Here is a 72,089-nt window from a genome sequence, read left to right as displayed (position 1 = left end):
AGTTATTAACCATCATATATACATTCATGCATTAACCTTGGACGCAATTTATGGAATATATTTATATATGCTCCCAAGTTTTGTTTTTACACGTAATTTGATAGCTCATATTGTTTTTGTTGATTTGATTGAAAATATATGAAGTTACAATGTATCGAGTAAGTTAATTTTAATAGATAGTGCATAACTAAAAATCTGCAATAATTAAGAACATTAATGATGAATTGTTAAATGACCCCGCCAAATGAATTTCCTGGCTATGCTACTGTGTATTGCTGCCAGGTGCACAATAGAACACCCACAAAAATGGAAATGAAAATCTCTAGTCGTTGGATTGTAGTGGTGGTAATGACCACGCTTTCCGACATGCAAAGATACCCACAAATTATCTAAAAAATAAGTGAGTAAATTATGCAAATAGTCCCTGTAGTTTACACAATGTGTCAATTTGGTTCATATTGTTTAATTTGCTCGATTTTGCCCTTTTAATTTAACAAATTGTGTCATATTAGTCCAATAAATAAAGGCCGTTAAGTTTGGTAGACGAAAATTCAAATGTTGTGTCAATTTGGTCCCTATTTTAATTTACTCGATTTTAACAAAGACCAAATTGACACATCGTTTGAACACATGACAACTTTCCATCCACCAAACCTAACAGCCATTATTTATGGGACCAATATGACACAATTCGTTAAATTAAGGGGCAAAATCGAGCAAATTAAAACAATATAGACTAAATTGACATATCGTATAAACTATAAGGACCATTTGCATAATTTATCCAAAATAAGTAATAAAACCCTAGAATCTGACAGAAAGTATTGAATAGTGGGTTCAATTTCAAAAATTCTTTGACACTCGGAATAATTATATATAGCTGAATTTTTTTTTCCCCCCCAAGTTTCAATGATGTCAAATGACACCATTGAGTTACACTTGGCTCCACCGTTGAGAACAGAAAATTGTTAGAGAATGTAACAATGAACAAACAGCAAATTTTCTGGACAAAACATCCGCAAGATGTGAATTAGTAATCAGTTTACCTTAACCAAAGTTAAACACACAGTTAGAACTTTATATCTAATTTAGTGCAGAGTCCCACAATCCCTAGGAGCCCATATGCAAGGTCATATATATCAAATGTAAATAAATGGCTGAGTGAAACAATTGATAAAATAAAGAAATGAACTTACAACTTTTCATTCAGAACAGCCATTGCATGACAACCCCTTGGTGTACTCATACCCTCAATTTTGGTCCAGGAATGTTCTCTTGGGTCAAACCTTTCAGCAGATCTGAAACAGTATAAATTTTCAGTGTTGATTTTTAGTGATTCACTTTTGAGTATTGATTTTCAGTACAAAATTTTCAATATGTGATCAAAAACGACATATTTTTAATGATTCACTTTTGATCTTTCTCTATAGATCAGAGGCTACCTATCAGGTCTCTGCAGATGAAAAAAGGCAAACCGGTATTGATTTTATCACTATGAAAGCACTAGCCGGTCTTAATTTAATCACTAAAGAGTCTGGATTCTAAATTTCAACACAAATATATTTCCTTCTCTTTCCAAAGCAGGAGGGCTTACAGGGATCACAAAAAACTTCCACCTATCCGAACATATATTTAATAAATGAGGTAGATGAAACCATAAGCAAGAAAAGCTCTTGCCACTTCACCAAGGGGAAATTGTAACAGTTCATGACTTTCATCTAAAAGCCAGGCACAATGGATCCAAGTCTGTGATAGAGTGGCAAGATATTAAAAATTAGATTACAAGCAAGGCGCAATGCATGGTTATTAACAACAAGAATTTTGTAACAAGTGACAGGTGCACATACCCATATTTTCAAGCCCTCTAAAAATAATAATGCATGGACATGTTTTTAATTGCATTCATAAGTGAGCCACAGTTCACATATAGTTTAACATGAAGTAAAAATAAAGGGGATTTGATATCTTACTTTAAATATTCCTTTCCATTGTATCCACCAACGGCATAGATTGCACCATTAAGCTCTGCTGCAGCAAGAGCAAATCTCTAAAAAAGCAAAAAACAAAAACAAAATAAGCATATCCGCAGCCTAAATGTTAAATTACCATTCCAAGCTGTTAGAATTTACCATCACCTACCACCAATTTACCATCACCTACCACCACCTACTCCTCACCTACTCCTCACCTACTACACTCACCCTCTCCTATATAATGAGCCACTCACCATTTGTAATAGATATCTGTACAACAATCAATCAATACAATCAATCAATAATACATATATTTTTACATGGTATCAGAGCCAAGCTAAGACTCTAATAATTTCGCTTCACCGGCGGGCGGCAACCTCGTCTTAGGCCGCCCGCCGGACCTCTACACATACCCATCTCAGTCTCATCAGTGGAAGAATTCATCAAGCGCTACTACTACCTCACAAGTTCCGTCTTCTCCGGGCCTCACTGGATCCACCAGATCTCGTCCTCCATCTTTTGTCTGTGCCACCTCTCCATGGAAGGATTCGAATTTGATGCACCACCGCCTCTGCGCCATCATCGGCACAATGTCTCAGGAGCTCAAAGACCAACCGCTCCCTCTCACTCCCGTTGCTTACTTCGGCGCCCCTTGCTCCTCCCTCGACCGCCTCTCTGCCGAGGCTGAGCCGCCCAGTCACGTCGTCACAGATCTCCTCCTGATCTTCAACACTCCACCTGCTACTGTTACTCCTTCACAGCCAATTAGCCCGGCCCGAACCAACTCATCGACTCCGGCCTCCAAAGTCCCGTTCCCGCTCGAGCACGCCTTTGGGGACTCCGACTTCTCCGCCGCCGGCATCTTCGCCGCCACCACCGTCATCTCCGCTGCTGATGGCATCTTTGCCGCAGGAGCCTCGCCGCTGCTGATGGCTTTGCTACCGTCGAAGACTCCAGTTCGTCCTTGTCTGTCGACAACTCGCTTGATGGAATCATCTCTCTTCTGAATCTGCAGTTGATGAGCGTGGAGATCTCATTTTCAAAACTACCGGCTTCTTGTGATTCAACCTTATTCAGATCTCAGGATGTCAATCCTTCTTTATCGAACACTGTGGGTGTACAATGTTGAACAGCATGACCAGAGGCCCGGATTAGTGGATTCTTTCTTGAACTTTTTGAGAGAGCGAATAGTGGGAATAAACAACAGCGTTGATAGTAGAGAGAGAGAGGACACACACTTCACACCTTTAAGCACACCCAGCTGTAGCACACTCTTTCACACTATTATAATATATTATCATACACCCAACACACCACTCACACATACACGGTTGAGAGAGAGAGAGAGCAACACTTTTTTATTTTACTACTTTCTTTATTTATTTATTTTTTTTTTTTTTTTAAGATAAAAAAAAAAATCATGTCTCCCACCAAAACAATTACTTTCCGACCCACCAACACACATGCTTTCCTCCTTAATATATTATTCTTATTATTATTATTATTATTATTATTATTATTATTATTATTATTATTACAAAAAATATATATATATATATATATATATATCTACCGAACACCATTGTCAATTTCAAATATATTATTTCTTTCTTTATTTTTCTTTCACATTATTTTTTTCAAATATCATTCATACCATATAACTTTGCACACCACACCATATTTTATTCATCTCAGGGATCAACCCCGATCACAATTTTACACAAAAAAAAAAAAAAAAAAAAAAAAAAAAAAAAAACCCACAAACACAACAACCACACCCACAGTGGGATTTTTCTTCCTTACTCTGCCGCCGGTCTCTTCTTCCTGCCTCCGTCCTGGACGGCCCTTGATGGTGCTGCCTCCGTGTTTCCCACTCCACTGGACACGATCACTACTCCCTGCTCCTCCACTGCAGCATATGGCGGCCCTCCAAATCGGAACATCACGGTGGCCTTCCGCTTCAGCTCTTTGTTTTCCGCTTTCAGCACGCTTATCTCTGCTCGCGCATCCTTATACATGCATTGGAGCAGAGCCAATTGGGCGTTTAAATGCTGCACCTCATTTGTCCTACTCTGCAGCCGGTTCGACAAGTTTGTGACCGCCGTCATGCTTTCCACACATGCCTTCAAAGTATACTGATTGGCCTCAATATCAGTTTACACCGCCATTTTTTGCTCCACCGACCGCATCGGAAAGTTCAACGGAGCAAACACAGAGGTGTTTGGTTGAGATTCACTGGCCACCGCACCAGTTATTTCTCTTGTGGACTCGTTCAGTTCTGGAAAGAGCGTAAGCAGACCACGGGAAGAGGAGGCCATGTTCTGGGTAGCTGGACGGGAAGAAGAGGCCATGATATGGTTGCTGAGTGTTTCAGAGATGGGTTGGTTACAGAGTGTTTACAGAGTGTTACCAGTGTATCTCTCTCAGCCCACGAAGAGTTCTTCAGAGGTTTCAGACTGGTTTGATTTCCACATGTTCTCTCAGCCTCCGCCTTCATTTATATAGCACATGACGAAGCGGCCGACACGCGCACTGTCGATCACGTGCATCGCCGCGTGTCTGGCGCGCCTTTTGATGGCACGTCTTTTTATGGATTGGGCACGCCTTTTGATGGCACGCCTTTTTATGGATTGGGCACGCCTTTTGATGGCACGCCTTTTGAAAGATTGGGCACACCTTTTGAGGGTGCGACTTTTTAAGGGTCCGACAAGACTCTGTAAACTGTCCCGACATTGATTCCGGTTAGCTCCTTTATGGGTCCGACAAGACTCTGTAAACTGTCCCGACATAGATTCCGGTTAGTTTCTACAAGGGTCCGACAAGACTCTATAAACTGTCCCGACATTGATTCCGGTTAGTTTCTACAAGGGTCCAGCAAGACTCCGTAAACTGTCACATAAACTGTCTTCTCCAACGGTCCGACATGACCCCATAAACTGTCTTCTCCAACGGTCCGACATGACCCCATAAACTGTCTTCTACACCGTTATGACACCACCATACAGTGTCCTCTACAACGTTATGACACCCCCATACAGTGTCCTCTACAACGTTATGACACCACCTTTCAGTGTCTTCACCAATGGTCTGACACGACCATACAGTGTCTCCTATCCTTTTTTATTTTTATGTATTTTCTTGTTTTGTTCCTCTCTTCAAACTCAAGTTGGTTAGTTTCTATCCTCCTTGAGTTTGCGGGGGGCTGTTAGAATTTACCATCACCTACCACCAATTTACCATCACCTACCACCACCTACTCCTCACCTACTCCTCACCTACTACACTCACCCTCTCCTATATAATGAGCCACTCACCATTTGTAATAGATATCTGTACAACAATCAATCAATACAATCAATCAATAATACATATATTTTTACACAAGCATTACACCTTAGTGCAAAACTGATGCATAGCTAAAATAATACAAGGTGCACACGCCTAAAAATAATTAATGCTCATAAGAGACCACAGTACAATCTGAAAAATTAGCATGAAGAAAGCCATATTGAAGGTTATATTCCTTAAATACCGTATTCTAATGTTTTGGTTCTTCTGCAAATAAATTCCATATGTTCCCTTACCATCAAATGTATCAATAACTACTATTATATTACCCGAATATATCATGAGCAACATAAAGACTACATAAAACATTGTATACCGCTGATTAATTTAGTTTAAAATATTACAAGCTCAAGCATGGATTTAACTTCAAGAAATGAGGCAAGCAAGAAGCCTTACAAGCAAATTCAGGTAACCTGGTATTATGCAGCCCAACATATTTTTAGGAGTTACCTTTTGTAGCATTGACCGTGAAGAAATCCAGCGACCAACATCTAAATCAAACATTTCAACATCTGCATAGCAATCTACCCCATTTGCACCACCCATTGCAAAAATTCTGTTATTTAGAGTAGCACCTGCTAAGCTTCCCTTTTCACCATTCAAAGAGGGTCGCAGATGCCAATGGTTATTGGCCGGATCATATGATTCAACTTCATGGAAATAAATTTCCAAAGTTAGTGACATAAATATTTAAGTGAATCAGAGAGAAAAAAGTGCAAGCTAATACCTGTGTCAACCCACAAATTACCGTTTCCACCACCAAATACGTAAAGCTCACCATTCAACCATGCAATAGAGACATAAGCACGGCCATGGTTCATTGGCTTTAGAGATTTTATCACATCCTTCGTAGGAGAGTAGGAATTCAATGCCGATAACCATGATACACCATTGTATCCTCCCACAAGATATATCAACTCATCAAGATCCAGTTCAGGATCATTAACTGACTCCATCGCCATTTCATCAATGCGTACTGCGGACGGATGTGATGTGCATTCCAACATCATACATCGCTGTTTTAGTTCTTGAATTTCTATTTCTGCCTCAACCTGAAATGCCAGTACAAAGGTAAGGTATATACATAAGCACATCCACTTTAGGAGAAGGGCAGAAGCAAAGCTTATTGTCCTTTAAAGAGGGAAAGCCAAAGTTGACACCTATGGCATTAGTGTCAGAATTTTGAGCTAATTTGAGATACAATGATGATAAATAAAAAAACAAGGAAGTTAAAGATGATGAGCAGTAATAAACTTACAAAATTAGGTCCAACAAACATCACTACATTAAGAACAGAGGATAAGGGTCACTTCTATTTTGGATCAGTGGATTTCTTTGTTATCAGAGTAAGCTACTTCAGTAACAATCCTATCAAATCTTATCCATCTGTTTTCGACTTTTATGTATCTTACTGGCCTAGTGCAGTTGTCCAATCATCGTTGTAATATTTTCTTACACCACTTATCTTGATTTCATTCCACATGTATGTGAAGGTTAAAATTGCTCTGATTCTAACACATCCTTTAAACTCTAGCTTTTGCCCTACTTGAATCTGAAATTTTCACCAACAATTCTTGTGCATTCGTTTTTGTGTTGCTAACTACTGAAAGAGGCCAGGGAGAAGGAAAAAACTGATCAGGTTTTTGGTGCAAGGTGCAATTGCTAATTTTAGTATGTGAAAAACATTTACTAGAGAGAATTGCAAACTTCAGAATCTATGAAATAAAAAGACATACCAGCTTCTGCTCCAGATAACCCATCTTATGAATTTGTTCTATTTTAAAAGCGTTTAACTCTTCCATACCTTGCATCAACTGCATGTGTACATAAAAATAATAGAACATTTGTAAATGAAACAAAATATAATAGAAATGCCCATGATGGAAAATTAAGGGATGGGTGGAGAATTGACATCACCAAGTACCTGCGATATGACAGAAGGATAATCAAATGAGTTAATGAGACTTTGTCCATTCCTTTCTTCTGAATTTGTTTGTGCCTCTGATAAACCTTTGTGCCTTGAGTGCACACCATTTACAGTAGCAATATCTTCAACATCCATTAAAGGTGGGTTTGACCGTTGCCGATTAAGAGCCAACTCTTTTAGTTTCATGTATATAAGGTCCTCCTCCTTTTCCACCACCTGCTTAACTAAACAATCTTCCAATGGATGGTTGTTTCGATCTAAATGCGTAGTAACATCTGAAGAACCCAACCCATTGCCATCATAGAAATAAGGAAAGTCAACCTCCAAGGCTGGTAGCATCAAACCTTCAATTTCCTCTTTTCTATCATGTGAGGGTGGAGCTTGGGATAAAGTTCTCCACTTTGTGGTATTCTGAGGAGAAAAAGTACTTGAGGCAACAGCTAGAGATGATAGTAAGGACATCAACTTGCTTGTTTGAGCATGGTCCAGCTCAAACCAGAAATGGTTCTGACTGTAGTAGTTGTCTATAATTACTGACTTAAATTGTTCTTCAGGAAGTGGAAGGCAATGCAACCGGACACGAACTTGAACCTTAGCATAAAAATAACCAATTTATAAGTAATAAACCTTTCTTTTATCATAATCCAGCATGTCTCAAACATAACCAGAAAACTCAATAAACAACTATACTATGGAAGAGAAAATCTCATATAAATACCTGAGCAGGATATAGTGTTCTCTCCGAGCCATCTGTGGTCCATGCATATGGATTAATATTCATTTGGCCTGAGCTAGCAGCCTCAAAGATGCCATGAAGTTTCCTGTCACTATAGTTGAATAGAAACAGTGGCAGACCTGGATCAACATTCTTTACGTATGAAAAGTGTTGAGCTGGCAAGCCTGTTAAATTTCCAAACATTTTCATCAATTTAAGGAGCCAAAAATAAAATGAAACAAAGGAGCAGTGATAGTCATATTACTGAGAGAAATACAAGTTCATCAAACATAGAATGATATTAATATACACATGTTACTGATGCACATCCTTGAACCAAACCATGAAGGCGAGCATGAAGAAAAATGGAAACACTTTTGTAGCATGAGCTATATGAGCAGAGGGCAAACGAAAAATATAATTTGCTATTGGAATGTAGATAACTGACCAAAAAGCTGTTTGAAAAGACATTCTTTTATTGTGCTCTTCTTGCAACCAAATATGACACCACCAAGGTGATTCTTCGACAAATTTCTATTGTTTACAGGGCCAGTAGCCTGATTTGGAATGGAAGGTGCACTTTCATTTGGTATGAAGATCTGTGTTCTCCTCCCTTCCCCCATCCTACAATCCGAAATGATGAAACTATTACAACCCTGCACTGAAATAAAGTGCTCTCGTGCTATTAGAGCTAAATATGTAAAACATTGTACAAGTTATATGCAAAGAATGAAAACACGAGGATCAAATAAGACACAAAAAAAATGTGGGGGGGGGGGGGGGGGGGGGGGGGGGGGTTTGATTAAAACAGATATCAACAAATTTTTAAAAGTTGCGCAATGCATAAGACTTAAGCCATAAGCATCAGTTCCTATATCACCAAATCTGCAATGAAAATAAATAAAAAATAAAGGGCTCAACAGAAATTTTATTTTCAAAGAAGGCTAGAAGATCAACGAAAGGTATGATGAGTAACGACTTACTGATTTCAAACAGCAGAATACATTAATGGGTGCAAGTGTGTACAAGTATCACCACTCAAATCCACCATATACCCAAATTCAATGTGAAGACTGGAAACATGGAGTTCGCAATGATAAATCATTCCACACCTATTCATATGATTACATCTTTACCATTACCATCAATCGCTTATTCTTCCTGCCTTTTCATCATTTACTAATGTAAGAAACATTTGCAGTGGCTACTCGTAAATATTATTTGTTCAAAAGAGGAAATAAAGATTTTCAACCAATACAACCTTGATGTTCATACCCCTTAGCAGAAGTCATAATGCGTTTGTCCCAAAGAAATAAATGAAAAATGAGTTTGAAACCCCTGTCATCATCCACAAAATGGTTTTGAACTTCCAATACATACCAACAAGCTCCAACAAACCAACTCCTCCGCCAAACTCATTATATTATGATTTTCATAGTTTCCAACCAAGGATTAGATTTTTCTGTACAACTTTCAGAATTTCAATCAATGGAGAAGTAAGAGGAAATTTTCATTAGTTTTTTCAAGTCCTGGATTTTCTCAAAGTATATATTCCTCCATTGGACTGCTATTACTAAGTAGTGCAGTGAAACCTTAAAGCCTAGAAGAATGTTTCCAAGGTTCTTTTATTCAATCTTTTGCAGCTCATTTAGGATAGCACAAGGGCATTAACAAAAGGTTCTTAAGTCAGACCCGTGATCCATTCAGCGCTTCATTCCCATAAACAAACTGATGAAACTTATTAACCTGTTGTGTTTCCATTCTTTTCTCCTCTTGATTTTGTTGTTCACTTTTTTGCAAGTAACGAACCAAATGGTGCATACACTTCATTTTCATGACAAATCCACTCCCAAAACAAGCACGTGTGTCCATATTTATGAATTTATTCATGTTTGTGGGAGTTAACAAACAGTAAATGAACTACTCTCAACTCTCAAGCATTGCCTCAACCACACAACCTACCCACATTCAAGCAAAAAAAAAATCAAAATGCAAACCCAATACAGAGGAGTAAACCAGACCAATTACTAGCACTCAATAACTTCACCCACATTAAAATAAACCCTTATGCTGTGTTTGGTTCATGGATTTGGGTAGAGATTTAGAAAGGCAAATGGAAAAGGGTGATGAAATGTAAATGAAATATAACTACATTGCACACACATTTACCTTTCCATTTCCAAATCTCTTCCCAAATTCATGAACCAAACACAGCCTATAAGAGTCCAAAAAATCACACAAAAGCATAATTCAATTGAAACCTCGCCAAAATCCCATCATACAACCTGGTGAATTGAGAATGGAAAAGATATTTATGTCCCAATCTAATTCCTGTACCCCAACAATAAATGCAAAAGAAAACTAAAACCCTATAAAAATTTAATACCTCAATCAACTAAAAGAGCAAGAACAAGTTGGTTGCCCTACGAAACAATCGGTCCATTCTAATACAAAACAAGTGCATTATATACATCTTTATGCATATAGATAGCGAGTTTTGAGAGAGAGAGAGAGAGAGAGAGATTGGGATTGTGAACCTGAAACTGAGAGGGAGGGAATGAAAGCAAAGCTTCGAGTAAAAGTGATGAACAAAGAGGCCGAAGCGCGAAATAAATGGGTTGGGTTTTACGAGGAGTGAGGGGGACGTGTTTGATGATAATGAAACAAAAGTGCTACTGGGCTATCTAATTTTTAAATAAATTTATTTTCCATTCATATGATTAATTTTTTAAATAATATCAAATTATTATAATTTCTTTCACTTTTTAAATCATAATCATAATTTTAACACATTAGTCCCTAACCACTCACCTTCGACACTCCTTTGTAAATCCATCCCCATAGCACCACCATTCTTCTATTTCTATCATCTCTTTTTTCACCCGTCTTCTTATTCCTAATTAATATTTTCAATGTTCATTCATTTTTATCTGACATAATCAAAAATAATAAAAAAAAATGTCAGAATTTACAAAGTTAGCGGTGGAGAGGTAGCGATAGAGGTTATTTATAATGTGGAAATCTTTAATTATTGCACTTAGTGATGGATGATATATTGAAATGGAAATGAAAGATTGAAGGAATGCAGCAGCGCTGAAATCGAATAAAGAATGGAGATGAGAGAAGAAGAGAGGAGTTCACCATAGTCGGGTTCTTTGCACTGAAAATGGTGGTTAGCGGTGTATGGAAGATGTGTAACGAAAATTTGCATTTTAGATTTTCTGTCTAAAAAGATAATTCATGTGGGACACCATTGTAATTGAAAAAAGTTCAAAAATGGTGTGGGGATTGTTTGGCATCATCTATCGTAGTACAAAAAGTCAAAAAATTACTTAGCCTGTGTTTGGGAAGGCAGTTTGAGGCTAAATTAACCACATACGGACAAAAGTAGCTAATTTAGCCACATGGAGACAAAAGCATGGCAGGAGCTTGGCAACAACCATTTCACACGTAAATTTACGAAACTACCCCCACATGAAAGAGGGGCTAATTTAGTCTCAGCGTCAGAAATATTCAAAGTAAAAAAAAAAACCTTTTCCCAAAAAACATCTTTTCCCAGAAAAAACAAAGAAAGTTGAAAAAAAAATTAAAAACATTTTTTTTGTTTTTTGTTAAAATATTTTATAAAACTAAATTCAAACTCTATTTTATAAAAATATTTTTAAAATATTTTAATTTTTTTGTTATGTATTTGGTTATGATTTGCGTGTACAGTTGTGAAAGTAGTATGGAGTTTTGAATTATGTGTTTGGTTATGAGTTTTAAAAATAATTTATTAATTAAGTTTTATTTTATGTGTTTGGTTACAATTTGAGTGTAGAGTTGTTTTTAAATTTAAAATATTAACATTTTAAATTATTTAAATTTTTTGAATATTTAAATTATTTACATTTTTTTGTTAAAATAATTTTTTGAATATTTAAATTATTTAAATTTTTACGATTTAAATTTTTTGAATATTTATTTTAAATTTTTGCTTATTAAATTATTTAGATTATTTACATAATTTAAAATTAAAATTAAATAAAAATAAAAATTAAATTATTTAAAATACACAAGACAATGAAATAAAACCTCACTTTTTATCATTTCACAGAAAATGAAAAAAAAATAAAAATAAAAAACACATGAAAAAACCATTTGCAAAAAAAAATAAATAAATAAAATACATAAATTATTTTAAAAAGTTATTGTATACCAATAAAAATAAAAAAAGATAAAAAAAAAAATACGCCAAATCCAAACCCAAAATAAAAAACATAAAAAATTTAAGTAAAATACGCGAAATTCAAACCCAAAATAAAAAAATAAATTAAGCAAAATACGCCAAATCCAAACCCAAAATAAAAATAAAAATAAAAATTTAAAGGAAAATACGCCAAATCCAAAAAAAAAAAAAATTCCAACAATTTCGGTCCTGTACATGGCGCTGACGTGGAGGACCATTTCAGTGTAAGTTGCCATGAGAATCATGTGTCAAGGGCAGTTTGGTAATTTACCATAAAGACACCTCACAAAAAAGTCAAAAAAGTCAAAAAGCCCTTTCCAAACCAGGTTTTTTAGCCCCAGGCTAAAATAGTCAAAAAAGTTAAAAAGCCAACCTACTTCCCAAACCGAGACTTTAATAAGTCAAAAGTACATACTATTTGGGATTTTGGGCGGGAAGTGTGTAGGGGAAGCCCTACACTACAAAAAGACAATTTTGCCCTTACTTTTGCCATCACATGCAATTGTCCTTCGAATTCAACATTGATCTGATAGATGACATCCATCTCCCTGGCTGCGCTCTATGGCACAATGTGAACCATGGAAGCATATGCGGAAATTTTTTTTAAAAAAAAAAATTTGAACTGCATAGTTTTTTCAACTACTATAGATAGGGGTGGGCGCGGGTCGATTGCGGCCACGAAACCTCCAATCCGCCATCCATCCGCCATATTGGCGGATTGGAGAAAATCAATCCGCATCCGTCCGCCAATCCGACGGATGTGGATTGAGCGGATTGGCGGTTTGGCGGATGGATGCGAATCGGATTGGCGGTTTAAAATTTTATAAATTTTCAACATAATTCAACTTGTGCACTTTCTCAAAAAAAAAAAAAGTATTACAGTCAATAACTTAAAAAAATATTACAATAACTGTATGCCTCATCTAAAGAAAGAAAATTTGAAACTTTAGAGTATTACAATCACTGCATGCCTCATCCACATATTACAATCATAGCATGATTCATCCACAAAAATATTACAATCTGTGATTCTTAAAATATAAAAACGATTCAAACTACCAAAACCATGAACAGAGAAGTAGTAGTAGAGATTATATGTCTCTGTATTGTTACATCTATATATGCTTTTGAAAAGAAAACCAACCAGCATATATCATATTTTCTATTTATTATTTTAGAGTTAGATTTAAAAATCAAAAAATATAGATAAATAATAAGTTTATTTTTTTCAATTCAAAAAATATATTCAAGTTGAAAATTTTTTTTCAACGGAATATTTAAACTCTTTTTCAATTGAAAACACAAACAAAATATTTAAACAAATTGAAAATACAAAGTCTTATAAATTACTAGGGGTGTTCGCGGTTTGACGGTTCGGTTGCACCCAAAGGAATCTCAAACCCGCCATCCGTCCGTCAAATTGGCGGATTGGAGAAAATCAATCTGCAACCGTCCGCTCGTCATTACGCATCCGTCCAAAATGCGGCGGATCGGTTCGGTTCGGTCGGTTTTGACAGATCAATATATCCGCTGCTCACCCCTAACTGTAACATGTGTCAGAGGTGAAAAAGTAAGGGTAAAATGGTAATTTCGGTTCTTTTTGTAATATTTTATAACACATTTTTATGAAAATTCAAAAAATTATCCCAAATATACATTTTGTTTTTCAATATTTTTTTAGTCAACAAATAAAAAGTACACTTATATAGCATATTCCAAATAACCACAAATAATATGGAATGTAAAAATAGAATCTCCCACACTTACCAAAACAAACATTAGAGATAATCTATATTAATGGATTGGGTCATATTATTGGTTTATTTGGGCTTGTAGGGTCTACTTTTATGATTTGGTCCTTTTATTTTATAGGACTAAGGGCTCGTTTAGGAACCCTCATTTTTAATTAAAAAGTCAAAAAGTTATTACATTAGTCAAAAAACCAACAACTCATACAAAAAAGTCAAAGATTCTCTTTTCTCTTTACTTTTTGCACATCTTTTCGTAAAAAGTCAAAAAGTCATCCCAAACATACTAGTTTTTTTTAGCTCATATTTTAGCCAAATAGCCAAAAAGTTACTAAATTAGCCTGTTTCCAAACGAGGCCTAAGTTTGTAGATTATTTAAATGATTGAATGAATAATTTTAGTCACACAATTTATCATTAAACAAATAGATAACAAGTATAATTATGAAAACATTCAATGAAACAATTATGATAAAATCAAATAATTATAATTATTAAATCAAATTTTTATTTTGGGTTTGTTTGGGAAGAAAAAGTTTGGAGCTTTTTGGCTAAAATAGTCACACACAAAAAATAAAATAGACTAAAAAGTCAAGACAAAATGTCACATCCAAACCATAATTATTATATTTTTTATCTTACAAAAGTCAAAAAAGACAAAAACACTCATCTCAAACGAGACTTTTTAATCCCATGCTCATATTGTATGAATGACTTAGAAGATGAATGATCTCAATTATTAAAGTTGTGTTCAGTTTTTTTATTTCTCAATTTCACTGTTTTGTCATTTTTTATTCTGTTTCATTCTAGAATTTTTAATTTGATTTCCTAGTAATTTTGGCATGTAGATTTCTTTTTTAATTTTTAATTTATTTATTTTTTTAAACAGTTGGCAAGTAGATATTTGCTACTTGTTTGTGTGTTTATATATATACATGTGTGTACATATGGAGAGATAAAATGGTACAGATTTGTATAACATGTCTTATGCATGATGTGAGAAAAAGAATCATACTAGTAAAACGAATAGAGACATGCATATGGCCGTTTTGGGAAGAGATTAAGGTCAAGTTTGGGAAGACTAAATAAGTGTACTTTTTGTCTTTTTAGATTAAAAAGTTGAGGTTGAAAATATGAATGTTTGGGTTAACTTTTTGACTTTTTATGGAAAAATGTGTAATAAAAAATTGTAAAAATTAGTTTGTAGGAGAAAATTAGAATTGGAAATTGTGCAGCCGTAATTGTTGACTTTTGGTGAATAGTGATGACTTTTTAACTTTTTGAGTAACTTTTTGACTTTTTAGCTTTTTTTAAACTACCCAAACTTGGCCTAAAAGTTAATTTCTTTGACTTTTAATCTTTTTTTTGAATTATATCACTTTTTTTTTCTTTTTTTCTTTTTACATATTTTTTTTAAAAGAGTCAAAAAAAATTTTAACCTACTTTTTAAAATAACCTATAGTCCAACAAATTGAAATTATTAAATATAAAAAGTAGGTGAAATATTTTCAACAATAATGTTTAGTATTGGCTTTGACTCGCAATGAATTCTGAGTTAGGGTCATCTCAATCTCATGCATTCATCTCATCAATTATCAAGTGTAAATGCATCACACTGGATGTTAGTTTTTTTTTTACTGTTTATGAAAAAATTAAAGAAAATGATTTGATAACATATAATAATATTTTAGCTTTTTAATTATTTTAATTTATTGATAAACGAGACCTTCTCGCAAGTCATTGAACATTATTGAAGTTAATCAACATAAGAAAATCTTTGAGCCCTACAAAAATCTCTTATAATTTAACATATAATGATGTAGTAGGATAGGCGTCAATTTTAATTTATTATATATCTAATAATAAAGGTCCAACTCCCGTGTCACATCATTGTAAGTAAATTTATGAATTTAGAATTGTGGGTCTATGTTGAAAGGTATGAAAGAGAATGACAATAATAAAAGTCCAACTCCAATGTCACATCATTGTAAGTAAATTTATGAGTTTAAAATTGTGGGCCTATGTTGAAGAATTCGGATCTTCGATCGCCCTTTCCTGTGGTCTTCCCTGCCGTCCTCTGCAAAACGACGTCGTTTTGGTTAGTTGTTATTATTATTATTTTTTAATTGCTTCATCAAAAATTGAATTTCCCGCTTCTTTCATCTTCACCCAGGCCCAGCAGCTCTATGTTTTGTTTTGTTTAGCCCTAACGAACTGAGAGAGAGACGGTAGACGAAGAGAGAAAGAGAGAGAGATGGTAGACGGGCGTTTTGCTGAGGGCGACAGCTACCGCGAAGGACGAAGGATGGTGGAGGGACGCAACGGCGAAGGACGAAGGACAAAGGATGGCGGAGAGAGGAGACGACGGCTATGGCGAAGAATGGAGAATGACGAAGGGAGGCGACGGCACGGCGAGGCGATATCACGGCGATGACGAGGTAAAATAAGCAACAGAAAATAACAGCCCATTTCATTAATCACGATCATCATTTCAGATTTTTATCGCTGATATGTACATATATATATATATATCTATATATCTATCTTTGTTGTCGGAAATTTATGAGATTTCCGAAGCTATGTGTGCATTTCTATGTTATTTGTGATCGCCATTCATGGGTATTGTTTGATTATATTGTGATTTCCCATTTGAATTAAGCCTAAAAAAAAATAAACCAAACACTACTTGCACAGTTATCCACCGAAAAAAACAGAGCTCAAGTATATATATATATATATAATTATGCATATACTCCATTATTTTAATACTATAATAATATTCAATTAACATTTTGATTTGTGGAATAAGTTTATTAATTATGCTCAAGAGTTGGGTAGGATTTATTAATAATATTCAAATAATATATTAATTATGCTTGAGCTCTGTTATACAAAGTAAAACTGAACTAAAATGTAATAATATTCAAATAAATGGCTTGAGTGTTTCTGATGAGCTTCAGCTTTGTAATAATATTCAAATAAATTTCTGATGAACTAAAATGTAATAATATTCAAATAAATTTGTGATATGCTTCAGCTCTGTTTGACTATGCTTCAGCTCTATTTCTGATGAACTCTTTTGATATGCTTGAGTGTCAATTATGAGAATGTGGCTACAAACACAAGACAAAAACAAAATAACTACACAGTTCCTCAACTTTAATGACAAATTTCAACAAAGGCCAGCATAGGTGGTATGAAAATTATAACTGGAACCAGCTGTTTTATATGTACACAAACCCGTAGGCCAAGAAAATTCTCTAGGAATCAGCATAGTGGGACAAATCAAATTTGTAGTCATTAAATCAAGTTCCTAACTCTAATGAATTGCTAAAAACAATCCAAGGAAATTATGAATAATAAAAGGCAATTGAAGCAAAAACTCAATCCAACATATCAAGATTTTGTAGGTTTGATAATTTTCAAAATCACGAACTTTGACTTCACCTGATTTTGTTATCATAATACTGGATGAACTGATGTAATCTTAACAGACTCAATGTCAAGCCTAGAGTTCCACTAGTGGACCATGAAAAGTAGTACATCAGTTTATTCTTTTGTTTCGTCCCATTTCTTCTGAATTGTTTCTTGCAAATAAAGTTACATAATCTTTTGCTTTATTTGTAGGCCCGCTTCTAAAAAATCCTATCCATCAATTTTTGGGAATTAGCTTATTTTATTAGTTGTATGGTACTCAATTGTAGGTAATGGAAGAAAATAATGTTGTTGATGAGTTGGGTAGTTATGGTTGGAAGCCAAAATTAGGCATGCCATTTGACTCTAAACAAGCTGCGTATGAGTTTTACAATAACTATGGTGAAAAGATGGGCTTTAGTATTAGGAAGTCGTATGCACACAAGAACAAACAAACTAAGGAACTAACTTCACGGACTTTTGTATGTTCTAAAGAGAGAAGTTGGGGTATTGACAAGCGAGATCCACTAGTCAAATTTCCGAGACAAGAGGTGAGATGTGGTTGTGGTGCCCACTGCCCAGTTGAGTATCAAGTTAGATAGAAATTTAGGAAAATATGTTGCAATTGATTTTGTTGAGCATCATAATCATGAGCTTGTGCGTCAAGAGTGCATTCATATGTTGTCATCCCAAAGAAAAATATCTACCACCCAAGCAATTGAAGTAGAATTAGCTTCAGAATCTGAAATTCCTCTTAGGTCTGCTTATGAGCTATTGGGTAAGGAATCTGGTGGAAGAGCATCACTTGGCTTCACCAAATTGGACCAAAAAAATTATTTGAGATCGAAGAGACAAAAAGATTTGGAATATGGAGAAGCGGGTAGTGTGTTGCAATACTTTCGTAAGAAAACTATGGAAAATCCATCCTTTTATTATGCAGTCCAATTAGATTGTGAAGAGCAGATAACTAATATATTTTGGGCCAATGCTCAAATGATAATGGACTATGCTCAATTTGGTGATGTAGTGACCTTTGACACTACTTACAAATTAAATAATGAGCATAGACCTTTTGGGACCTTTGTTGGATTTAATCATCATCGAGAAACAGTTATATTCAGTGTAGCGTTGATGTATGATGAGACTGCCGAATCATTCACATGGTTATTTCAGATTTTTTTGGAGGCAATGTTAAACAAAGCTCCAAAAACTATTTTCACAGATCAAGATGTTGCGATGGCTAAGGCCATTCCAATTGTCATGCCTAATACAAACCACCGACTTTGCACATGGCATTTGATGCAAAATGCTGTGAAGCATGTAAGTTCTCTTTTTGGAGATGTAGGGGTGAAGGGTGTGTTTTCAAAATTTATGCATGAAATTGATAATGAAGAAGAATTCAAAATACAATGGGACCAAATGCTTGATACGTATGATGCACACAACAATCATTGGTTAAAACAAACTTTTGGTGTGAAGGACAAATGGGGATGGCCATATATTATGAATTCTTGGGCAGCTGGAATGAGCACTACTCAACTAAGTGAATCATTCAATGCATGTTTGAAGGATTATATCAATTATGATCATAACTTGATGGAATTTTTCACGCATTTTGAGAGGGTGCTCTATGACAAGAGGTATAAAGAATTGGAAGCCGAATATAATTTGTCCCAAAAATTGCCAAGGGTTTCCATTCCAACTTTGATGTTAAAGCAAATGGCAGATATTTACACGAAAACAATTTTTGAGGAATTCCAAAATGAGTATGTGCAGTCCATTAAAGCATCCATTGTAGGCACTCGCAATGATGGTGAGAGTACCATATTCACAATTCAAACAATGGTAGATGGGAAAAAAAGATAAGAATGTGATAATGGATACACATGGTTGTTTGAGTTGTAGTTGTAAGAAATTTGAAGTCAAGGGCATAGTGTGTCGACATTGTTTGAAGGTGCTTAGAGATATATTTAATGCAAAGGATCTTCCTGCACAATACATATTGAAACGATGGACTAAATGTCAATCCCAATCTCGACCTGAATCCTAATCTCAACCTCCCTTTGCCATGGGTCGTACAAGTGTTCATGATGTCATGTATCCTACATATGATGTGAGTTGTAATTGTTTACATACTTTACATTGAAATGGTAGTATAGATTCTATAAATATTTTAATAAATGTACCACTATTGCAGGGAAATAACACGCCTCAGTCAATGCTGCCTCATTCAATGCCTTTAGTGTATCCCACTCCCACATCATTTCAGGAGTTGCTTCGAGGTACTAGTGTCCAACTGTCACAAGCCTCACATAGTGCTGCTGACAGTCATATGGATGGACATCCTTGGAAGGCTTGCATCGAACGATGATCTTATTATATTTGTGGATTTGGGTGTATTTTTTTATGTTTGGTGGGATTTGGATATTTTTCATGGACATCTTCTGTATGTATTTTTAATGTTTGGTGGGAATTGAATATTTGTTATGGACATCTTTTTCAAGTATTTTTAATGTTTGGGAACAATGTTCTTTTGTTCATGTGTATGCATATATAAAGTTCTTATTATTTTCGTGAGGATCACATAATATTTGTTTTAGTCAATATTTTGGAGTGGTTGGTGATTAGGGAAGTTGGACAGGTTAAATTCCTTGTGGCACAGGTTCAATTCAAGTGGCACAGGTTAATGTTTGTTTTAGTCAATATTTTGTAGTGGTTGGTGATTAGGGAAGTTGGACAGGTTAAATATTTGTGGCACAAGTTCAATTCAAGTGGCACAGGTTAATGTTTGTTTTAGTGAATATTTTGCAGTGGTTGGTGATTAGGGAGTTGGACAGGTTAAACTCCTTGTGCCACAGGTTCAATTCAAGTGGCACAGGTTCAATTCCTTGTTGTTTGAACAAGCAGGCTTTGCCTTCATTTCCTGTTATTTTGCTTGTCTGAAATTGTTACTGTTTCACAGCATGGACAAATGTTTAGGAGTTGAAGAAGCTAGGCATTCTATGATTTCACATGCTAAAACCCATTTCAGAATTGAATCTTCATACATCATATTCACTTTGTGCTCACATAATATCATATTCACTTTCTTTTCATAGCATCAATCTTCATACATCATATACATAACATCCAATTTCATTAATTAATACAATTGACATAGCATAGCAACTTCATTAAATAAACATTGTTTGGATTTTACATGCACATATAAAAGTTTCAAAACTAAATACAAGTTCTACAAGTAGTGGTTTTCACTTAGTACAAATACAAGTTCACTTGAGCAGCACCACTAGCATGATAAAACCAAGCATCACTATGGTTGTCAACATTATGAATTTGATAGCTTCAAGTCGTTCTCATTGGTTTGCGTCAAGTCATTCCAAGATATTCACAACTTCATTGTTTCTCGCAAAATCATAATCATCCCCGCTCTTTTGGATATTTGATCCATTCCCAGTAGGAGGCACTCCCCACACAAAGTAGTCACAAGCCTTATTTGCACACTTGAAATACAACTTCCCTGGATTTTTCTCTGATTCTGATATGTACACTCCTGCTTTTTTCCCACATTTGCATCTTTTATTTTGAAAGAATCCAGCATTGTTGTTTGAACTCGTTGACATGTCAATCCTAATTACAAGTAAACACAAAAGTCAATTTCAAATGCAACACAGATCTAACCACAGTTGAAGTTAAGAGATGTAGGTAACAAGCATAAGATCATATAACTTCATATTACTAGCCATCAGTTTTCATCAACATCAGTTTTCATAAGCATACTCCTTTACTCTTGGATTTCCTAAACGTAGAATGTCATGTATTTCTAATGTTAGACTGCAAACTCTAGTTTTCATAAGTTTTCATCAAGATTTGTATCAAATGTATTAATTTTTATAAGCATAAGAATAAGTTTTCATAAGCATAAGTTTTCATAATGTTAGACTGTTATGTATTAATTTTTATCAAATGTATAAATGGTGACAAAAGTGATCTCAAGATTGTGAAGTGTTTATAGCTGAGTTAGATGCATTTACAAACTGGAGAGACAGAGCCATCAGAATGCAACAGCTACATCAGAAAAAGAAAAATGGAAAGAAAAAAAAAAAGGGCTGTTTCCATCAATTAATTCTTCCAATATTTAGCAGTGGGCATGTCTGCTATCAATCTCTCAGTATTCACAGCCATATCCACAACGTCTCTCTATGTCAAAATATTCACAGCCATTAGATCAAACTGAATTAAATATGATTAACATTTATAAAATTGTTGATCATAAAATTATCAATCCCATTAGCTTGACCTGGAAGAGAGTAAATTATCCAATTAATTTGAACCTGCCCTTACTTCCCATTTTGTATCCCCAACCTTGTACCAACATAATCTCAAATCCATGTAAGTTCAAACATAATCTAAGCGATCGGGAGACAAAAATTTAGGAAAAAAAATGTGGATAGTTGGTCACTGAAAGACTCTACTGAGAATTCAAAGTGAAAGACTACTGAGAATTCAGTGGCTACTAAGAGTCACCATGCTTGAACTTGCTCAGGTAAATTGGTTCTTGAATTATATATTCACATTCTCATCAATTTCACAAATTTATTCATATATTGTTGGAAGAACAGATATGAAATTTAAATCAGCATGAAGCAACATTACATTATCATCAAATATTCATTGATGTTGTTGAAGCAATCATCACCACCATTCTATTATGGAAAAATCGATTTTTCCAGGTTTTTTTTACAGATAAAGAATTCATGACTAGAGTGATGGAACAGTGAGTGACATTTTCTTAAAACTCAAGCCATTTTGATGGCCCTTTTCTGCTGAAGTGACAAAATCAACTCAACCCAATAGCCACAATTTCGAGATAAATTTCAGATTAAGTGTTACAAAAGTTGAATCAAACCAATTAATCATAGAAGAAGGGAAGAGAGAGAGAGATAAAATGAACCTCGTCAATCGTCCGTCGCCTCTCTGTCTTCGTCTCTCGCCCTCGCGTTTGTCGCCTCTCCCGTTCAATCTGTCCAGCTGCGTTCGTCGCCTCTCCCGTTAGATCTGTCCAGCTGCGTTCGTCACCTTTTCCGTTCGATCTTCGTCGCTTCTCCCGTTCGATCTGTCTAGCTCTGTTCGTCTCTAACTCTGTTCGTCTCTATCTATCAGAGGGGCTAGGGCACAACGAAAAGGAGCTGAAAAATAAGAGGTGAAAAATATATATATATATATATATATATATATATCAAAACGACGCCGTTTTGATGCGCCGTAGGAAGGGCCGTAGGAAAGGGCGACTGAAGATCCGAATTCCTATGTTGAAAGTTATGAGAGAGAATGACTTTGAAAAGGGTAATAACCAAGAGGAAAAAGGGTGGCTCACCTGCCCAAGACACACCAGTTACTCTCGTGAGCTCAATTGGGCTCATTTTAAGTCTTATTTTGATAATTTGAATTATTTATTTTTTAAAATATATTAAATAAAATATGTCTATAAAAATAAAGTTAATTGAACATCATAACCATTGTAACATTCGTATTCAATTTAATACTTAAAATTGTTGGACAATCTTCACTGTATTTAAAAGATTTAATTCTATTGTGTACACAACAACAAATAGAATTTAAAGAAATAAAGAAAATGAGAGAATTTGTTTGATTACAAAAATCAAACTTGAAATAAAAATAAATAAATAAAAACAGATTTTATTTTGTTACAAAAACAAAATTAAAATCTGATTTAAATAAATAAAAACAACACTGAAAATAAATTAAATAACTTACTTGATTTAATTTCTTCGAGTTATTTTCTGATCAAGTCCAGTGTTTAACACTGTGTCCTTAAGACAGATTCGTCCTCTCCACGGTGCTTTCAGAATTCGGACGTCTATCTCCCAGGATGAAATGATCTACCACAAACAATAGCAGCACTACTAATTGTTTGCCTTACGAACACACTAAGTGTTTACACTCTTTCTTTCGGAAATAAAATGCAGCAAGATGAAGAATATAAATAGCAGAAGTGAAATACGAAATTTCTGAATGGAAAACATCAAATGAGGGTGGTCCTATTTATAGATGTGAAGGTGGCTCTTGGATTTGAATTGAACAGGTATGTGGCTCTTGGTTTTGAATTGAACAGGTATGATACCTGTTGGGTTTTGAATTCAAACAGATTCAACAATTCAAACAGATAGCAATTACGGGAAGGGCCCTGTTTGGGTGTGCACTAATTCCAAAACAGTTTATTTCTGTTTGAAACAAAAAAATCCAAACCAATTTAATTTGAATTTTGGATTTTATTTTAATAAAAAATAAAATTAAATTCAAATGTTTTTGGCCCAAAAAGATTAGAAGCCCAACCCAACCACACACCACGCACCCAAGCCCAGGCCCAGCCCGCCCGACCGGCCGGACGGCGGCGGCGGCGCGCGCGCGCGTGTGTGGTGGTTTTTTGGGTCCAATGGGTCTAGCCCATTTTGCCCATAACCTCTCCCTCTAAAACACTTGGGTACCCCTTGGGGCACACCCCAAGTATCTCACCCTAAGCCTTATAAACCCTTTCAAAACTTCCCACCAAATCAATGTGGGACAAGCCAATTTACAACCTTAAGGAATTTCCACCAAAACTCCATTTCCATGGAGCACACTTTGGCTTCAATTTCCCATTCACTCGGTAATGGTTTTGATCAACCAAATATACCACGTGAATCACAACGCGGCATAGAACGCGTTACCACTTTGACCTGAGTAAATCGACACTCGGGGCCCACCTAAAAAATAGACCGAACTTAGGAAAAAATTCTGGTTTTATCCAAAATTTTATAACCATTTCCAACAATCCCCCACATGAATGGAATTTGATGACAACGGAAATGCAACAATATGCAGACTTTAACGAAAGAGTATAAGTCGAAAATATCTTGCATCAGGATAGGTAGTTTTCGGCTTTGAACCTTCCCTAGTGATAACCTATCGGACTTACTGGCTAACCAATGGACGCGATGCCTTGAATTGTTCAGCCGTTTGTGTAAGCCAAGACAATAGATTTCACACAAAATATCTTCTAACACATCGTGGTTCTCACTGTTGTGTTCATTTTGGCCTTGAACGCACCTGGTTTTCATAAGTGTTTCTAGAGAATTTAGCCTCTTCATTCTCATAGAACCGGCCCCAGTTCAACACTTATATAGATGATTCTTATTGTGAGTATCTTTTTATACTCATCTTGATTTTATGTCTTAATCAAGATATAAGTAATCATTAAAAGCAAAGCTTATCCTTATACCCCTGCAAACAACATATGTTGCAGATATCACTCTCACCATAGGAATGGGTAGGAATTTTAATCCCTTGGTGATTTCTGGCGAGCCATGCATAACTTAGTTGTCCCTTTGAACTTGGTTCTTGGGATTTCCAGTCATATAAGTAGGGTTACCATTATGACGACTCTTATGTAATAGGCTTTAATCCCATCCCCTTCGATGAACTATACACTAGCTCTTTTGTCAAACCTTTTGTTAACGGATCCGCAATATTCTCTTTAGATTTTATATAATCTATTGAGATTATTCCATTTGACAACAATTGCCTTACGGTATTATGTCGACGACGTATATGTCGTGACTTACCGTTATACATGTGATTCTGTGCCCTGCCTATTGCAGATTGACTATCACAATGAATACAAATAGCTGGCACAGGTTTTGGCCACATTGGAATGTCTTCTAAGAAGTGACGAAGCCATTCTGCTTCTTCACCTGCTTTGTCTAAAGCAATGAACTCGGATTCCATTGTGGATCGTGCGATGCAAGTTTGTTTCGTGGACTTCCAAGAAACAGCAGCGCCTCCTAGAGTAAAGACATATCCACTAGTGGATTTTGAATCTTTAGTATCCGATATCCAATTGGCATCACAATAACCTTCGAGTACTGCTGGATATCGAGTAAAGTTCAAACCATGATCACGAGTAAATCTTAGATGTCTAAGAACTCGAATGATCGCTTTCCAATGGTCTTCTCCAGGGTTACTAGTGTACCTACTCAATTTACTTATAGCATAAGCTATATCAAGACGAGTACAATTCATTAGATACATTAGGCTTCCAATGATTTGGGAGTATTTTAACTGAGACACTGCATCACCTTTATTTTTTGATAAATAAAGATTGATGTCTACAGGTGTTTTAGCTAAATTCAAATCATCCTTGATAAATTTATCAAGAATTTTCTCAATATAATGAGATTGAGATAATGCATATCCGTCAGATGTTTTAGTAATTTTCATTCCTAAGATAACATTTGCGACCCCCATATCTTTCATATCAAATCTTTTGTTAAGCATCTGCTTAGTTGATTTGATCATGTTTTGACTGCTTCCGATGATAAGCATGTCATCCACATAAAGACAAACTATGACATATCCTTGGTCAGTGTTTTTAACATAGACGCATTTGTCACATTCGTTTATCTTAAACCCATTAGTAAGCATTGCATGATCAAATTTTTCATGCCATTGCTTAGGTGCTTGTTTTAATCCATAAAGGGATTTTACAAGTCGACAAACTTTCTTTTCTTGCCCTGATACTACAAACCCTTCGGGTTGTTCCATATAGATCTCTTCATTTAGATCACCGTTTAAGAAAGCTGTCTTAACATCCATTTGATGTATTTCTAAATTAAACAACGCTGCTATAGAAATAAGCATGCGAATGGATGTTATTCTTGTCACAGGGGAATATGTGTCAAAATAGTCCAGACCTTCCTTTTGTCTGTAACCTTTAACAACAAGTCTTGCTTTATACTTGTCAATTGAACCATCTGCTTTCATTTTTCTCTTGAATATCCATTTATATCCAAGAGGTTTAGAACCTGGTGGAAGATCCACCAATTCCCAAGTATGATTTTGCATAATGGATTCAATTTCATTATTAACAGCCTCTTTCCACAAAGGTGCTTCAGGACCTGTCATTGCTGCCTTAAAGCTTTGAGGTTCATTTTCTAACAAGTATGTCAGAAAATCTGGACCAAAGGATTTTGATGTTTTTGCTCTCTTACTCCGTCTTGGTTCATCATTAGTTAAATCCTGTTGGTCGAGACTATTACTAGTCTCTTGTGTTTGATTGTCATTAGTCTCTTGACTTTGTGTACAATCATAAGTTCTTTTCTGTGAACTTAATTCCTGTCCTTTCTTGTAAGGAAAGACATGTTCAAAAAACACAGCATTCCTTGACTCTATAATAGTGTTCACATTTATATCAGGTATATCTGATTTATAAGTCAGAAACCGATATGCACTACTATTCTGAGCATAACCAATAAACACACAATCTACTGTTTTTGGTCCAATCTTAGTCTTTTTAGGAACAGGTACTTCAACTTTTGCCAAACACCCCCACACTTTTAAGTATTTGTAGGAAGGTGGTCGATCTTTCCACAATTCATAAGGAATGCTTTTGGTTTTCTTGTGGGGTATTCTATTAAGAACATAATTAGCAGACAATATTGCTTCCCCCCACAAGTTCTGTGGTAAGCCTGAACTTAGTAACATGGCATTCATCATTTCTTTTAGGGTTCTATTCTTCATTTCAGCAATTCCATTTTGCTGTGGAGAATAAGGGGCTGTAGTTTGGTGAATAATGCCATGTTGTGCACAAAATTCATTTAATGGTGCATCATATTCACCACCCCTATCACTTCTAACCATTTTAATGGTTTTACCAAGTTGATTTTCAACTTCTGTTTTGTAGAGTTTAAACATTTCTAAGGCTTCATCTTTACTTCTAAGTAAATAAACATAACAATATCTTGTGCAATCATCGATAAATGTTATGAAATACTTTTTGCCACCTCTAGTTTGAATAAATTTTAAATCACATACATCAGTATGAATTAATTCTAGAGGTTCGGTTTTTTTTTCAACCGATTTAAATGGAGCCTTAGTTAGTTTCGCTTCTACACAAATTTCACATTTATGATTAGGATTAATTTCAAACTTTGGTATATAATTTAAACCAATTAATCTACGCAAAGCATCAAAATTCACATGTCCTAATCTACCATGCCATAAATTTGACTCAAGAATATAAACAAAAGATGTGTTATTCTTATTCATAGCAACTTTCGGTACAACTGTCATTACATTCAACTTAAAGAGACCATCACTCATGTATCCCTTACCAACATACATACCACTCTTTGTTAATACAAATTTATCAGACTCAAATACAAGCCTAAAACCATTTTTACTTAACAAAGACCCAGAAACTAAATTCTTCCGGATGTCAGGTACATGCAGTACGTTGTTGAGGGTCAATTCTTTCCCTGATGTCATCTTCAAGATTACTTTCCCTTGTCCAGCCACAGTAGAAGTAGAAGAATTTCCCATGAAAAGTTGTTCACCATTTGCAGCCTCATTGTAGGTAATGAACATCTTCTTGTCCGCACATATGTGACGAGTTGCTCCAGTGTCAACACACCACTCTTTGGGATTTCCAACCAAGTTAGCCTCAGACACCACAGCAGAGAGGTTGATGTCATTCACTCCGTCAGAGATGTAATCCAATTCTGTTACATTGGCCTGATTGGTGGTCTTCTTACTTGTACTTCCATGATTCTTCTTAGGGCGGCGGCAGTCAGAAGCTCGATGTCCAGTTTTGCCACAGTTATAGCATTTTCCTTTGAACTTCTTGCTACTATCGCCTTGTTTAGGACCATCTCCAGTAAACTTTCTCTTTTTGTTATGTGGTTTATGAACTTGTTCAACCACATTTGCCTTGGACTCAATGGGATTTTTCCCATTCCTCTTTTCAGCCTTTCGGTTATCTTCTTCAATTCTTAATCTTACAATCAATTCATCCATAGTCATCTCTTTGCGTTTATGTTTTAAATAATTTTTGAAATCTTTCCAAGCCGGTGGTAACTTTTCCACTAAAGCAGCGACTTGGAATGACTCGCTAAGAGACATACCTTCTGAATGAATATCATGCAAAATTATTTGAAAACTTTGAACTTGAGATATTACCGTTTGGGAGTCTACCATAACAAAGTCCAGAAATTTACCGACGACAAATTTCTTCGTGCCGGCATCTTCTGTCTTGTATTTCTTCTCCAAAGAATCCCACAATTCTTTTGCTGTTTTCAGAGGACTGTATACATTATACAGCATATTGTCAAGGCCATTTAGGATGTAGTTTCTGCACAGGAAATCTGAATGTTTCCAAGCATCTACAGCGGCAACAACTTGCCGATCACTTTCACCCTCTTTAAGTGCTGGAGCCTCTTCATGGAGAAACCGGGCCAAATTAAGAGTTGTAAGATAGAACAGCATTTTCTGCTGCCATCTCTTAAACTCGGTACCGTTAAATTTTTCCGATTTTTCTCCATGATTGATTGGTACATGAACATGGTTCTGGATAGGGACCGATGTAGGTGTAACAATAGGAGTACCATTGCCAGATGCAGTTTCAGTTGTAGTAGCCATAATCTCTGATTACAAAAATCAGAAAATATTAAAACACAAATTAATTTCCTAGTTACTAAAACCAGAAAATAATTGTAATAACAAAATAATTTTATTTTCCTTGTTACTAAAACAAGAAAAATAAAATATATAACAAGAATTTTTTGTAATACCAAATAATATTCTGAATTGTTAATGACACCAGTATCGTACTACTAGATGTTGTCAAAGAAAAGAGACAGTATATTACTACTATCTGTCAAATAGCATAAATCACTATTTATTTTTCCAACCAGAATATTAATTTGAAAACACAGAAAATTAAATACAATGAAGATACCCAAAAAGGAATCTGTTTTAAGATTGTTGGACAATCTTCACTGTATTTAAAAGATTTAATTCTATTGTGTACACAACAACAAATAGAATTTAAAGAAATAAAGAAAATGAGAGAATTTGTTTGATTACAAAAATCAAACTTGAAATAAAAATAAATAAATAAAAACAGATTTTATTTTGTTACAAAAACAAAATTAAAATCTGATTTAAATAAATAAAAACAACACTGAAAATAAATTAAATAACTTACTTGATTTAATTTCTTCGAGTTATTTTCTGATCAAGTCCAGTGTTTAACACTGTGTCCTTAAGACAGATTCGTCCTCTCCACGGTGCTTTCAGAATTCGGACGTCTATCTCCCAGGATGAAATGATCTACCACAAACAATAGCAGCACTACTAATTGTTTGCCTTACGAACACACTAAGTGTTTACACTCTTTCTTTCGGAAATAAAATGCAGCAAGATGAAGAATATAAATAGCAGAAGTGAAATACGAAATTTCTGAATGGAAAACATCAAATGAGGGTGGTCCTATTTATAGATGTGAAGGTGGCTCTTGGATTTGAATTGAACAGGTATGTGGCTCTTGGTTTTGAATTGAACAGGTATGATACCTGTTGGGTTTTGAATTCAAACAGATAGCAATTACGGGAAGGGCCCTGTTTGGGTGTGCACTAATTCCAAAACAGTTTATTTCTGTTTGAAAACGGGAAGGGCCCTGTTTGGATGAACAAAAAATCCAAACCAATTTAATTTGCCCAGCCCAGCCCGCCCGACCAACCGGACGGCGCGCGTGGTGGTTTTTTGGGTCCAATGGGTCTAGCCCATTTTGCCCATAACCTCTCCCTCTAAAACACTTGGGTACCCCTTGGGGCACACCCCAAATATCTCACCCTAAGCCTTATAAACCCTTTCAAAACTTCCCACCAAATCAATGTGGGACAAGCCAATTTACAACCTTAAAGAATTTCCACCAAAACTCCATTTCCATGGAGCACACTTTGGCTTCAATTTCCCATTCACTCGGTAATGGTTTTGATCAACCAAATATACCACGTGAATCACAACGCGGCATAGAACGCGTTACCACTTTGACCCGAGTAAATCGACACTCGGGGCCCACCTAAAAAATAGACCGAACTTAGGAAAAAATTCTGGTTTTATCCAGAATTTTATAACCATTTCCAACAAAAATCACACTTACTATTATTCATTTTTTTCAAGATACAAATGTAATCTGTTGGCTAATTTTTTGTTTTTAAAACATTTTAAATCACATTCATCTTTTTTTGCTTTTGTTTGTGTCCATTTCCAAATTCCAACTACGCTTCCATTTTTTCTTGCTTTTGTGTGTCGCGCAGCTCCAACTATTCTTTCCTCTTTTGGCATCTACTCTATTGGCTTTATCAGTCTTGTTCTCTATTTTTGGCTTATCTCAAAGTAAATGCACAATACAAAAGTTAACAAAAAATTATTATTATTATTATTATTTTATTTTATTTTATTATTTTTTTTTTTTTGTGTGTGGGGGTAAATAAAACTGATGTTATAAATAGCTTGAACAGAATCCAATACAGGTCTGGGATACAAGGTCTCTAAAGTATCATTACATATTTTATCAGTAATAAAACTAGGTAAATTAGCACAGATAATGATTCCTTAATTAATTGAGCTGCCTTCCTTGGCCAAGCGGTCAACGTAGCCTTTGCTTCACGGAAGATGTGCTTCACCTCCTTCACCCCTAGCTATTCCATGAGGTACCTGCAATCAGAGATTAGATTGCTAAATTGATGGTGCTGCAGATCTAGCTTATTTATGAGTTGTTGAACTGTTAAGGCATCAATCTCCACGTCAATGTTTCATAAATTATTGTCAAGGGCCAGTTGAAGACCATCTCTCAGTCCCCCGTAACTCAGCAATCACACTATTAGTTACACCAATGCTCCTCCCGACACCACAAACCCAGTTGCCAATGGAATTTCTGATTAGGCCACCCGTCGAAGCCGCTCCCGGGTTACCTTTTGCTGCTCCATCGGTGTTAAGCTTGAATCTATGTGCATCGAGAGATTTCCAACTCGCAAAGGAAAGGAACTTGTACCTTATGGGTAGAGGATAATCTGAGATGAATTGCCAATCATTGGCTTTTGCTACAGTTGAATCGCAGTCTGGAGGGGGTATCAGGAGGTTTCCAACTCACAATTTTTAACTATCATGTATTAGGCAATTTTGAAAGAATATTATAACAAAACAAAAAGAGAGAGAAAAAAAAGCAGTATATTTTGTAATTTTCCTAAACTGAGTTTTTATCAAACTTGGCTTCAAATTTCACATGTTACATATCTATTTTGAGTCACTTAAATCTGACACATTTTTTATAATTAATAAATCAATTAAAAGCTTCTACAGATTGGGTTGAAAACGGGAGATGAGTACATATACAATTCATAGAAATGATAATTCAGAAAATTACCACCAAAAAAAAAAGGTTAAAACTTTAGTTGAAACCTTTGCATTTTGCAAGTCCTAGAAGATGATTAGCACTTAATTAATTAGTAAATCAACAAAGGTTTGAGAGCAACAAAATAGAATTACCCCCCTCGGTGTGAAAAGAAAGTTCACACCACGAACAAATTCACTATTCAATTCAACTCGTACTATAAAAACCATAAAGAGCCCACCCAAAATGCAGGTTCCGGCATGCCTCATCCTAGCATTCTCTGACCCGAATCATAAAACTACCTATCTCAGAACAATCTTTCCAGCTGCTGCTAGAAGGGAAAAAATTATCTCAGAACAACCTTCAAGCTTACTCAGAATTTTCATGCCGGCTTGTGAACCAGATTTCTCAATTACCCAAAGTTAATGTAGAATACCTGTACAACGATTAAGGGCAAAAATTCCACAAATGAGCAAAACACCCATGTCCAAATGCAGCTTTTCAATGCTCCAATCAGAAGCTAAGAACAATATTTAGGAGGGTCTACTGTCGGTCTTGAAAAACAATCAAACATTTGCGTCAGTCCCTTCTAAAAAGGCTCATCGTGCTTCATTGATGTTGCAACATTGAGCTCAAAGCTCTTTTTGGGTGAAGAAAGCGAACCATCTAAACTTGTAATGTATGGAAAAGAGCTTGCGCTTTTGGCTGTATACGTGTCCATGTATGTGCGTATATATACACTGTTGAATACTGTACTCTGGTAATACCACTGCCCAATGGTGGAACAGAAACTTCGACTTCCATATTCCCTCAGAAATCACTTTCAAAACACAGAATGCTTTGCCTGAGGGTTTGAAGCAGAAATCTCACTACCCACTTGAAGATGGTTTCGACTGTGAAAGTGATGCTGGAAACTGATGAAAGAACAGCGCAACAGATTTCATCAATGCCCTGCATCACGAAAGTAGGGCACGTATTGTCAATTGAATTACTGTAAATGATCAGTATCCTTAAAAAACTAGATAATGAAAGATACTTTGAGAGAGGAAATTATTGCATCCACAAGGCTAAAATAGCGATAGTGATGATCATCTATTGCAACATACGTAAATCAGATAAAGCAACATAGAAAATGGGACCACATATTTTAGTCATACCTCATGTAGTTTCCAAGAAAATAATGATCAATTAATTTGACAAAAATAAAGAAAAGGAGAAAAATAATCCGGTGTGGATGAGCAAGCCCCAGTCTCAAAACTTGGAGTAAGCTGCTTAACGGGACTCAATTAAATTTGAAACTGTAGTGCATCTTTGAAAACACAACTTTGAGAGGAAAAAAAATAAAAAAATTGCATTCAAACCCAAGTAATAAAGTTTTGTAAATCCCTCTATTTCACATTATTAAATGCATTCACAATCATTTAAAAATAATAATATGGGGAAATCATAAGATTTTATATGTTGACTTTTCAAAGTGGACAACCATTTTGGGCATCCTAAAATAGAGAGGACTAGACATCCAATGGAAAGAGTACCTTTAAATTGATTCTAACTTCAGTTTCTTATTATTGAAACTTTCCCATCACATTTTGATTCACAGGTTCACACCCGGCTGTAACTTTTTCTGAAAAGTTTAGAGGGTTTATCCCTACCAAATATATTTACATGCCACATCTAAGATATTTGACCACTCCAAGCAATTTTTTTTTTTTTCGATAAATAATCAAACTTTATTTTTTTGACCACTCCCAGCAATTCTAGGTTTTTGATAATCTTCATACAGTTCACTTGCAGTCATTAATCAATCCTTGTTTAGGTAGAGCCACTTATTATCCAACAAATAGTCAGTTTCTTTGGGATGTCCTGGATGTTCAACGTCAGTTAAACAATTCATCAAAAAAATATCATGAGAAAGGGAAATGTTTACCAGAAAGGGTTCCAATTTGATCTTGAACATGGTTGATCATGTAACACATCTCTTTCAGTACTGGAGTGGACAAGCCGTTGAAACTTTACCGATAATTCTTGATAAGACTGGATTTCGGATGGCTGAACTTGCTCAATTGCTGTTTTCAAGTGTTCCCTTCTTATCTCCGAGGCATCAAGGTTCTCCTGATATCATATAAGCTTAAGAATTACAGGAAGAGAAAATAATTCTGAAACAAAAATACAAGACAAAATAGGAACTCCACGAACTTCAATAGCTGCAAGAGCTGCTTCGCGGCAGATAAGTGATAGATCAGCCCCAGTACAACCTTCAGTCAGAAGAGCAAGTTCGTTAATACAGATATCAGGACTGCATGGCATTTTGCGCAAATGGATGCGGAATATATCTTCCCGATCAGATTCACTTGGTGGTCCCACATATAGTAGTCGGTCAAAGCGTCCTGCCAAATTTTTTATCAATCATCAGGAGGCTAAATTTGTGAAAGAATAAATGAAAAGGCTTTCCTATGACTTTAACATCTGATTTTGAAAAAGAGAGACTAGCGCTACCTGGTCTTAAAAGTGCGGGATCAATCTTATCTGGCCTATTTGTAGCAGCAATAACAGTAACATTAGCTCTCTGTTGCATACCTAAATTAACAAAGAGTGTTCATTTTGCAGATAATAAGTAGAAACATAAAGTACAAGTTTCATTTGATAAATACTCTAAGGCCCTTGGCTTGCGGATTTGGTGAAGGAAATGAAAAAAAACATACAAAGCAAATCACTTTATTATTATTATTATTTTTTTCTCTTGATCAGCCCAAAGCAAATTACTTACCCCGGTTTAATTAGCATGGAAAGCTCCCAGGGGAGGCAGGAGAAGAACTTACATAGGAAAAGGAGACTGTTACTTTTGGGTGTCATTTTCCATTTTCTTCTCTTGGTTTCTGACCACATTTGATAAATTTTTAATATAATTTTAAGTATGGGAGAGCATACAAGGGGGATCAGTTTTCCTATACCTTTTTCATTTATTTTCCCCTTCCATCTATGAGAAACAAACTGATTCTAAGGGTTGATGTTACTTCAGTGCAACACAGGTATTTATCTTCTTAAACCTGTTTCATGGATAAGAAAATCTTTTTAATCAGTTTTCTGCAGATTTTGCCAAGGACAGGTCTCAACAAGAAAACTAGGAAGATTTGTTAAAATTAAACCGATTCACAACCAAAATCTCAATGAAAACTTAACATTGATATACTTTCATTTCAAGATATGCCAAGGATGATAACTTATCAAAAATATTATTTAAAAAAAAAAAACAACAACAAACAAACAAAAAAGAAAGAAAGAAGATAAGCCAAGGATGACACTATTGTGTTAAAATAAAGCCTTTTAGAAGCAAGACAACTTCTATTCAGAGATGCAGCATTATAATTGACTACTTACCATCCAATTCAACAAGAAGCTGACTCATGACCCTATCAGCAACCGAAACCCCATCACTTTCCTTTCCACGAATGACAGCAAGACCATCTATTTCATCAAAAAATATGACAGATGGTGCATTCGCCCTTGCCTTCGCAAACAGAGATCTCACAGCCTTTTCAGATTCACCAACCCATTTGCTGAAAAGCTCCGGGCCCTTTACTGCAAGGAAATTTAGACCTGCTTCAGAAGCCACTGCACGTGCCAAAAGGGTTTTGCTACAACCTGGAGGACCAAACAGCAAAACACCAGTAGGCGGGCGTGTTCCAATACGCTTGAAAGCATCATGGTGCTTTTGTGGCCATTCTACAGCTTCCATTAACTGTGTCTTAACCTCCTTTTGGCCACCAACATCTTCCCAGTTAACCTTTGGTACCTCAAGTACAACCTAATAATGAAAGATCAATAGCATGATAAATAAGACCCACCAGTCTATTATTTCTTTACGTATTAATAGCACAACCCTCTAAACTAGCAATTAAAAAGGTTGTGGTAGTCGTTGTATACAAAGCACAAAATGTTGCAAAATGTAGGAGTAACAAAAACCAATAGGGAGCTTAAATCCTTTACAATCATTTCAATCCCTAACTGACACAATATGCGTGCCCCAACATCCTGGTATTGACAAAGTGAGGCACATATTTGTTATGGCATTGGCATGCTTTGTTTTGTAACAGGAAACAGAACTCAGGAAATTGTAGACAGTGCAAATGCAAAGGAGCTAACAAATCCAAGGTCCAACAGTATTACTTGAAATGCTAATACCCTAACAATTTAGGCCTTGGAATGCACGTCCCCAAACAAGGTATACTTTCAAAATAGAAAATTTAGTGATCCAAAGTGAACCAATTTTTTCCCATTTATTTCCTTGAAAGTTTCCTCAGGTGGAAAAAAGATTAAGTGTAAAAGAACTAAACAAAATGTTTTTTAAAAAATGTGACATAACGCTCTAAAAAACGTGTTGTTACATGATAAATTTGAAAAATAACAGATTTTTTTATTATATATCTAATTGTTATAAGAAAATCGCATTCATGTTCTAATTGTTATAAGAAATTTGCATTCATGTTTAGAAGTACCTTAAATTCTAATAGTGTGATTTGTGCCTACCCCTATCGTACCATATTTTAAAACATGTGGTGTACCACATTCTGGCTCTTGTTCCTTGTACCAGAACGATCCACATTAGAGTAAATAGGTTCAACATCACGATGCATCCAAGACCACAATTTTCACATGTTGCCCACACATTTTAATTATGAATGAGCATTGTACAAGAAAATGTACTCAAAGAGTTGCAAAGCAGATAAATTTTAGTTTTAACTTGATTATGGTGACCTTAGAAAACATGTCTGAATCGAGTTTAAAATATGAACTTCCCATTTGAAACTCAAAATCCTTTTCTGACACTTGTCCGTCGCACAAATGACCCATGTGGAGTAATGAGCCACCAGGTCCTCATAAAATAAGTTTAATTTTTAATAGAACATGGTTCTTTTTACATCATCTATAAACAATTGCTGCTAAACAGTAGGGATGTGTTAAACATACCTCCCACATGGCACTTGGCCTTACTTTCGCTTTCATTTTACTCAAAGAGTTGCAAAGCAGATAAATTTTAGTTTTAACTTAGACAATGGTGACCTTAGAAAATATGTCTGAATCGAGTTTTAAAATATGAACTTCCCATTTGAAACTCAAAATCCTTTTCTGACACTTGTCCATCACACAAATGACCCATGTGGAGTCATGAACCACCAGGTCCTCATAAAATAAGTTTAATTTTTAATAGAACTTGGTTCTTTTTACATCATCTACAAACAATTGCTGCTAAACAGTAGGGATGTGTTAAACATACCTCCCGCATGGCACTTGGCCTTACTTTCATTTTAGCCTTTTCAAAATCTTCAAAAGCAACTTTCAGAATGCGTTTTTCTGCCGCACCAGCCCCAGTTACCCCGTTATTAACTGCATTCTGTATATCTGATGAAACAGGCAAATCTGTGACAGATGAAGATGCAGAATCTAGGGTATCCCTTGTAGCTTTTGAACAATTAGAGCCAATCCTTGTAGCATTATTGCATCCATCAAATAAAATAGATTTTGAGTCGGAATCTGAATCATCGCAGGATTTCTGGAAGTCAACATAGCACCTAAGACAGACCATGGCCGCTTCATTGCAGAGGGCAGCTAGATCAGCACCCACAAAACCATGTGTAGCCATAGCAAGGTGTTGAACTTGCATGGCCGTAAGAGAGTGTTCCATCCCACTGAGAAGTACAAGCAGTATATCATAACGTTGTTTTGGAGATGGCACACCTGCATATGTAATTTTTTAGCTAAACGAAGATTCCATATCAGGCTGTTAAAATGTATGTATTATTGATTGATGTATTGATATTATTACAATGATTCATGATTCCTATATATAGAAGAGAATGTGGTAGTAGGTGTAGTGGAGGTGATAGTGGGTTAGGTGAAGTGGAGGTAGGTGAAGTGGAGTGTGTAGTGGAGTAGGTGAAGGTAAAGATGGGAAATTCTAACAGCCCCCCGCAAACTCAAGGAGGAGAGAAACTAACCAACTTGAGTTTGGAGAGAGTAACAAAACAAGAAAATACATAAAAATAAAAAAGGATAGGAGACACTGTATGGTCGTGTCAGACCGTTGGTGAAGACACTGTATGGGGTGTCATAGCGTTGTAGAGGACACTGTATGGTGGTGTCAGACCGATGTAGAAGACAGTTTATGGGGTCATGTCGGACCGTTGTAGAAGACAGTTTATGGGGTCATGTCGGACCGTTGTAGAAGACAGTTTATGGGGTCATGTCGGACCGTTGTAGAAGACAGTTTACGGAGTCTTGTCGGACCCTTGTAGAAACTAACCGGAATCTATGTCGGGACAGTTTACAGAGTCTTGTCGGACCCATAAAGGAGCTAACCGGAATCAATGTCGGGACAGTTTACAGAGTCTTGTCGGACCCTTAAAAAAGTTGCACCCTCAAAAGGTGTGCCCAATTCATAAAAAGGCGGGCCATCAAAAAGCGTGCCATCAAAAGACGTGCCATCAAAAGGTGTGTCCACTTTATCAAAAGATGTGCCATGAAAAGGCGTGCCAGTTTGTCGGGCGTCAAGAGGCGCGCGATGCGCGTGGCAGCATCGGCTATTTAACCAAGACGAAGGCAGAGGCTGAGGCAGAGAAAAAACTGAGAGAAACCTCTGAAAAATCCTTCGTGTTGCTGAGAAAGATAGTTCCGTTTGCGGAGAGAGATAGTCTGTAATACTCTGTTGCCCAGAAAATAGTCTGTAACACTTTGTTGCCCAGAAAATGGCCTCGTCTTCCCGGAGTCTGCTCACCCTCTTTCCCGACCTCAACGAGTCAACAAGAGAGAGAACTGGAGCGGTAGCACTGGAACCTCAACCGAGTGCCCCGGAGTTTACTCCGCTGAACTTTCCGATGCGGTCTGTGGAGCAAAGAATGGCAGTGCTGTCGGATGTGGAGGCCAATCAGTATACGTTGAAGGCATGTGTGGAAAGCATGACGGCGGTCACAAACTTGTCGAACCGGCTGCAGAGTAGGGCAAATGAGGTGCAGCAGTTAAACTCCCAGCTGGCTCTGCTCCAACGCATGTATAAGGATGCGCGAGCAGAGATAAGCATGCTAAGGGCAGAAAACAAGGAGCTGAAGCGGAAGGCCACCGTGATGTTCCGATTTGGAGGTCCTCCATATGCTGCAGTGGAGGAGTATGGGGGCATGAACGTGCTCGGTGGACAAGGAAACACGGAGACCGGACTGGCACGGGACGCCCAAGATAAAAGTAAGAAGAAGAGACCTGCAGTAGAATAGAGAAGGAAAAGAAAAATCCCACTGTGGGTGTGGTTGTGTTGTTTGTATTTTTTTTTTTTTTTTTTTGTGTGTGTGTAAAATGGTGATCGGGGTGAGGCCCGATATGAATAAAATGAGTTTGCAGTTCGTCTTCTTCCTCCGTGTTTTTTTTTTTTTTTTTTTTTTTTTTTTTTTTTTTAATAATAAAATAAATAAATAAATAAAGAAAATAAAAGAAAAGAAAGAAAGTGTAGCAACGGGTGAGGTGCAAAAGGTGATGATAATGTTTTGTGAGTGGAGAATAAAGAAAAGAAAAGAAAGGGATGGTGTGGTGTGGGTGGTGGAAAAAGAAAAGTGGGAGAGAGAAAAAAGCATGTTCTTGTGAAAGCCCACCACTCGTGAAGATTCACATCAGGAATTTCAGCTTTAGGCCTTCTTGCAAATTCTTTCTGAATTGGAATAAGCTTGATCTCAGCAGAAACAAGAAGCCCCAGTGTTCCCTGAGACCACGGGATAGCATAGAAAAGATCACAATATTCATTGTCCTTTGTAGCTCTAACAACCTGCCCATCAGCTAAAACAATCTCATAGGCCACAACCGTATCAGCAAACAGGCCATAGATATGGGAACTTCCTTCAATACCGTAGCCATTGATGAGGCCACCAACAGTCAGATCATCAAGTTCAGCAACAACTGCAAGGGCAAGATTCATCGGGACAGTAACCCTGGTTATCTGCCCCATGTTGACCAGAGGCTCAACTCGGGCAATCATTCTCTCTCTATCGATTTCGAGGATATTTCGGAATGCAGAGAGATCAACCTCAAAATGCCGAGCGCGCTTGTAGTCCACATTGCGCATTCCAACAGCAATCCAGGGTTTCCGAGCTGTGCAGACAAGGCCGTCCTTGGATGGATTCCTCTGTTTGAGGCGTTTCACTACTTTCTTGACATTTTCATCGTGTTCCTTCTGACGCTGCTTGAAGGACTTGCACTCAGATCTGGCGTCCCCAAGATATGTCATGAAGTACAATGTGAAGGAGATAGGGAGGACAACAAAGATAACCAAAATCCATCGGAACTGGACAAAATAGTCCACCCAAATCTTCTTCCTCTTGGGGCGTAGTGGGGCCTCAAGATCTGACATTGTATTGAAAGAAGTGACTGAGAGAGCAAATGCAAATGCTATAGTATAGTGCAGACGCAGAGGCTTTCAGATGAGGCTTGAAACGTAGACTGAGATGGGTTTTGGATGAATCTGGACCGTTGCTTCACGGGTTGGGTGACGAATCAGTTTGTTGAGGAAGGAGAGAGAGAATTAGAAATTGTGGGTTTGTCCGGCGGACGGCCAAGGCGAGGCTGCCGTCCGCCGGTGAAGCGGAATCACTAAATTCTCAACCTTGCTCTGATACCATGTTAAAATGTATGTATTATTGATTGATGTATTGATATTATTACAATGATTCATGATTCCTATATATAGAAGAGAATGTGGTAGTAGGTGTAGTGGAGGTGATAGTGGGTTAGGTGAAGTGGAGGTAGGTGAAGTGGAGTGTGTAGTGGAGTAGGTGAAGGTAAAGATGGGAAATTCTAACACAGGCAATAATCAAGATACACGCTTGTTCATGATAAGTAATCACTCGTGAGTTGTGTCAGCATAAACAATATATTTTCAGTCTAAATATGGCCTTGACACAATTACATTTACATAGCATCTATGACAAAAAAACACAATCGAAGTAACATTAATTATATTGTTCAATCATAATAAGGACACTCTATTCATTTTTCTTTAGAGACAATTTACCCCTGTAGTAGTATTTTGTAACCTTCACCCCCTATTGTGCTTTTCCCCTCTATTTCAATTAAAAAATTGTGTTATCCAAACCATACAGAGAGAACTATCATGTGCAGTCTCAAGCAGAAAACATTCATTACAGTTTAAGGTATTTAAAAAATCAAGGAAAGAAGATTTTAAATCACCTATTTCAATCTCCCTGTCAAGTCTTCCTGGCCGTCTAAGTGCAGGCTCAATACTATCAGGCCTGTTGGTTGCAGCTATGACAAGTAAGCCATCAGTTCTACTAACCCCATCCATCAAATTCAATAATGTTGCAACCATTCTCTGAGACATCTCTTCTCCTCCATCCCTACGCGCAGGCGCAATGGCATCCAACTCATCAATGAACACCTGCCAACAGAAACCCATTTGTTACCCTTTTAAAGCAAGAAGATGCAAGGTCAAGATGGCTGATTTATAGCACAAGAATAAAATCATGAATCCATCAAAGACAAAACCTTAAGGCATGTTTGGTTTGTCTCTCAAAACATATTTTTGGAGAAAAAAATTCCAAAAACATGTTTGGTTGAAAAAAAATTTAAAAAAAATTCCAAAATTACTTCTCTCTACTACACATCAATCAATCATTTTTTCTCTCATTTCTCCTTCTCAATCACTTTTTCTTTTTTTGATAAATAAACAAACTTTATTATAAAGCATCAAGACGATGCAAATAATAGAACTGAACACGAAAGGAAAAAACAAAACTATCTAATCAAACCCTCCACAAAATCAACGAAGACCAAAACATTGGAATCGACTGTGCCCGTAACCCAATTATGCAATATCATCAACAACCGACTCTCTAACCAAAAAAAGGAATGACACTCATCCTAAAACACTCGCCTATTCCGTTCTAACCAAACCAACCAAAGCAAACAATGGGAAGCAAGTACCCAAGCCTTCCTGCACCGCTTTCGCACCCTAGCCCCACCCAACTCTGTAACACTCCCATTAAAGTTCCCGGCTGCACCTAGACTAAGCCAAACAAAGCAACAAGAAAATTCCAAAGTCTGGACACAACCGGGCAATGAAGGAGTAAATGATCCACTGTTTCCGCGTCCCTACAACACATACAACACCAATTGACCAACACATACCGTCGCCGGATCAAATTATCAATAGTAAGACACGCCCCAATGCAATTGTCCAAACAAAAAACGCAACCTTAGATGGAGAACCAGTAGCCCAAATACATTTCCAAGGAAACACCCCACCACCTCCCCCTTCAAGCACCCCATAAAAAGAGGACACTGAGAAGACCCCTTAAGAGCTTCGAACATCCCATACAAAAGAATCCATCCCATCCCCCACATTATGCAGTCCATACAAAAAGCTGAGAAGATCTACCAATTGGTCAAGCTCCCAATCCTGTATATGACGATGAAGACGAACATTCCAACCAACTGATGCCCCATGGATCTCCCGAACCGAAACAACCAACTCCTCCCTAGCAGCAGCAATAGCAAAAATCAAAGGAAACATGGCCGCCAAAGTCAAACCATCACACCATCGATCTTGCCAAAAGCGAACTCCCTCACCACCCCCCACTTTAAACCGTACCCTATCCCAAAACACCTCCTTTCCTAACCAAATTCCCTTCCACAAACCAAAACCATGAGATTGAACCACCCTCTTCGAACACCAACCCCCCCACTCCTCCCCATACTTAGCCGCCACCACCCTCCTCTATAACCTCTCTTGCTCCTCCACAAAACGCCACAACCACTTACCTAATAAAGCCCAATTAAACACCACCAATTTCCGCACACCCAAACCCCCCGCTCCTTCAAAGTACAAACCCTCTCCCAAGCCACCAAATGATAATGAAAACCCTCTGCACCCCCACTTCACAAAAAGTCCCCTTGCAACTTCTCTAACCGCTTTGCTTTGCCACCCCCACAGGAAACACATGCACAGACATAAAGTACCCAACCGCTTCTCAATCACTTTTTCTCTTACACCCATCTATTCAACTACAAAAAAAATGAATCATCCCAAACTCCAAAATTATTTTCAAAATATACAACCAAACAAATTTTCTAATTTTCTAAACTTTCCCCAGAAAATTATTTTTGAAATAATATCTCAAAACACAAACCAACTTGATTAAAGTTGATTTAGCTTCAAAACACAATATATTTAGATATTGTTTAGAAGAATAGGGTCAACTAAATATTTTAACCTAGGAAGCACGGATACGGATACGGATACGGGATACGGGTACGATACGATACAATATGATACGATACGGCGATACGACAAAATTTAAAAAAGTAGGATACGGATACGGCGGGGATACGTTCATAAAAAATATTATTTTTATAATTTTTAATAATGTAGCATACATAAAAATAAAACTTCAACAATTTTTAGTATTGTAACATGCATAAAATAAAACTTCAACAATTTTTAGTAATGTAGCATACATAAAAATAAAACTTAAAGCAAAAGATTTTAACAATTTCAACAATATAGCATCACCCATAACAACCATAATGCAATTCAAATTAAGGGGGAAAAAATTTACAAAGTTCATTTATTTATCAATAAGTTTATTTATTTATTGATGGCCAAGATTAAGTTTACAAAGTTTATTAATAAGTTTATTTATTTATTTATAAGTTTTTTTTACCTTATTTGATTTATTAATAAGTTTACAAAGTTTATAATTTTATAAATTTACAAAGTTTATTAATAAGTTTATTTATTAATAAGTTTTTTTACCTGATTTGATTTATTTTGTTTTATCAGGTAATACCGAATACATACAAAGTTTTTTTTTTATATATCTTATTTGATTTATTTTATTTTATTTACAGAGTATACATACAAAAAATAAAAAAACGATTGACGACCGTGGAGCTTGCATCAAGACAGACGATATAGATAAAAGGGAGAGGGAGAGAGAGATCGACCGAGAGCAGGAGAGATGAGATCGAGATCTGTCCATCTCCACCCAGACCAGACAGATCGAGCGAGAGGCAGAGGGAGAGAGAGAGTGACATCGAGCGAGAGGCAAACAGAGAGGGAGCGAAAGGGAGAGAGAGAGGGACGAACCTGATCGACGACCGTGGGTCTGCTGTTCGCGAACCTGATCGACGACCGTCAAGCTGCTGTTCGAGACGAGAGACGAGAGAAGACGACGACGACGAACTGCTCCTCCTTCGCGGCTGGCTGTTGTTCTACCTAGGTCTAGGTAAGTTGGGTTGATTTTTTTTTTTTGTGTGTTTTATTTTATCTTATTTTCATATTTTATACTTTGACCCCATTTTAAGTTTTTTAAATTATTTTTTTGCCCCGCCGTATCCCGACCGTATCCTCGCGTATTCGAAATTCAAAAATTAAAAAAAAAAAATTGGATACTCCTTTTCCCGTATCTGATACGTATCCCGCCGTATCGGGCGCGTATCCGTATCCGATACGTATCCGATACGCGTACGGGGGCTATTTCGGAGTATCCGTGCTTCATAGATTTTAACTAATAAATCAACATTTGCTTGTAGCATGGCTCCAAAAAGTAAATCTGAAAATAAATCCAACCAAAGATAAGAAGAAAAACTTGCCTTAGGGGCTTCATGAATATCCTTGATGTAAGCCTACTTCTAATGAAAATTCACTTGTGTATCCTCCAACTATTCTTAGACTAGTTACAAATCCATGAAACATGTCCTTAATCGCATTCATATATCTATTTGATGTCTTGAGTTTTATATTCTATATGCAAGTCTTCCTTATTCTCTCTCTATTTATGTAACAATGAATTTCCTTAATAGGAAAATGATTCTATTGTACATCTGTCACGCATATCATTTTAATACCAGCTAACTAACCCAAAACCCAACTTCATTAGCATATGTAGACATCATGAGCCTGCATCATAGGGGGCTCAAGCCATATTTTGTCACATCTTGTATAAGACCTCTTCCTTGCACTACTTGTAATTGGGTACAGATAAGAAAAGAAAGAAGTAAAGTGGGTTATTAGAGGTCCTGCAGACAAGATATATCCATGGAGAACATTAATATTATATATATATATACACTCACATCAACTACCTTATCCGTTCAGTTTGGCATGAAAATTGTTTGAATGGTGGAAAACAGACTTGCATAAAAACTAATGCACATATACTACTCAAAAACACTATCTTTAGCATTTTATAGTTTCTTTCTTATGTGAAGTTTCATTCAGTTATTCATTTAACTGAAATACTAATTAATCAATAAAGTATGTACGACAAAAAGTTGTACTTTCTCAGATCTTCCTCGACTACATAATCACCACAGAACATGTCCACTTAAGACCATATTTTTTTCCATTGAAAGTAATATGCCATGTCCTTATAATCTCTGCTTAGTATTCACTGCAGTCAAACTTCTCCATCGAACATATTATGCATACAAGAAAACCAAAAACTTGAAGAAAATCATCATATTTTGCCCCACTGTATGGATCAGTTGTATATCACAGAATGAATATATTTAAAAAATGCACAATTAATACACAAAAAACAGAGAATTAAAAAGGTACTCAAAATTGGACAATTAAGCTTTTTTTTTAACAGAAATCTAACCACTGCAGGTGTAGCACGGCTAGCTGAATCAAAGACCTCATGCAATGCTTGCTCACTTTCTCCATGATATTGACTAACAATTTCAGGTCCATTCACAGTGAAAAGGTTGACACCAGTATCACACACACATTTTTTAGTCAAAGAAGTCTTTCCCGTGCCAGGTGGGCCATGAAGAAGCACTCCTTTTGTAGGCCGTAAACCCAAACTAAAACAGTTACATCAACAATCAACATACAAGGCTGAGTAAGAAAATACATCTCTGAAGTAAACCATATATAAAACTAAATTGATGGCTAAAAGATTATCTAGTGCAGGGAAGTGGTTGATATAGTTCAAAATTAACCTATGGATCTCTATCTCCCACGTTTCAAACACCCAAAAACAGAAGAAAAGAAAAATGACTGAAAAAATAATTTTTTGATATGATTAAAATATTTACTTAAACAAACTTAAATAAGAAATGATAAAATTTGGTTATTAATCAGTAGAATTTGACTTGTTATGGGATTGACAAAATAAAAATAAACATTGCATATAAAGACAAATTACCAAAAATGTTACATAACATACCTTGACAAAGTGTCCTTGACCGATGAGGAAATTATATCCCTCAAAACAGCATATTCATTTGACAATCCACCCAATTTTATAAAATGATCTCCATCAGCTTCGATACTCTCATGTTCAAGTTCTAGACGTGGTAAACCTCTTTTCTGTGAAGTTTCCAATGCAGAATTTATGGGTGAAAATAAATGTACTTTTGTTTTATGGCTTACTAAAAAAGCATCATCCACATGGTCCATCATATCGGCAGGATGAGAGAACAAATCCTGATTGAATTTATCTGTCAAATCCTGATTGGAACTTACTGGCATTCCACCAGCACCTATGACCTGAAAAATGCAAATCTTCGAAAGTGTTGGAATGGACACAAAATTTCCACATAGCAAACTACGAGAACATAGCCATGATGTAGCGCAAGACTGGAGAAGGTTTTTTGCACTTTCATCTCCTAATACTTCTGTTATATCAAATGAATTGAAGGGTGTCTCATATGAATTGGGTGAACTTGATATTGACTCTTCATATGTTGGTGAACTCAACAGACCACTCATAGGAGAGCTAAGTTTTGACTGAGAGTACAATGGTGTCATAGGTGATGAAATATTTCCATTTCCAAATTGACCTTGGGTTCTTTCTCTGGAATGGGTTCTTTCTCTAGAAACATTTATGCCAGACAGCACATTACCATTCTTTGCAAATCCACTATTAGAGGAAACCAACTCTAAATATAATTCCTTGCAGTTGGATACAGATAGACAATTCACTGAGGTGCTATGCCACTTGTCATTTCCATTAACAACCATTGCAGATTGAATTTGAATGGGATAAACAAGCACAATCCTTCCTGAAGCAGGGCAACCCAATGTACATGAGAGGTTTGAAGACAATCGCACTCCATTCTTCAAAACCTGGAAAAAAATAATAAAAATTAAATTAAACAATAAATAAATAAATAAGAAATACATGCCCTTTTGATTTAAATTCCAATTGACCTGAGAAACTCCCATGATGAATATCAGATTCAATATTTTAATCATAATTATTACTTCTAACATAAGACAACTAGGCTACACAAAAGTTATCAACTAAATACAAATAGTTTCAACATAAAGAAACTACAGGAACTCCATCAAACCAAATATGTATATGTGCTAAACGCATCCTCATTCAACAACAGCATAGGAGAGAAGAAAAAGGACTTCGGAAGACTAACACACAATTACCTCTCTGGAACTTGCTAATGCCATGCATCATACCTTCATGCAAACTAGCTTTGACAACATATATACCTATGTAATATATATATATATACACAGACAGAAAGAGAGAGAGAGAGAGAGAGAGAGAGAGAGAGAGAGAGAGAGAGAGGACAGAAAGAGAGAGAGAGAGAGAGAGACCCATCCAACGGGGACTGAACTGGGCATATTGTTTTTTCAAAATGCTAACAGAATATGAGGATGCATAGATGCAGCACTCTGGACAATATCACAACCATATTCAAAGCTTTTAAATGTCCCTCAAATATATCCCATTCCTCGCAAAATTGGCAACATCAGTTCCATGCCAGAGCTCTTTTTAATCAAACAAAAGGACAAGTTTCTAAGTTCAAATAGGGACACATAACAAGGCAGGTTTGGGATGGACCAAGCCCACTAATTCCAACTACTTCCGCAAAGAAGCAGGAAAAACTATCTTCAAACTGACCCTACTATGATAGAGAGAATGAAAAGCACTCAAATCTCTATTTTAATTTACATAATGACCCAGTTTGGTAGGGTTTATTTCCGGCTTATTTCAGCTTTTAGCTTAATTTAAGCTATTTTAATGTGTTTGGTTCAGCTTAACAATAAGCTTATAGCTTTTTGTAAGTCAAAAATCAACTTATTCTTTGAGTGGGGGGGAGAAGCTTAATTTATAAGTAAAAAATAAGCTTATGTTCACAATTATAAGCTATAAGCTGTTAAATTATAAGGTATAATCACTTTTTCACAGCTCTACCAAACGGGGCCAATATAGATACACAAGGACTTAAAGAGTTATCTCACTTGTTTACAACCAAGACGCATCAAAAAATTGATATCATGCCCACCACAGTGAACAATTACAGAAGCCCCTCCAACTGTTCGTCTCTTAAGAACACGTTTAATTTCCACAAACCTGCATTTTGTTCACTTTACATCATCAACCAGATTACCTCAGCTTTCCAAACCCAGAGTTTCTGGCTTCAGACTTTTAGCAACAATATACAAATCTCAACGAAATGCGCCAACACAAACTGAACAGTACATCAATCAAGGTGATCAAGTAGTTAAATCATTACCTTAATCTAAGACATATTAAACCTTTCCAAAAGGATAGTCTTTTAATAAGAAAAATCCATATAGCCTCGGAAGGAGGATGTTTAAAATAAAAGATACTAAATACCAGATTTTCTTGAGTTATCAGTTGCTTCATCCATGCATGAACTTTTGTGTTTTTTAGTTTTTAAATGAGCATGTGGCACTGAATCACAGAAACAAAGGTAAGATATAAGACTAATTATCATCCAAACCTTACAAGAAGGAAAAACAGTTGCTAGAGCAAAGTAGTTCCCCACATCATTAACCATTTTATCATTGCAACCAACCCCAAAATGTTTTGCACATTCGTCAGCTAATGAGCTAAGAGGGAAGCTACTTGAAAATTTCCTTGATGAAGCAAGAGACACCTGTTAATGAATTAACTTTATCATTATCAATGACAAAAATCCAACATAAAATTTATGCAATAGAATAAAACCTGAAAAACAACTCTGCAAATGGTTGAAATAGAATAGAGAGTAGCATCTCAAAGAAGGATGGAAAAGTAAAATAAGCCAATGTTCCTAGGCAACAATAAAGTTAAAGCCATAAAAGCCATAGAACACAACATGAAAGAAATCACAAAATATTCAAGCATAAAATTGGTCCAACCATTGTAGGGTGTTGGGAGGGATAGACAAGGTACAGCTCTACCCTCAAACATTATTTGCACAATGTGGTTCCCCTGAAACTCACCCATTTTCTATGCTAAATTGTTGGTATATCCAACTAAATTTTTGTTTAGGGTTTCTTGGAAGAAGACCTCCTTCATCCTCCAATTTAGTGTTAAAATTGTGCAGCTGATCACATAGGAGCAACTTAATTTATGAGACAAACAATTCCTGGGACCAGGAGTAATTTATCTTCATTAATCATAATTAGTCCTCTGTTTCCCCCTGCATGAATATTAATCTATGCAAATGTTTGGTGGAAGACATGAAACAAATTGAAAAAAGAAGTTGAGGCAAGGACCATGACCACAAACAAATTGGATGGATAATTAGTCTTCTATGTTTCCATGGTCAATATTGTTGACAGTAACATGGCATTGGGAATAAAATTCAATAGTGAGATCCAGAAACACATAGGGAAACATTGTCTTACAATCAAAAAGTTGTTCTAGAGAATTGTCAATCCCTCGGATCCTAAAAGATGATTTAGCTTGGACTGAGAAAACTTCCAAATCATTTTACATACCCTGCTAGTGCAGTGTCAACTGCTACTAATCATGTCCAGAATTACAGATGCACTAATGTCAATCCAATCAAGAGTTGAGGTAAGGACCAAGAAAAAATCGTACACGCACTCAAACAGCCAAATTACATGGGTATCAAATTTTATAGGATGTCTCAGCTCTTTGGGTGAAAAAAAAGAAATGATCACTTAACTTAGGCAAACATCATGAAGAATAGTTTAAGGTGCCTCTGGATTGTTTTGTCTCCCAATGGTTGGCAGGCATATGCCAAATATAGACAAAAAACCAGTGACACACATGCAAAAATAGGTTTGTAGGAGTAAATAAAATTAGATAGCAAGAAACAAATGTCTACACCATCTTCTACCATCTAACTTGCTTTGGTTGGTGCACAATTTTAAGGTCAAAAGTAACCATTAATGGCTAGGCAATATTGGCACTACTAACACTAAGGTAGCGTTTGGTAACACTTACGTTTTCAGTTTTCAATTTATATTTACAAAAATTTTAAAAACTATCATAAAAACTTGTTTGGTAAATATTTTGGTTTATAAACCAGTGGTCTCAGTTTATAAATTTGGTCAAAATTTGTAAACTCAAAAAATAAGTTTACGTTTTCAGTTTTTTTTTTTTTTTTTACCACGCACCACTCGCCACCGCCTACCACCATTTTCCACCACCGTCTTCCGCCGCCACCACCACCCACCACCACCCTCCACCACCGTCTTCTGCCGCCACCACCCACCACCGTCTTCCGCCGCCACCACTCACCACCACCAGCCACTACCATCTTCCGCCACTACCACTCGCCACCACTTTCCACCACCTTCTTCCACTGTCACCACCAGCCACCTGCCACCACTTTCCACCACCGTCTTTCGCCGCCACCGCCGGCCACCTCCAACCACTTTCCACCACCGTCTTCCGCCGCCACCACCATCTTCTGCCACCACCACCCGCCATCACTTTCGACCACCATCTTCCGCCACCGCCACCGCCACCACTACCACTTTCCAGCACCGTCTTAAGCCGCCACCACCCGCCACCTGCCACCACCGCCTTCCGCCGCTACCACTGTCTTCCGCCGCCACCACCGTCTTCCGCCGCTACCACCCGCCATCACTTTCCACCACCATCTTCCGCCGTCACCACCTGCCACCTGCCACCACTTTTCACCACTGTCTTTCGCTGCCACCACCCGTCATCTGCCACCACTTTCCACCACCGTCTTCCGCCGCCGCCGCCGCCACTCACCACCACCATCTTCTGCCACTACCACCCGCCACCACTTTTCACCACCTTCTTCCGCTGCCACCACCTGCCACTACTTTCCACCACCGTCTTTCGCTGCCACCACCCGCCACCTGCCGCCACTTTCCACCACCGTCTTCCGCCAGCACTACCCGCCACCTGCCACCATCTACCTTCACTTTCCACCACCGTCTTCCGCTGCCACCACCTGCTACCACTTTCCACATTGTCTTCCGCCACCATCACCTGCCACCACTTTCCACCACCGTCTTCCGCCACCACCCTCCATCACTGTCTTCTGCCGCCACCACCCACCACCTGCCGCTATTACCCATCACCCACCACCCGCCATCATCATCTTCTGTCACCACCACCCGCCACCACCCACCACTACCGTCTTCCGTCGCCACCCATCCGCCACCACCGTCTTCCGCTGCCACCATCCGCCACCACCCGCCACGCCACCACTCGCCATTTCTCACTCTTTTAGTTTATATTTTTTAAAATTTTCAAACATTTTGTCCAAACTAAACGCGTTTATAGTTTATGTTTTTTTAAAAATAAACAAAAACCAGTTTATAAAAATTTTGTAAATATAAACTGAAAACGTAAGTGTTACCAAACAGTAAACAAATCATTAACTATGAGCATTATCAAAACAAACTAAGCCACTACTTACTTAACAGCTGAATAAATTGACTGATGCAGATTACTTAAAGCTAACCCAATTTCAACCAAAGTATCCCATTCTACATGTGTCAAGCAGAATAATTGCTCAACCAAGTTCTATTCTTTCTTTCAACATGACCCTTGTGCAAAACTCCAATTCAAGCTCAAATAAAAAATGGGTGTCCCAAATGTGAAAAAGTTACATCAGAACACAAATTCAAGCATGACATTAAGATGAAATCCTACAACAATTTCCAGTCAAGTAGAAAACATGTGCAATCACAATTACCGATACAGTGGAACCAGGAGTAAGGGAGGAAGCAACCATAGAAGACTCTGAAAGCCACAGCTTACAGCCTTTGGCCTCTGTGACATCAGTAACGCAGCCAATCAAGGCAGATCTGCCTATCAGAGAAGGATATTTTCTCATAACTTCATCAAGAGAGCAAAGGACATCTTCTTCACTAACTTCTGATTCTGGAAGTGGTGTTGAACATGATGAACTTTGAGGAGACACAGACTGGTCAACATGTGAGAGCTTGGTTACTGATTTAGAATGTTTCTTTGATTTTGAAGGCATCTCTTCCTAACTCCCTAGATTCCTTCCTCTCCTATAAGCTTAAAAGGTGAGAAATCTGCAAAAAAAACAGTGATAGTTAGAGAAAAAACATTTGATGATGAAAACTTAAAGTAACAAATGATAATAAACCATTGAAGGAAAGAAAAAAAAAAAAGCGCAACCGCACCAACCATTCAAACCCTAATTTTACGCTAAAGTCTCTATTTGATACACCACAGTTTTACAAATAAAGTAGAATCTATGAATTCCAACAATATATATATACATATATACTGAAATTCTGTTGATACTCTTGCTTGAAGTTTGAGATAATTTTTTAAAAAACTTTTCAAAGAAATTTGACTAATCCTCTGTTTTAGAGAAGATAATAGATATTGAACTTCTAAGAGAGTCTGTGTTGGAGAATTTCCCCATTTTTGCATTAAATGTACATATTCTTTGTCTAATAAAATAAATCAATTACCAAAAAAAAAAAATGAAACGTAAACAAGCTGTGACACACAAACAAAAACCAAACCCCAAAAACAAAAAATGTCTATCAACATTAGAACTCAAAATTCCTAATAGAACTTTCATCAAGCAGGTAATTTTATAACCTCTACTCCAACTTTTACAAACACAGTAACCGTCCAATTTTCAGCAACTTTCAGCACAAAATAATTTCATATATTTCACCACATGACTGTGAATCATTAGCAATTCAAATCTCAAGTTCTAAAAATTGCCTTTTCTATTCATTCATTTTCTCAGCAACCAAACTAGAGATCAATTGTAAATCGCTAAATTTTTCAAATCATCAATCACCAGCAAAGGCAAGCCAAGTAGAGAGAGAGAGAGAGAGAGAGAGAGAGAGAGAGAGAGAGAGAGAGCACCTGTTGATTCTTGTGTCCCTCAGTTCTGCTTCGTTCTCTTCTCAAAACCCTTATGTGAGCGTAGGGTTTTACACAAACGTTTCTGCGCTTATTTTATTATTTTTTCGTTATTATTCGGAATTTTGATTGGGCCAATCAAGTTTACACAATTACAAATTATATTTTATGTATTATTCAATAATGTAATTGAATTATAATTACTATTAGTTTAATAATTCTTATGTAAACATTATTAATATTTAGGATAAATGAATTATAATTACTATTAGTTTAATAATTCTTATGTAAACATTATTAATATTTAGGATAAATTACAAATGTAACCCTAAAATTTACTTAAAATACAAATTATCTTACGAATTTAAAAATTAAAAAAAAAATTTGTCATAATTTTTTATTTAACAGAATTAATAAATAATTAATTTAATTATTCTCTTATATAATAATAAAATTATATTAATTATTAATTAAAATATATTTTTTAGATCGTTAAAAATTATTAATTACTTAATGATTTATTAACAAAGTGGTCAATTATTATACAATTATAAACTTGAATGGACATAAGGTAATTTTTAGAATCATATAAGATAATTTATATTTTAAATAAATATCAAAAGGTGTATTTATAATTTATGCCAATATTTAATTATTGTAGATGTGTTACATTAAACAATAAATAAATTGTAGGAGTAACAAACAAATATGATAATTTATTTAATGGAGTGGATGCCTTGGGTAGTTCCAAAATGATGACCAATTCATCAAATGGAATGCGGGTATTGATTTTTTATCACATAATCAAATAGGAAACTCGGCTGGAGTGTACTGGTAGAATAGATTAAGTCCAACAACTTGCACAAGAATATGAGAATTCAATGGTGGTTCGTCCACCTGGGGGCACTCCAACGATCATCTTAGTAATCAATATCTCTCAAAGATAACAAATTGTGCTTAATTTCACAAGAAAAAACCTACCTCAGACTAGGGCTGGGCATAGGGTTATCCGACCCGTCCAAACCGCCCTACCCAAACCGAACCGCATGCACGTAGGCGGCTTCGCAAACACATTAGGGTAGAGTGCGGGTTGGATTTTATATAAATTTTAGGTTGTAGGCGGGTTGCGGGTTTGAACCGCAACCGCACAACCCGTCCGCATTAAATTAATTAATTTTTTCCCCCCCCTCTTTCAAATCTAGCCGTCCATCTCACCCACCTCATTTATTACAAACAAAACAAAAAAACTTAAATTCGCCTCCCTCACTCTCTCAGTCTCATCTCAACTCATCACTGTCTCTCTCTCTCACTCTCTCGTTTTGTTATTCTGCACCGATCACTCTCTCTCACTCTCTCGTTGTTCATCTCATCGCACCGCCGATCTACTCACAGGTAAACTCTCTCTCTCAATCTCTGTCTCTCTCTGTCTCTCTCTCGCCCCGATCGTTGATTTTTTTTGTTTTTTATATATATATATATATATATATACATATATATCAGATATCTCTCTGATCTGATATGTCTCCCTTACTCTCTCATCTCATCAGATCCACAGTTTGGTTTTGCATCTCTGCACCGATCGACTCATAAGTAAGCCTCTCTCTCTCTCTCTCTCTCTCTCCCTGATCTCTCATCTCTACACCGATCGAATCTGAGTGCTTCTTTGGAAATAAATCTGATTTTTTTTTTTGGACCAACAGATATGTTATGTTTGTTTTGGAATCTGTGTGTTTGTTTTGTTTTGGAATATGATCTGTTCTGTTTATTCTGCACCGATCACTCCCTGTGTGTTTGTTCTTAAGAAATTTGTTGAATCTGTGTATATATGTTAATCAGATTCATGTTGATTTTGTTGAATTTGTTCTTAAGAAATTTGTGTATGTATGTATGTATGTTAAGAAATTTGTTTGAATCTGTTTTTAAGAATTTTTGTTGAATCTGTGTATGTATGTATGTATGCTAAGAAATTTGTTCTTAAGAAATTTGTTCTTAGTTGTGTTGAATCTGTGTATGTATGTTAATTTTGTATGTTATTAATTGTATATGTTAATTTTATTAAATCTGAATCTGTATGTTAATTTTATTAATTGTGAAATTGTTAATAACTGATTACTTCTTGGAAGAACTTCACTTTAGAGGCAGTGGTTAAAGCTTTTTAATTGTTTGTTATTTGTTGTTTGGAATGAGGCACTTCGTGTTGCTTTCATACATGTGGAGGAGAGTGGTGCAGCTGATGGAACGGTTTTAAAGGAATTCTATTCAACGCTTGTTAAAGCTGATGTACATGGGAAAGATCAGGTATACAACATTATTCCATATAGTTTTTGTTTTCCTGTCTATATGAATCAGATCATTTACTTGCTTCATCTTCACAAAAACCTACAAACCCCACTATTCTGCACAATGTTCCACATAGTTTTTGTTTTGTTGTGTATATGAATTAAATCTTTTACTTATGAATTCTCTATTCTTTTATCCTTTCTTTCCTTTTCCTCTTTCTTTCCCTTTAGTAATATTTGTTGGGAAAAATAGGTGACTTGTTGGTACATCCACGAGACCGTAGTCCAAATTCAATCAAACAATTAATTGAATTCGTTGTGTTTTTTATTTTATAAGTTTTAATTCATTAATTATTAATGTTGGAGCATTTTAGAAAATATAAGAAAAAAGGTACAAAATAAAGATTGACAAAATAGAAGAAAAAAAAGGTTTAAAAATAAATTTTTGGAAAAAAAGTTCAATCCGCAAACCGCCCGCACATCCGCGTACCCTATCCGCACAAACCGCAAATCGCATTGCGGGCGGTTGCGGGTTGATTTTTCCCCAAACCGCATAGATGCGGGCAGGTCCAAACCGAACCACAAACCGTCCCAAACCGAACCGCGGACACCCCTACTTCAGACCCACGAGGGTGTCTTGCTTTTGTAACCGACAGTGACATGATCCTATTAGAAGCCTCACTTCAATGGACTCAAACTCAATGCTCATCTTGGGCCCTCATCTAGATAGAGATAAACTCTTCTTAAGCCTTATCTTTATCCAGACCGAGATCCTTATCTGTTCTAGGACTCTTGTCCCTTATCTGCTTATCTCAGATTACGGTATCTCCAAAGACAACCTCGACCTAGCCGAAATCATCTCAGCGCATGACCAAGCCACGTGACACCTCAGCTGACACTTCGGCGTCACCTAAGTCACGTGTTGTTATTCACAAAATGCGTCCCTACAGTTGCCCCCTAGGTTCTATTACCTCGACTACCTGAGGTAATGAAACTTACATCATTTGTCCATATAGCATGTCGGCTAATAATCCATTCATCTCTATGACCAAGATTATGACTCATCGGTTTCAAGTGACCAAGACTCTGCTGCCCATTCTATTAAGGACCAAGAACCAAGAGCCAAGTTCCTTGAGCATCTCAACCGACACCGTTCCTCTAGCCGAGGTTATGGCCTCATTACTTCAAGAATTTCAAGGGTTCCCAACTGCGTGTGAGTTGTCACGCACCCCCTTTCCAACCATTTCATATATGTGTCATTTCCTCATTGATTAGTACCTGATACGCGCTATCAAGGCGCGTCATTTCTGCCCACATCGGCTGACAAACACGTCATCCAAGGCAAATTCATTATATTTTGCCATTTTTTCATGTTTTTAACAAAACTCTTCCCTTCTTTCTCTATCGTTTCACTTTTCATTTTCGCATTTTCCTCTGTGTCCTCAAATTTTCTCTCACTAAATTTTTCCTCTTTGAACCGCCATGTTCAAGCTCTCAAGCTCTACAACTAATCCAGTCGGCAGCGCCGGTGAAGCGCTTTCTGTCTTGCTCTACTCGTCATTATCGTCTGACTCCGGTGAACCTCACATCGGTGCTCTCAATCTCGATCCCAATCGGTGAGTTCATAATTTCTTTCCATTCCAGTCGTCGATTATTCTATTTCATGAATTTGTCATATGTCTATTCTACATCCATTGCCATTGAATCTATTTTCATTGTTGTACTCCGTTTTTATTTTCTTGTTTTGGTCATCATTTTCTCGTTCTTGAATCTGTGTTGTGTTTCGAAGTTCATCACTGGAATGTCAATTGTGTTTACTTGTGATTCTTGCACATTTTCCTTTTATACACTCATTTAGTGTTGTCTGGATTTGTAATTTTCCAAGCTCTTGGATTGTTTATTCTTATCACTATATGTTGTTGTTTTTCGAACCCTGAATCATGCTTTTTTTCCTGTCTTCTTGGTGCTTTTTCTAGATTTTTGCCTTCGAATATTGTTTATTTACATAGATTTCTAGGTTTGGGCTTTGATTTAAGAATCCTTATAGTTTAAGAAAATTGAAAAAATCCTCCCCTTTGATTTTCAAAGAACCCTCACCCCAGTGCACTCTAGGGTTTAGTCAAGGTTCTTAAATATTTACCAAACTTCTTTACCAAAAATTTGTTATTCAAGCCCTTATTGCCGAGGTAATGGGTATGATTGGGTGGAGAGTAGACACCCCGGCCAAACTAGAATACTTCAGGCAGGAGTTCTCCATCCTAGACAACGTCCAGATCAGGTTGGCTGGCAAAAAGGACTCTATCATGCTAGATACGAACTCCATGTCTTTCTTTGTTGTTGCTTTTATTGAGTGTGGACTTCGGCTTCCCTTGGATGTCCTTTTCAGGGAAATCCTTCATTACTGCAAGCTTAACCCTATGCAGTTAGCCATAAACTCATATAGGGTTATCAATGGCATAATCGAATTGGCACGCTGAGAAAAAACTAGGATCACACTAGCCGACATCCAATTCTGTTACACCATGTGTGGCCTTACGTCTAAAAAAAGCTACACATATTACCTCAAGCCTAGATCTACTGTCTACAAACTTATAGTCGACCTCCCAGACTTCAACAAGGGTGTTAAAGACGACTACTTGATTATCTCGGGCAACTGGGAGTTCGCGTCTGATGATGATCTTCATCTCTTTCCTCTGCACCAATTAGTATTTAAAGAGGATGTGGGTAAGAACTGAGTCACCCCATAACTTATCTTTATTAAGGCTTGCCAATTCATCTCTCTATACTAATGTTTGTTGCTCTTTCTTGCAATCCTTCCTCAGCCATCAAAGAACTTTCGCCAAACCTTCTTCTCAAGCCTAGGTCTTAAGAAGCTCTTGGATCTTTCCCTCAAAAAATGCAAAGCCCCCTCTCCTACTGAATTACATTCTCATCTACAAGTCTGCTCTGCCCAACGTTCACCGCCGAAGCAAGACTCCTCCATTTGCCACAACTCTACCAGTCACTCCATCACCAAGGTCAGACTAGGCCTCCTCTTCAGATCCAGTAGAGTTGCCATCCATTTCTACCCCTCAACTTATCCTAACATCTCAACGCTGACGCCGATGTCGTGCTCCACCAAACGTACCAGCCGGTAGAACTTGAAGCCGCAAATGCTGAGAAGCTGGGATGTTAGCTTACGATCCTGTCAATCCCCCAATTGCTATTCCTGCAATCTATTTCTGCACTAAAGTTACCGTCACTACGACTACCGACGACATGGGTCACAGTAAAGCCTTCGTTGAAGACCTCTTGGCCGACTTTTTAAGAGTCGTCATAGTTTAATCTTCTTCTTCATCTCAATCCCAACCCAATCCAAAACCAAAAAAAGTTAAGAGAGTGTAACAACCCTCATACTGTTTACTGATTAATGACTGATTGATTACCGATAATCACCGATTACTGTTAAACGAAACGGATACTGACTGATAACTGACTGATAATTGAACTGATTAAAAGTACTGAACTGACTGACTGAAACTGGAAACCGAATTGATTGAGTATATGTGAGTTAAATTGCATTATATCTGTTTGACTGTATGATTATCTGTTCATGTTCATATGTTTAAACTGCTAATTGAAGGCCTTATCGGCGGCCGAATCTGAAACCGATTAGTGTTCTGTGACCCTCGTAATTTATGTGATTTTATTGTACAATTATCTGAAAATTGATTAGGTATGATTAAATTGGATTAAAATAAGCCAATTAAAGAGTTTGCCATATTTACCATTTTGCCACTATCTCATATACACACACTTGAGCCTTATACTTGAATCAAAACACATTTGCTCAACCATTTTCTTGTGCTTAACCGACCAAGAGAGGGAGAGGGAGAGAAATTGAGTTCTACCTTGTGAATTGCTTGGAAATTGAAGGAATTGGAACATAGGTTGCAAATTTAACTTCCTCACCTTGTAACTAAAGCTCTAGGAAAGGAATTCAACCCCTCTTTGTTGTGTTTGAGCTCATTCATGTTAGATTCTTGAGCCTCTAGTGATTCAAGTCTAGAATTGGTTCATTGTGTTGATTTGGAACTCATTTCATGCATGCATGTTAGTATTGTTGCATTTTGAGGTTGATTGCATGGACATTAGTACATGCATGCTCACATTGTTGTTATAGACCATGTTTCCAACTGGTTTGAAAAGAAATGAGCTCATTTGATCAAGCTTTGGAGCTTGAATTTGGTTTAAAACTCAGACATGACATGTTTGAATGTTATTCTTGAAAATGGGTTTGAATGTGGTTTTAATTGACTCACCTTTGGGGCTTGAATTCATAAATTGAGCTTTGAAACTTGTTATACATTGAATTTAGTTATGTTTTCCAGAATTTGGGCCCAAGAGGTCGAGTTTGGAGTGGTTGAATGCTTGGTTTGAGCTTGGGAGGCAAATCTGGAAATTCCAGATTTGGCTTCCTTGCTCGAGCGAAGGATTCCCCGCTCGAGCGAGCACCTTTGTCCAGGGCTCCGCTCGAGCGACCATCGAGCGACCATCGCGCGTAAAATTTCAGCATCCAGTACTTTTACTGTTTTGCAGACCGCTCGAGCGAAGGATTCCTCGCTCGAGCGAAGCCTTTGATTTTGGACTTACGCTCGAGCGGAGAAAGTCTCGCTCGAGCGAAACCCCTATTTTCAGCAAAGTTTGCGAAATGTTTTCTAAGTGTATCTTTGCATCCTCATCCCATCCTAGGCATTCTTAGGCCTAGTTTAAGACATTTAGATGAGGATATCGTTGTAGAACACACCAAGGCAAATTAGGGATTGAGTTATGATATTACCCAACTGTGTAGCTTAGTGTGTTCAATCTGTTAACTGTGTAGGGTTGGCGACTGGAGAGACACGCTCTAGCATACTGTAGCCCAGAACTCTGTGAGTAACGATTGTGTAAAGATATGTTCACAAATGATTATTTTCTGAACAACTGAACTGTACTGTTTTCTGAACTGATTACTGTTAACTGAATGAATGTATGTCCTTTATTTCTGAACTGTACTGTGGCATCCTTAGCACCTACTGTTTACTGTTACTGTTACAGAGATCTCTGTCGGTTCCCTCATGGAACCACTACTGTTTACTGACTGATGGCCATCATTACTGTTCGGTCTTTCAAGACCTACTGTTACTGTTATGCTAATGGATGTACCACATATGACTGTTTACTGTACTGAACGACTGAAATACTGATTGAATTGAACTGTTTTCATTACTGTAAGGACATTCATTCTAAACCCCTTTACGCTTTATGTTATTTACTGGGCTTTAGCTCACTGCTCATATATATATATGTAGGTGTACAGGCACCAGACCGCAGCTAGAGGCATCAGGGTTACTCCAGTTTTGTCAAGCCAGCCTTCGTGCCTCACTGCGAGGTTCCGAGTTGCCATGCTATGGCTTGGGGGTGTTTTGTTTGTTTTCCCCCGTCTGTCTCCATACTGTTTAGACTACTGTACTGTTATAAAGGGATTAGGTCCCTGTACTGCGTGACTGTAAATTTTGTATAGACCGTACTGTTTTGTACAGACAGAATGTTTTCTGTACTGTTCTGTAGGGTTGAGTCCCTAGTTTGAAGGGATGTGAATATTGTACTTACTGTTCTGTACTGTTTATGTGTGAATGTATGAAAAGCCTTTTTGCATACAGACTATCACAGCTCAATGGACACTATTTATTTACTGTATTGGCTTCCGCCAGGCCCTGTACTCTGTTTTACTGTGTTACTGTTCAGCAGGCCTTCGGTAATCTCGGATTACTGGCCGGTTACGGTGCTAAACCCATAGGGCCGGGTTTGGGTCGTGACAGAGTGGTATCAGAGCGATACTTACCACGAGTTATACCGCACACACGTGTCCAAATGAGCTATAGGGTGTCCTAGAAAAGTTATTAGGGCATCTCATGAGCATGTTAAGTGTGTGGTTATGTTATGACTGAATATCTGCTAATGTGTTAAACTGGTAAACAAATGACTGCTTATGTTTAAAACTGTTATAACTGCTTATAGTGAAATGGACAATGCAAATGAACCTGAATCCTCGTCTACTGAGGCACGAATGGAAAGAATGGAAAGAATGATAGAACTGATAACTGCTAGACTGGAACAACAACAGAACCAACCGCCCCCACCTTCTCCTCCTCCGGTACAGCCGGAACTTAATGCGAATGTGAATGATGGGGACATAATTGCTTTGACCCAAAAGTTCAGCAAAATGAAACCGCCATCCTTTCAGGGAGGCCTTGAACCATTAAAAGCTGAAGCTTGGGTTCTGGAAACAGAAAAATTATTTGAAGTATTTCCGTGCTCAGAAGCAAACAAAGTATTGTTAGCTACCTTCACCCTACAAGAAGAGGCTAGAAGGTGGTGGATGTTGATCCGCGATACAAGCACTGTTTTAACTTGGGCTCAGTTCAAGGAGTCCTTCTTTGAAAAGTACTTCCCTCAGTGTGTCAGGGATAGAAAAGTGACTGAATTCGAACAGCTGAAGCAGGGCACAATGTCCGTTGCAGAATATGAGACGAAATTTACTGAACTTGCCCGATATGCACCGCATATGGTGGATACTGAATATAAGAAGGCCAGGAAATTTGAAGGTGGCCTTAATGTGGCAATACTTGACCGGATAAATGTTTTGAAACTACCGACTTTTGTGGGTGTTCTCGACCGGGCATTGATGGCCGAGTCGAACATTGCAGCAGTGAAACAATCTGAAATATCGACAACGGAGTGGCATGGAAAAAGGCAGGGTTTCAAATTCAAGAAAGGCAAGCACAACCCAGCCAATAAGAAACAGAATACAGGGTCGACAACTAGCCCCAGCCAAGGGAGTGGTTTCATACCACCCTGTCCTGAGTGTGGCAAGAAGCACAAGGAGGTCTGCTACAGAATATCTGGAGCCTGTTACAGGTGTGGCAAGGTGGGCCACATGGTTAAAGACTGCCCCTCTGCTCCACAAGCCAGTAGTAAAGCTGCACCAAGCGCAGCAGCATCAACTGTAGCACCAAAGCCTAACCCCAGAGCTACCGGGAAAGAGCTCGTGAGGCAGGGCCGAGTGTTCGCCCTAGTACCGGGAGACGTGCAGAATACTGAGACCGTTGTGTCAGGTATCCTCTCTATCTGTACGCAAAATGCATATGTACTGATTGATTCGGGGTCTACACATTCTTATGTATCGCATGCTTTCTCACGGAAATTGAATAGACCCTTAGAACCCATGAACTATCTGCTAGCCGTATCATCACCCATAGGGGGATCTATGACATGTGCTTATATGTACCCCGCATGTGAAATTATTGTTGGGGATATGCATCTGTTTATTGATTTACTGCCATTGAACATTGATCATTTTGATGTAATATTGGGGATGGATTGGTTGCAAAAATATCATGCCACTATTGACTGTGTGACCAAGCAAGTTGTTTTCCGTCCACCTGGTTTGCCTGAATTTGTGTTTAATGGGAGTGGAGTAGTACCTCCTCCGTATTTGATTTCGCCAGTGAAAGCTGTTAAATTAATTAGAAAGGGGTGTAAAGGATATCTGTGTTCTGTACTGACTGTGCCTACTGATGATAGTATTAAAACTGATGTGAATTGTATTCCTATAGTCAGAGAATTTCCAGACGTTTTTCCAGATAACCTTCCAGGAGATTTGACTGACAGGGAGATTGAATTTACCGTTGATGTGATTCCCGGAACACAACCAGTTTCTAAAGCTCCATACAGAATGGCTCCAACTGAACTGAAAGAATTGAAAGTACAACTACAGGAACTACTGGATAAGAAGTTCATCAGACCTAGCACTTCGCCATGGGGTGCTCCTGTTTTGTTTGTCAAGAAGAAAGATGGCTCACTGAGACTGTGCATTGACTACCGTGAACTGAATAAGGTAACTGTAAAGAATAAATACCCATTACCGCGTATTGATGAATTATTTGATCAGTTACAGGGTGCACAAGTGTTTTCCAAGATTGATCTCAGATCAGGATACCATCAACTGAAGGTTAAACCGGAAGACATTGATAAAACTGTTTTTAGAACGAGGTATGGACATTATGAATTTTTGGTTATGCCTTTTGGAGTCACGAATGCCCCTGCTGCTTTTATGGACCTCATGAACAGAATTTTTAAACCATACCTTGATGACTTCATTGTAGTATTTATCGATGACATATTGATTTACTCCAAAAGTATAGAACAGCATGAACATCATCTGAGACTTGCCCTACAAACCTTAAGAGAACAGAAACTGTATGCTAAGCTGTCTAAATGTGAATTTTGGCTTGACCATGTTATGTTTTTGGGGCATGTTGTTAGCAAAAATGGAATTTCTGTTGATCCGCAGAAAATTGAAGCTGTAGTGAACTGGCCTAGACCGACCAATGTGACTGAAGTCCGAAGCTTTTTGGGACTGGCTGGATATTACAGAAGATTTGTCAAAGATTTCTCCAAAATTGCCCTACTACTGACACAGTTAACACAAAAGGGGACATCATTTGACTGGACTGACCAAAGGGAATCTGCCTTCCAGGAGTTGAAAACTCGATTAGTGACTGCACCTATTCTGACTTTACCTTCAGGTACGGATGGTTATACTGTATTTAGTGATGCTTCTCATAAGGGTCTGGGGTGTGTTTTAATGCAGAATGGGAGAGTTATTGCGTATGCTTCCCGACAACTGAGACCACATGAAAAGAACTACCCGACCCATTATCTGGAACTTGCTGCGGTAGTATTTGCACTGAAAATCTGGCGTCACTATCTGTATGGGGTGACATGCGAAGTATACACCGACCACAAGAGTTTAAAGTATTTCTTCACACAGAAAGAACTGAATATGAGACAGCGGAGATGGCTGGAACTGATTAAAGACTATGACCTACAGATATTGTACCATCCGGGAAAAGCTAATACCGTTGCCGATGCATTGAGCCGGAAGTCGATTGGAAACTTAGCCTGTTTGCTTACAGGACAGAAAGAGTTGCTTTGTGACCTTGAAAAATCTGAAATTGAAATTGTTTTGAGAGAACAAGGTGGAACCTTAGCTGCTATTTCTGCTCAACCGGCACTGGTTGAAGAGATTAAAGAGAAACAGCAACTGGATGACTTCTTGAAGTAGATCATCGAAGAAAGAGAATCTAAACCGAGACCGGGATTCAAATTCGGGAACAATGTACTGAAATTTCATGAAAGACTGTGTGTACCAAATGATACTGAACTGAAAAGAAGAGTTCTGCAAGAGGGCCACAACTCAAGATTGTCTATCCATCCGGGGAATACGAAAATGTACCAAGATCTGAAACAGAATTTCTGGTGGCCGGGAATGAAGAAAGAAATTGCCGATTTTGTATCCAAATGTCTTCATTGCCAACAGGTCAAAGCGGAACATCAACGACCTGCCGGACTATTGCAACCCCTACCTATACCAGAGTAGAAATGGGAGCATATCACCATGGATTTTATTGTGGGATTACCTCGCTCCAGAAAAGGTATGGATTCAATTTGGGTTATTGTTGATAGATTAACCAAATCTGCTCACTTCTTACCTGTCAAGACAATCTATAACGCGGACAAATTGGCTGTCATCTATATTGATGAAATTGTAAGACTGCATGGAGTGCCTGTGTCTATTGTTTCTGACAGGGATTCGAAGTTTACATCGAGGTTTTGGCAAAGCCTACAAACTGCACTGGGTACTGAACTGAGACTGAGTAGTGCCTATCATCCTCAGACAGATGGCCAATCAGAAAGGACCATCCAAACTCTGGAGGATTTACTGAGAATGTGTGTCCTTGATTTTCAGGGAGACTGGGAAAGTCATCTGCCATTAGTTGAATTCGCCTACAACAACAGCTACCATTCGAGTATTGGAATGGCGCCTTTTGAGGCATTGTATGGCAGAAAATGTAGATCTCCAATCTGCTGGGCAGAAGTTGGAGATGGGCCTTTGCTTGGACCCGAGATTGTGTATGAAACAACTGAAAAAGTGAAACTGATACAGCAAAGACTGAAAACTGCACAGAGCAGACAGAAAAGTTATGCAGATGTCAGAAGACGGGACAGAGAGTATGAAGTGGGTGATCACGTTTTTGTGAAAGTGACACCAATGAAAGGCCAGACTCGTTTCGGAGTCAAAGGCAAGTTAGCACCGAGATACGTCGGACCATACGAGATCATTGAGAAAATCAATCCGGTGGCGTATCAAGTTGCGCTTCCTCCTGAAATGGAGCACATGCATAACGTCTTCCACATCTCTATGTTGAGAGACTATCTCCGGGATCCCTTCCATATAATAGAGCCTACCCACGTAGTGTTGAGTGATGACTACACTTACGAGGAACGGCCTATACAGATTGTAAACAGACGAATCAAGAAACTGAGGAACAAAGAGATCCCGTTAGTGAAAGTTGACTGGCAGAACCATGGTGGCGTGTATGCCACTTGGGAAAGGGAAGATGACATGGCTAAACGATATCCCGAACTGTTTCCACTGAATCCTGTTTTCTTCCAGAATGAAGGTAACTCGAGTTTAGAGGACTAAACTCTTTATAAGGAGGGGAGACTGTAACAACCCCCATACTGTTTACTGATTAATGACTGATTGATTACCGATAATCACCGATTACTGTTAAACGAAACGGATACTGACTGATAACTGACTGATAATTGAACTGATTAAAAGTACTGAACTGACTGACTGAAACTGGAAACCGAATTGATTGAGTATATGTGAGTTAAATTGCATTATATCTGTTTGACTGTATGATTATCTGTTTATGTTCATATGTTTAAACTGCTAATTGAAGGCCTTATCGGCGGCCGAATCTGAAACCGATTAGTGTTCTGTGACCCTCGTAATTTATGTGATTTTATTGTACAATTATCTGAAAATTGATTAGGTATGATTAAATTGGATTAAAATAAGCCAATTAAAGAGTTTGCCATATTTACCATTTTGCCACTATCTCATATACACACACTTGAGCCTTATACTTGAATCAAAACACATTTGCTCAACCATTTTCTTGTGCTTAACCGACCAAGAGAGGGAGAGGGAGAGAAATTGAGTTCTACCTTGTGAATTGCTTGGAAATTGAAGGAATTGGAACATAGGTTGCAAATTTAACTTCCTCACCTTGTAACTAAAGCTCTAGGAAAGGAATTCAACCCCTCTTTGTTGTGTTTGAGCTCATTCATGTTAGATTCTTGAGCCTCTAGTGATTCAAGTCTAGAATTGGTTCATTGTGTTGATTTGGAACTCATTTCATGCATGCATGTTAGTATTGTTGCATTTTGAGGTTGATTGCATGGACATTAGTACATGCATGCTCACATTGTTGTTATAGACCATGTTTCCAACTGGTTTGAAAAGAAATGAGCTCATTTGATCAAGCTTTGGAGCTTGAATTTGGTTTAAAACTCAGACATGACATGTTTGAATGTTATTCTTGAAAATGGGTTTGAATGTGGTTTTAATTGACTCACCTTTGGGGCTTGAATTCATAAATTGAGCTTTGAAACTTGTTATACATTGAATTTAGTTATGTTTTCCAGAATTTGGGCCCAAGAGGTTGAGTTTGGAGTGGTTGAATGCTTGGTTTGAGCTTGGGAGGCAAATCTGGAAATTCCAGATTTGGCTTCCTCGCTCGAGCGAAGGATTCCCCGCTCGAGCGAGTACCTTTGTCCAGGGCTCCGCTCGAGCGACCATCGAGCGACCATCGCGCGTAAAATTTCAGCATCCAGTACTTTTACTGTTTTGCAGACCGCTCGAGCGAAGGATTCCTCGCTCGAGCGAAGCCTTTGATTTTGGACTTACGCTCGAGCGGAGAAAGTCTCGCTCGAGCGAAGCCCCTATTTTCAGCAAAGTTTGCGAAATGTTTTCTAAGTGTATCTTTGCATCCTCATCCCATCCTAGGCATTCTTAGGCCTAGTTTAAGACATTTAGATGAGGATATCGTTGTAGAACACACCAAGGCAAATTAGGGATTGAGTTATGATATTACCCAACTGTGTAGCTTAGTGTGTTCAATCTGTTAACTGTGTAGGGTTGGCGACTGGAGAGACACGCTCTAGCATACTGTAGCCCAGAACTCTGTGAGTAACGATTGTGTAAAGATATGTTCACAAATGATTATTTTCTGAACAACTGAACTGTACTGTTTTCTGAACTGATTACTGTTAACTGAATGAATGTATGTCCTTTATTTCTGAACTGTACTGTGGCATCCTTAGCACCTACTGTTTACTGTTACTGTTACTGTTACAGAGATCTCTGTCGGTTCCCTCATGGAACCACTACTGTTTACTGACTGATGGCCATCATTACTGTTCGGTCTTTCAAGACCTACTGTTACTGTTATGCTAATGGATGTACCACATATGACTGTTTACTGTACTGAACGACTGAAATACTGATTGAATTGAACTGTTTTCATTACTGTAAGGACATTCATTCTAAACCCCTTTACGCTTTATGTTATTCACTGGGCTTTAGCTCACTGCTCATATATATATGTAGGTGTACAGGCACCAGACCGCAGCTAGAGGCGTCAGGGTTACTCCAGTTTTGTCAAGCTAGCCTTCGTGCCTCACTGCGAGGTTCCGAGTTGCCATGCTATGGCTTGGGGGTGTTTTGTTTGTTTTCCCCCGTCTGTCTCCATACTGTTTAGACTACTGTACTGTTATAAAGGGATTAGGTCCCTGTACTGCGTGACTGTAAATTTTGTATAGACCGTACTGTTTTGTACAGACAGAATGTTTTCTGTACTGTTCTGTAGGGTTGAGTCCCTAGTTTGAAGGGATGTGAATATTGTACTTACTGTTCTGTACTGTTTATGTGTGAATGTATGAAAAGCCTTTTTGCATACAGACTATCACAGCTCAATGGATACTATTTATTTACTGTATTGGCTTCCGCCAGGCCCTGTACTCTGTTTTACTGTGTTACTGTTCAGCAGGCCTTCGGTAATCTCGGATTACTGGCCGGTTACGGTGCTAAACCCATAGGGCCGGGTTTGGGTCGTGACAGAGAGACAAGGCAAAGGCCACAGTAACCCAAATCCCAACAGACTCAGAGGACATAGTGCCGATTTCGAAATTGGTCGAGGCTGAGAAGAGGTCGCCTAACCCCGAGAAGAGACCTGCCGAGGCTGAGCCTTCCAGCATTACTCGGTCAAAGAAGCCGAGGTCTGAAGGTGCAGCGAACCCAGGTTTTTTCAAAGCCGATGAGCCCTAGACTCCTGCCATTATGGTTGGGGATCGACCGATGAAAGCTGGCGAAAGTGCCATTGACAGTGTCGAGGTCGACGCCGCCCTCTCCACTACCGTGCTCCTGCCAATCAATCTGAATCATATGGCCAAAATCACTGAATATGAAAACTTTGCACTGATGATGCAGCATTCTGTCCTGGTAAATCTTCAACACCTGCAATTTTTCATTTCGGTTTTCTGCATTTACTTAAGCAATTCTAACTTGTTTGTGTCTTTCTTTCTAGGCCATTTAGCATGCCCACTCCTTCACGATGAAAGCTCTGACACCCTAAATATTTAATTAATACCATAATAGTAGAGGTGCAACTCGGGCAGGTTCAGTCGGGTTAGAAAGTTGTCTAAGCCCAACCCAAGTTGCGCTGAGACCTGCCAAGCCTGTCCATGCCTGAATTGTAACCCGAGGCTGTCTGTCCAAGCCCAACCCGAGTTAAACCCGAGTTGCTTGAATTGTAAATGAATTTCATTTTTTTTTTTGGCATCTACATTATTAAATTATTAAAATTTCACTTTATTTACATTTTTTTTATATAGAAAATCATTAATACCATCAAAACAAATAATTTATATAATGTAAAAGAGATGCCGCTATAATAGTCCTTACAATTTATGAGTGAAAATAATAATAATTTTTTTTATGTTATTTGTATATATAATATTTATTCAATATGATTTAATAATCTAAATTACTTTAATATCATGTAATGACTAATAATTTATATGTATACTTAATATTTTTATATATCTATATATGTATAATTCGAGTTTCGGGTTACTCAGGTTATTTGATGTGTTTGCCCAAGCCCGCCCAAATTTAATTCGAGCTTCTAAAATTTTGTCCAAGCCTGTATCGAATTTGAAAATATTTTGTCCAAGCCCTAAAAAAAGTTCAGGCTGGGCTCGGGTTGCTTAGGTTGAGCTCGCCAAAGTTACACCCCTACATAATAGTGGTAGTAATAGTAAAATAAAACAAGACTGTACCTCTTGTGAAAGTTTTATAGAGAAACCAGCATGTCGAAGAAACTACATGGGAAACTGAAACTCAAATGAGAGTCAAACACCCGCACCTCTTCGAAAATCAAGGTACATCAAGTTTGAGGACAAACTTCTATTTAGGAGGAAAGAAATGTGACATCCTAAATATTTAATTAATACCATAATAGTGGTAGTAATAGTAAAATAAAATAACTAATGTTGTAGGTGATAAAATGTAGTTTAATTGGATTAGTAAAACAAAAATCTTGGTCCAATCCAAATAATAATAACAAAAAAAAAAAAAAAACGCTAGTTCTTCAGTCTAGCATATAGGATGGTGAGTGTACATGCATAGCCTTGGTGAATCACCTAAAGGGACATGTGGGGGAGTGGGCAAAGTGGCACCTGTTGGACAGATGGTCAAAGTTAAACTTGCCACACATTATCATAAGTTGAAAGTTGAAGAAGAGTGAAGCATATTCACTAATTATAAATAAGTTACGAAGTTACTGAGCATTGAAAAAAAAAAAACAAGAAATATAAACTGAGGCAGTATACGGGTAATAACAGGGACTCAATAGTAGGAAAGTGAAAGCTAAACGCCAATAGTAAGGTGAGTTATATTATGCCTTGAGTTACTATAATATATTTTACGTATATTTTGAATTATCATAATTTATTTTACGCAATTGTGTTTTATAAATTATATTAATATTTTAATTACACGGATTATTTTCTGACTTCTATTTGCTTAAATTGAAACCCATGAATATGTTTGTTTAAATTTTAGAAAATATTTGACAATGATCTAATAAACAATTATTTTTTGTAAGTACCACCATAGGAGTCCCATGCCTTGGGGAACTTAAATAACCATTGGCCCTTGTTTGGCCACTTTGTGGTCCTCTGTTTGTCATGAATCCATTGACCCCTGTTCTGATTGTCACTCTAGTGACCCCTATTCTGTCTTGTTCTGTACTGGGGTTATGATTATTTTCTTATATGATTTCCGCATTGTACTTCTGTTAATTAAAATTAGTTATGTATTTCAGTTACCAAACTAATTTCTGTTTAGCCTAATAATTATCTATGGCTTTTGTTTGGACCTTCTTGTTCACTGTATAATATTTCTCATTTTGCCATGTGCTTATGGCTGTTATCCCCTTTCAGGTGATGAGATTTAGCGGGATCGGGATTGGAAATGAACTGTAGTGTTTTTTTTTTTTTACTATCTGTAATTATGATCGAACTTTTGTAATAAAATGAAGCCCATATGACTATTTTATTTTTACAAAACTTTTTGGTACCCATTTATTTTAATTTATTTAATTTATCCGCTTGCGCTGCTACTACTACTACTACTATTACTACTACTACAATAAAAATTTCAGAATTATTTTATTTTTATTATCTTGTTGCGATGCCGAACCTTTAAGTACCAGGTTTGGGTTGTGACAAAAGCCGAGGCTTTCAAGGAGTTGGTTCACCAGACTCAGGAAGCTGCTAGCTTTCTCTCTTCCCTCAACAACGCTGAGGCCAAGATCAAAGTTCTGCTAGATCGGGCTAAGGCTGCCAAAGCTGCCCAAGACAAAGCCGAAGAGAGGGCTAAGGCGGTAGAGGTTGTGGCTAAGGTTCTTAAAGTCGAGGCCAATGAGGTCGAGGCCAAAATCGCCGAGATCAAGGCGGAGCTCCAAGAGGCCTTGGTGACCAAAGAAGCCGAGATCAAGGAGATAGATAAGAAGGCATTCTCAGAAGGGCAAGCTGTCGTTCACGATGCTTACAAAGACCAAGTTAATTAAGCCTGTAACAGAGGCTATTACCTTGGCTAGATGGCGGCGCTTAAGAAGTTATATGTCCTAATGGACTCTAACCTCCGAGATATCAGCCAACTCAACGTGTCTTTCCCTCCACCTCCCAAAAGATCAGATGACGAGGCCGAAGAGGAGGAGGCCGATGCCGAAGATGCTGATGAGAAGGTTGAGGTTGTTGTTGGGGCCAAGTCCCTAACTCTAAATAATCAAGTCTTGGACTTGACTCAAGATGAGGAGGACGAGGTCTCCAAGAATGCCTCTTCCAAGACGACGATATCTGAGGCCAAGGTCCAGACAGTCGAGAAGAGCCTTGATGAGACCCTTCGCGAAATTGATGCCGAGATTGATGTTGAAAAAACTACCAAGAAGCCTTCCCAACTGTCTACCGAGGCTGAAACATTGTCAACAGCCGAAACAGTACCGTATTCTTAGAAATTTTCTTTACTTATACTTTTTTCTTTTTTCATTTTTCATTTGTAACTTTTTTTTTGTTTGAACAATTCTAAGTTTCAATTTGACCGATGTGCCTACTTTTGTATCCGAACAAGTTATCTTCTTTGCTAAGCCGAAGTGCCTTTTTGTCTTTGAACAAGTACCACCTTCTGAATGCAAGTTTTGTATTTCCTTCTAAGTGTTGAATTTTTTTTACTACTTTCCTTCTATGCCATGTATGTTTCCACACTTAGAATATTATTACAATTCTTCCAAGTACACCTTAACTGTGTAATTACTTCAGGTTGACATACCTCAGACAAGTATCTCCTCAGATAAAAACCCTTACTGTTTTCCTCAGCCAACACTTAAAAATATAAAAATATTTTTACAAGTGTTATTTCTTTACTTACACCTGCTGTCTTTAATCAATACTTTATTCTTTTAACCCTTCCCAGTTTTGACAAACTATTTGGTTATTTCGGGTATCAAATACCTCGGGTATCCCCTTATCTGGTTACCTCGGATGACTCCTTGTAAATTGTTATCAAAAATTTCAACAAGTGTCAGCCCTAATTCCTGTTTCATG

General features: G+C 37.3%; 3 protein-coding genes and 1 pseudogene across 15 annotated transcripts in view; 1 reads left to right on the top strand and 3 right to left on the bottom strand.

The window, feature by feature from the left end:
• Positions 1 to 10,649, bottom strand: part of LOC114288299 (uncharacterized) — an 11,345-nt gene extending 696 nt beyond the window's left edge. Inside the window, exons 1-9 of one of the 3 annotated variants that reach the window (XM_082891209.1) lie at positions 10,501 to 10,649; positions 8,412 to 8,624; positions 7,967 to 8,148; positions 7,246 to 7,839; positions 7,058 to 7,135; positions 6,049 to 6,373; positions 5,772 to 5,971; positions 1,971 to 2,047; positions 1,197 to 1,298 (exon numbers count right to left, since the gene is read on the bottom strand). In XM_082891209.1, the coding sequence (XP_082747335.1) occupies positions 1,197 to 1,298; positions 1,971 to 2,047; positions 5,772 to 5,971; positions 6,049 to 6,373; positions 7,058 to 7,135; positions 7,246 to 7,839; positions 7,967 to 8,148; positions 8,412 to 8,586 (1,733 nt within the window). In that variant the 5' untranslated portion in view covers positions 8,587 to 8,624; positions 10,501 to 10,649. Of the gene's footprint in view, positions 1 to 1,196; positions 1,299 to 1,970; positions 2,048 to 5,771; positions 5,972 to 6,048; positions 6,374 to 7,057; positions 7,136 to 7,245; positions 7,840 to 7,966; positions 8,149 to 8,411; positions 8,625 to 10,349 lie in introns of all 3 variants that reach the window. The other 2 variants (XM_082891208.1, XM_082891210.1) reach the window with 2 other exon arrangements.
• Positions 10,650 to 16,283: 5,634 nt separating this feature from the next.
• LOC114288307 (protein FAR1-RELATED SEQUENCE 5-like) lies at positions 16,284 to 19,723 on the top strand. Its single transcript, XM_082889920.1, has 4 exons — positions 16,284 to 16,376; positions 17,643 to 17,834; positions 17,935 to 19,197; positions 19,550 to 19,723. Exons 1-4 carry the CDS (start codon positions 16,284 to 16,286, stop codon positions 19,721 to 19,723), a joined length of 1,722 nt encoding a protein of 573 aa, XP_082746046.1.
• An 11,937-nt stretch (positions 19,724 to 31,660) lies between these two features.
• On the bottom strand, positions 31,661 to 52,877 carry CIP111 (Cam interacting protein 111). 10 transcript variants are annotated; one of them, XR_014341881.1, is made up of 15 exons: positions 52,711 to 52,847; positions 51,548 to 51,893; positions 48,356 to 48,511; positions 45,811 to 46,712; positions 45,241 to 45,445; positions 40,808 to 41,015; positions 36,861 to 37,321; positions 34,964 to 35,390; positions 34,537 to 34,632; positions 34,353 to 34,461; positions 34,082 to 34,162; positions 33,782 to 33,972; positions 33,513 to 33,697; positions 32,158 to 32,536; positions 31,661 to 32,021 (listed from the first exon to the last, which is right to left on the bottom strand). XR_014341881.1 is itself a non-coding variant. In XM_028231792.2 (12 exons), the coding sequence occupies exons 2-12, from the start codon at positions 51,836 to 51,838 to the stop codon at positions 32,455 to 32,457; spliced, it is 3,189 nt and encodes a 1,062-aa protein (XP_028087593.2). In that variant the 5' UTR covers positions 51,839 to 51,893; positions 52,711 to 52,877; the 3' UTR covers positions 31,661 to 32,454. The 10 variants fall into 10 exon arrangements, 4 of the variants coding, with proteins under 4 accessions (XP_028087593.2, XP_028087596.2, XP_082747331.1 ...); XR_014341879.1 differs by having other exon boundaries at positions 31,661 to 32,536; XR_014341882.1 differs by lacking the exon at positions 34,353 to 34,461.
• Positions 38,996 to 40,414, bottom strand: LOC145801047 (delta(24)-sterol reductase pseudogene; annotated as a pseudogene). The gene has a single exon (XR_014341884.1). The product of XR_014341884.1 is annotated as a delta(24)-sterol reductase pseudogene (transcript).
• Positions 52,878 to 72,089: the final 19,212 nt, after the last annotated feature.

The sequence above is a fragment of the Camellia sinensis genome, chromosome 10, assembly GCF_055761805.1.
Source record: "Camellia sinensis isolate YWXY chromosome 10, ASM5576180v1, whole genome shotgun sequence".
Classification (NCBI taxonomy): Eukaryota; Viridiplantae; Streptophyta; class Magnoliopsida; order Ericales; family Theaceae; genus Camellia; species Camellia sinensis.
The sequence above is the reverse complement of the archived record's forward strand: the minus strand, read 5'-3'. Positions and strand labels throughout refer to the sequence as shown.

What these genes read in the sequence shown, in the direction of transcription:
- LOC114288307 (XM_082889920.1), top strand. Translation starts at nt 16,284, where the DNA reads ATGGCGGAGAGAGGAGACGACGGCTATGGCGAAGAATGGAGAATGACG. An exon ending in GATATCACGGCGATGACGAG is followed by an intron (nt 16,377 to 17,642) that starts GTAAAATAAGCA and finishes ACTCAATTGTAG; the next exon opens with GTAATGGAAGAAAATAATGT. An exon ending in TATTCACAATTCAAACAATG is followed by an intron (nt 19,198 to 19,549) that starts GTAGATGGGAAA and finishes CCACTATTGCAG; the next exon opens with GGAAATAACACGCCTCAGTC.
- CIP111 (XM_028231792.2), bottom strand. Translation starts at nt 51,838, where the DNA reads ATGCCTTCAAAATCAAAGAAACATTCTAAATCAGTAACCAAGCTCTCA. An exon ending in CTCCTGGTTCCACTGTATCG is followed by an intron (nt 48,512 to 51,547) that starts GTAATTGTGATT and finishes ATTCATTAACAG; the next exon opens with GTGTCTCTTGCTTCATCAAG. An exon ending in GCCGTGCTACACCTGCAGTG is followed by an intron (nt 41,016 to 45,240) that starts GTTAGATTTCTG and finishes TTCTGTTGGCAG; the next exon opens with GTGTTCATTGATGAGTTGGA.